This window comes from Carcharhinus amblyrhynchos, chromosome 10 (genome assembly GCF_965287045.1).
Source record: "Carcharhinus amblyrhynchos chromosome 10, sCarAmb.v2.hapA, whole genome shotgun sequence".
In the NCBI taxonomy this organism is placed as follows: domain Eukaryota; kingdom Metazoa; phylum Chordata; class Chondrichthyes; order Carcharhiniformes; family Carcharhinidae; genus Carcharhinus; species Carcharhinus amblyrhynchos.
The window spans coordinates 12,060,115-12,132,203 of NC_137333.1; the positions used below are offsets into that span (position 1 = coordinate 12,060,115).

The 72,089-nt window shown below is 43.2% G+C and overlaps 1 protein-coding gene across 1 annotated transcript; it reads right to left on the reverse strand.

Moving 5' to 3' along the window:
* Positions 1-13,110: 13,110 nt before the first annotated feature.
* On the reverse strand, positions 13,111-60,119 carry LOC145349539 (endothelin receptor type B-like). Its single transcript, XM_080198131.1, has 7 exons — positions 59,602-60,119; positions 37,757-37,869; positions 37,448-37,652; positions 34,154-34,303; positions 30,014-30,147; positions 25,188-25,296; positions 13,111-14,942 (listed from the first exon to the last, which is right to left on the reverse strand). Exons 1-7 carry the CDS (start codon positions 60,025-60,027, stop codon positions 14,790-14,792), a joined length of 1,290 nt encoding a protein of 429 aa, XP_080054257.1. The 5' UTR covers positions 60,028-60,119; the 3' UTR covers positions 13,111-14,789.
* Between the last annotated feature and the right edge of the window lie 11,970 nt (positions 60,120-72,089).

Sequence of the window (72,089 nt, forward strand, 5' to 3'; positions counted from 1 at the left end):
TTAGGACTCCTTGTCCAATAGCCAGCACTGGGGTAGAAGAAATCTTCTCTGCCCATATGTTTGAGGGCTCTATTGGGTGGGATTTTCCTGCTCGCCCCAAGACCGGAAAATCCCACGAGGTCAATGGACCTTTGCACATCCCGTGTCCCATCCACTCCGATTCCTGTAGCAGGTGGGGTGGGAAAGTTCAGTCCCCGCAATGATGTCTGTTCCCCCAGCAATGCCTTCAACCCTCACAATGGCAACTGTCTCAAATCTTTTATTATCCATGCTGGCATATTTGATCGAAGGTGAGTTTCCAACCAGATTATCGATTTCACAGCCTCGGCTATTTCCGCCTCCATAACATTCCCTCATCCTTCCTCCATTCTGACTCTTCTGCTGCTGCTGAGAACTCCAATGTATCATTGTTTCCAATGGGTGCCTGACTACTTTTCCACGTTCCTCCCTCAGTAAACTTAATGTCATCCAAAACTGCCACCCATGTCGTCACTCACACCAAGATCCATTCCTCTATTGTCACTGTGCCGACTGATCTATGTTGGCTCTGGCTGGGTGAAAAAATAGCTTTATTTTAAAATTCTCATCCTTGTGTTCAAATTGCAATCAACAGCCACCCATCCACCCCCATGTCCTCACCCCCTTTTTTTAAGTTAATTTATTAGTTACAAGTAGGCTTATATTCATGCTGCAGTGAGAATACTGTGAAAATCCCCAAGTCGCCACACTTCCCCGCCTGTTTGGATACACTGAGGGAAAATTTGGCATAGCCAATTCACCTAACCAGCACACCTTTGGACTGTGAGAGGAAACCGGAGCACCTGGAGGAAACCCACGCAGATATGGGGAGGATATGCAAACTCCACACAGACAGTGACCCAAGCCGGCAATTGAATCCAAGTCCCTGACATTGTGTGCCACCCTGTCACCCCCTCCATATCTCTGTAATGTCCTCCAACCACACAACACTTCTGTGGTAACTGCATTTCTCTAATTCTGGCTTTCTGTTGTTAATTTTGTTGGTGGCTCCTCCTTCAGCCACCTGGCCACTAATCTCTGAAATTCCCTCGCTAAACCGTTCCATCTTTCCATCTTCCTTTCCTCCTTTAAATCTACCCTGTTGACCAAGCATTTGGCTGTCTGATCTTACATCTCCATCTGTGAAAATTCGGCATGTCAGCTACAAATCTTGCCAACTTTAACAGATGCACCATAGAAAGCATTCTTTCTGGTTGTACCACAGCTTGGAATGGTTCCTGCTCTGCCCAAGACCACAAGAAACTCCAAAAGGTTGTGAGTGAAGCCCAGTCCATCAGACAAACAAGCCTCCCATCTATTAACTCTGTCTACACTTCCTGCTGCCTCGACAAAGCAGCCAGCATAATCAAGAACCCCACACACCACGGACATTCTCACTTCCACCCTCTTCCATTGGGAAAAAGAGACAAAAGTCTGAGTTCACATACCAACAGATTCAAGAACAGCTTCTTCCCTGCTGCCGTCAGACTTTTGAATGCACCTACCATGTATTAAGTTGATCCTTATCTACACCCTAGCTGTGACTGTAATACTACAATCTGCACTCTCCTTCACGATGAACGGTATGCTTTGCCTATAAAGCATGCAAGGAACAATGCTTTTCATTGTACACTAATATACGTGACAATCGTAAATCAAATCAAATCAGATTTTGTTTCCCGATGCTTTATGAAGAACCTTGGGGCATATCGTCAATTAACAGTGCTACAAAAATACAAGTTTTTGATGATTTGAAAAACACATTTTCCTATCTTAAGTCTGCTCTACTAAGCAGCATTTTAAATAGTCAACCCTTCTCTTTGCTCTGTTTCCTAATCCTTGGTGTTCACTTTAGATATGGAGCAAATAATAGAACCAATCTTTCAATTATTTAGAAGCAATTACTGGCTGGGAACCAATTTTAATTGGCTGTCTTCCATCCAGACAAAGGCTCATATCGTGAATAATCACACAGTCCCATCTATCAATGATTAATGAATGAACTGTGTGTAAATGAGGATCAACTGCTGGCAAATAATGAATTGAGCATCTGTCGCTGCCGTTCTGTCATATCACAGAATGCTTCAGTGCAGGAGGCAGCCATTCAGCCCATCAAGTCTGCACCAACCACAATCCCACCCAGGCCCTAACCCCATAACCTCATGCATTTACCCGCACAGTCTGTTTTAATCCTTATACGGTGGACAAATAACTGCGAGTAGATGTCTTGTTAGTACAACCAATATTTATTTAAGACACACAATCAATAATCACCCACCCAATGAACAATACGTTGTCCTACAAAGAATACTAGAGTTCAAGTCCAATATAAGACCTTAACTTAACTCTGCGTGACTGGCAAGTACCTAAGCAGATATTGGCCTTTATCTGTGCGTTGGTCTCGGTCGTCCTCTGTGTAGTCTGGTCCTTTGGTCTAGTCTGGCACTCTGGCTCTGGTCTTCCTTCCTTCTCTGGTGTGGTGGCTCTCCTCTTGCTGGTCGTCACTGGTGATGGTCACATAGCCCATTCATGGGGTCAGAGAGAGAGAGAACCTCTGTTGTGCAACAGCTTTTTATCCCTACTTGGTTCCGTGTCCTTTTTGGGCACTCTCCTGATTCCTGTCAATCAATCGATCAGGGCTTGATCACCCTGATTGATAAGAGTCCAATCAGGTGCTGCCACACTGATCCCTGGGTGTGTACTCAACGGCCATGCCTGTAGGTGCTGGAGGCACATCGAGCTGACACCGTTCCCCCCAAACAAGGAGCCGCGGTGCCCTCATGTCGGGAAAACAACCCAATGTGACCAGAAAATCTCTTTCATCCTGGAGATGACCCGTATCCTATTTATTCACTCCTCAGGGTTGTAGCCTGTCATTTTAGTTTTGCCCAATTGTCCCAGAGTGCTTTGCAAATTGCCATTTTAGATGGACTGCTTGGCCACATCCCCCTGACATGAAGGGACAATTTAACGTGGCCAATCCACCTAACCCGCGCATCTTTGGACTGTGAGAGAACCCGGAGGAAACCCACGCAGACACGGGGAAAATGTGCAAACTCCACACAGACAGCAACCCAAGCCAGGAATCGAACCCGGGTCCCTGGCGCAGTGAGGCAGCAGTGCTAACCACTGTGCCACCGTGCCACCCACATATGTAAGTTAATTTGATGCATTTAAAGTGTTTAATGAGGCATTGCTTTGGATTTAAGTTTCACATTTTCTTCAGCACGCTAGCTGCTGTGCAATGAGGCATGGTGGACTGAAAACTCTCATCAAAGCAAGGACAGTTTGAAATGAATTATTAACTGTTGCTTTGCTCAAATATGTTCTTATCGCCCAATGGTATGGCTGCAATTAACCGGTTGCAAGTCAAATTAAAGTTTGTTCCGGAAGAGACGTTACACTGTGACAAAATATTCCATTGATCAAAGAGAATGGATTTGCCTGTTGAGTGATATGATTATCAGTTACACAACACAGCGAAATGAATGAAAGACAGTTGAAAAGCACTGGTCCACACGTGCAGACTGGAACGATTGCTAGTAATCTCAAACCTCAATCAAAACCTTGTAGCACCCAACCCTACAACAAAGCGAGAGTTGAGCTGTGTGAGATATGTTGCCCTTTGAAAAAAATGATTAATCACAGTTTCAGCTGGAAGATATTCCTTGGTACCATTTTCAGAAACGAGAAGTGTTTTGTTTTTTTGTTTCAATACTGCATTTTTTTTTAATAAAGGGCGGCACGGTGGCACAGTGGTTAGCACTGCTGCCTCACTGCGCCAGGGATCTGGATGGAGTGTCTGTGTGGAGTTTGCATGTTCTCCCCATGTCTGTGTAGGTTTCCCCCGGGTGCTCCGGTTTCCTACCACACTACGAAGATACGTGGGTTAGATGGATTGGCCATGATCAATGTATGGGGTTACAGTGAGGGCGGGGGAATTGGGCCTCAGTCGAGTGTTCTTTCAGGTGACAGTATAGACTGGTGGGCCAAATGACTTCTCCTGCACTGTAGGGATTCTATGATTCTATGAACTGAAAATCCCCTGATATTGCAAATGTGTTCTGCTTCTCAAGAACTAAATTGTTTCATTTTTCTGCAAAGCATTGGTTTAGAAAGAAAAAAACTATTGCTCAAACTGTCTGAGCAGTGGTGATGATGAGCGGATTGCTACTGCATTTACAAATTTCCCCAGACTCGACACTGTTGCACATTCCTTCGTGGGTCGATCTTAATAGAAATATGTAGCACAAAGTCCCCTGAGAAGCTCCATTAGAGTATAGTAGGGGAGAACACAGCGGCACAGTGGTTAGCACTGCTGTCTCATAGTGCCAGGAACCCGGGTCCATTTCCTGGCTTGGGTTACTGTCTGTGCGGAGTCTCCCCTATGCTGCGTGGGTTTTCTCCGGGTGCTCCGGTTTCCTCCCTCAGTCCAAAAAAGGTATGCTGATTAAGTGCATTGGCCATGCGAAATACTCCTTCAGTGTACCCGAACAGGTGCCAGAGCATGGCGACTAGGGAATTTTCACTGTAGCTTCATTGCAGTGTTAACTTAAGCCTATTTGTGACACTAATAAATAAAAAAAAACTAGAGTCGGGGAAGACAGAACATGCCTCCACCCTCTCCCCCAACCCCCCCACTCCAAACCCCAAGTTTTACAATACTGAGCTGATAGGCCAAGTTTAAAGATGCAACCTTTGAATGTTAGTGAATGGGTGAGTGCTTGTTGGATATGTGAGTGAGTGGGTAGGTAGGTGGTTGGGTAGGCGAGTTGGGTGAGTAGGGTGGGTGAGGTGAGTAGCTGGATAGATTGCACAGGTGGGTGAATGGATCAGGTTTGCTTGTGGACTTCGTAGGATCAGGTTGGGGGCACAATTGGGTGATCAGAAGGTCATGAATCCGGTTCATCAGGAGGGCGGTTGGTTGGTTGGGAATGGTAGTCAGGTCGGCAGGGTAGTTGGATTCAGGTTGGAGGGTAGACAGACAATCAGGGAGTTAGTCAGGTATGTTTCGGTCAGATTGGTGGAGTGGTTGGGTGGGGTTGGTGGGATGGTCAGGTGATTGGGGGTAGTACGGTTGTGTCATAGGGATAGTTGGCTGGTAGGTTTGAATTACAAGGAGGGGCATAGATAAGGTGAATAGCCAAGGTCTTTTCCCAAAGATAGAGGAGTCCAAAACTAAAGGTTTAAGGTAAGAAGGAAAGATTTAAAAGGGACCCGAGGGGCAACGTTTTCAAACAGAGGATGGTGCTTATATGGAATGAGCTGCTAGAGGAAGTGATAGAGGCAGGTACAATTGCAACATTTAAAACACATTTGGACAGGTGCACGGATGGGAAAGATTTAGAGGGATATGGACCAAACGCAGGCAAATGGGACTAGTTCAGCTTAAGAAACCTGGTTGGCATGGATGAGTTGGGCCGAGGGGCCTGTTTCTGTACTGTATAATTCTATCACTCTTTGATTCTAATCAGGTTGGATTGATGGGTTGGATGGGGGGTAGGGGGGGGTGGTGGTGGCGGCAGGAGGAGTGGAGGGTGAGGGGGATTTCAGGTGTTTGGGGATGTTTGTGGAAGTCGGGGGGTAATTGAGGTGTCGGTGGTGTGACTGAAGAATCAATTGTGGAGTTACCCAGGTGTTTTAATCTGTCCAACATATTCTTGGTGAACATCCAGGTAAGGCTCACAGAACCGTCCAAAGTCTCAGATTCTACCTCAGATTCAGACTGTGTACTGGGCATCAGTGAATTGTCCATTGGTTGTTCAAACTTCCTTGGCAATTCCCACAGGGATCCATATATCAGGATTTCCACTGGGTCTCAATGCACATCTCGAGTTGCACGCCCAATCTCTAATCATAAAACCCCTACAGTGCAGAAGGAGGTCATTTGGCCCATTAAGTCTGCACCGACCACAATCCCAGTCAGGCCCCATCCTCATAGCTTCATTCATTTACCCATCTAGTCCCCCAAGACACTAAGGGGTAATTTAGCATGGCCAATGCATCTGACCCCACGTCTTTGAACTGTGGGAGGAAACTGGAACACCCAGAGGAAATCCACAAAGACATGGGGAAAAAGTGCAAACTCCACACAGACAGTGACCCAAGCCAGGAATTGAACCTGGGTCCCTGGCACTATGAGGCAGCAGTGCTAACCACTATGTCACCGTGCTGCCCTGATGATCTGGAGAGTGAATATTTGGCCCATTTTAAAACCAGCAGAATGTCCAAACAGTTTTTATGGGTCAATTTACTGTTGCATTTCTTGCTTTTAATGGTTAATAAAATTTTCATGGAATTGTTTTGTTGGAAAGAAAGGTAAATAAGTCGTGAAATAAGGATTAACCTGCAGTGTGATTGGATGTCATGTTCAAACATAAGAATGTAACAAATGAGAGATATATTTGAAGTACATGTTACGCTGTGTTTTGTGTTCCAGTTTCGTCAACTACAAACACTCATATCTAAATGTTTCCACTGGCACAGCTATTATTCCCTCTTGCAAATTGTTTCCTTTGGCAATCCTTCCAATGTCCGTCACATAACCACTTGCTCAGCCTTGCATGAAATGTCAGCTAACCTTCAGTTTGGATCATTATAAGGGAATAGCAGACTAAAGTGCCTGAAAACATCGAAAGCATGGCCAGGGAGGATGTGATGATTTAAAATGTTGACATGTGTTCTTCTTTAGGGGATAGAATCATAAAATCATAGAATCTTACAGTGCAGAAAGAGGCCATTTGGCCCATTGAGTCTGCACTGACCGCAATCCTAACCAGGCTCTATCCCCATAACCCAATGCATTTACCCTAGGTTGTCCCCCTGATACTAAGGGGCAATTTAACATGGCTAATCCACCTAACTAGCACATCTTTGGACGCTAAGGTGCAATTTCGCGTGGCCAATCCACCTAACCAGCTTATCTTTGGACTGTAGAAGGAAACCGGAGCACCTGGAGGAAACCACGGAGAGAACAATCAAACTCCACACAGACAGTGACCCAAGCTGGAAATTGAACCCAGGCCCCTGGCGCTGAGGGGTAGCATTAAAATAGAAGTCTTACATTAAACAATATCCTTGTGATATCACTTTGAGGCTCAGGAATTCCTCTTTAGGTATGATTTCAGTCTTGGCTTTTTATTTTTGATGAATCCGCAAGAAAAAAACTATTTTGTACCAGTGATTTTCGGAATAGTAAAGTAACTTGGACCCTCTGCACCAACAAGGGGCTGTACCGACAAGAATTCTGTTGAAGCACCAGTTAATGAGATAAGGACAAAACCATTAACTGTGGATCCAACCGTAAAGGAAGGAAATTTCTGCAGATGGAAGAGGGAAGATTTGGATGCAAAGCCTGTCTCGCACAGGAAGCCCTGCAGACTTTTAATTTAATGGTGTGCGGAGGCGCTAAATTGGGCTTTGTCGACTTAATCAGGCGGTGTGCTTATCATGGGAAGAGGTCACAGAGACTATCAATACACACTTACCCACCAGCTGCACTCAAAATTGAGGAAGGAAGAAGCTGTATGAACGTAAATAAAATGATGAACAATTATCTAAATGCTCATCATGGAAATTTGCCATCCCACTCTGCAACAAGAACAGGAGTGGTCTGTTCCGATAACTGGACACTGCTATCAAGCCAAAAATATGTTCTGTCTGCCATATAATTGAATAATGTAGTGTATGAATTTTAATGCCTGAATGATACCAGGTTGTATGTCATGCATCCCAATGACTGGGGCAATCATATCAACCAGTAGGCGGAATTTTACTGGCATATCCACTTGAGGTTCGTGTGATCCCACCTGAGACCAATGGAATATGCCATTCTGAAACCTCGCCCGCCCCCTGAATCTGGGAAGAAATGCCGGTAAAACTCCGGCCAATATGTTCCTCTGGCTGTTGGCAAGACTTCAAGTATTGGCTGTGTTCAATCAGCATGTATTTGCAAACACCAGGACATAATGACAAGAGGGCATTCCATCATTGGGCAGCACTTGTTGAACAATCCTGAGTGTGCTGCAAATTACATCAACAGTCAAGTTAAGATTATTAGCTGGGCTTGCAATGTGGTTAACCGATGTTAACCAGAAGCTACATATATTTATTCACAATGACCTGTTTTCTGAAAGCAAAAGGATATATTTAAGCATTGTACATTGTACCTATCTGTTAATTAAGCAAATCTGTGGATGTCACTAGTTTACTGATGCACAGTTTCCATGGCAATGCCCCAACCAATCTGAATCAATTTGCCAAACAGTTAGCACCCTATTCTCATGCAGTATAAATTGTTGTTCCCTTTGAATTATGACATCCTTGCACCTGACCTGATGAGTGCGATACAAAAAACTTCAACAGCATGTCTCTTTTTCTCAACAACTTCTGTTTGCCAAGTGATTGACTTCCTACAAGCACTGGAAAGAGATGAACATTGATGGAATTACAAGAAATAAATCAATACTTGCCGAGTCTCAACAATTACACTAACTTGCTGGGGCCTGCATCGAAAGATCCTTAAGCCCTGAAGCAATTTAGCTCCGGCAGATTCTAGAGACCACATCCACTCTTTCACTGCTGTAATTGCTGTAAAGCAGGTAAGTATTGAAGAAGAATGATCTTGCTGCAGATTACAGCAAAGGTTTACCAGACTGACCTTTGAAGAAAGATTGAGTCATTTAGGATTACATTCGCTGGTGTTCAGATGAGAGGGATCTCATAGAAAGCTATAAAATGTTAACAGGACTAGACAGTGTAGATGCAGGAAGGATGTCCCTGATGATGGGGGAGTCCAAAACCGGGGTCACTCTCTGAGAATACAGGGTAGACTATTTAGATCTGACTTAAGGAGAAATTTCTTCACCCAGAGTTTGAAGAGTCTGTGGAATTCACTACTACAGAAAGTCCTTGAAACAAAAACAAGTATGTTTTCAAGGAGGAGTTAGATATAGCTTTTGGGACAAAAGGGGATCAAAGGATGTGGGGGGAATGGGGGATCAGGGTATTGGGTTGAACGATCAGCCATAATCATAATGAATGATGGAGCAGATTCAAAGGGCTGAATGGCCTACCCCTACTTCCTCTGTTTCTATATTTCAATGACCTTTGGCCAGTTAAAAGGTAAGTATTCAAGTTAAATGGTCAGGGGGCAGGGGGTGTGGTCAGTGGTGGGGTCAGTGGTCAGGGGATGGGGGTCAGTGGTCAGGGAGGGAGCCACAGCCTAGGATACTTACTGATTGCTCAGAAGACTCCAGGGCCATGGTGCCGCTGAGGACCAGCCAGCACTGAGACATGCAGCAATGAATGGGGGCTGCTGACTTGGCCATCACACTGCCTTATCTCTCTCTCTCATCTCCTTTGTCCTTGCAGGAGAAACAGTTTCCTAATGCCGGAGACAGGGTCCATACAGGAGCAGGAGTTCCATATCGACACTGCCTAGGAAGGGGGCAGTCATGGGCATGGTCAGGGTTGCTGCCCATGTGGATGTCACGCAAGTCAAGATGGACATTTGTGTTGGAGATATTGATTAGAGGGTGCAATGTGTTCATTAATGTCATGTCACCCCAATTAGCCCAGCATAGAATAGGCTCCTCAGTGCAGAAGGAGGCCATTTGGCCCATTGAGTCTGCACCAACCAGAATCCCACCAGACCCTATACGCATAACCCCATGCATTTACCCTAGCGAGTCCCCCTGACACTAAGGGTCAATTTAGCATGGCCAATCCACCTAACCCGCACATATTTGAAGTGTGGAAGGAAACCAGAGCACTTGGAGGAAACCCACACAGACACAGGGAGAATGCTGAAGACTGAGCTACTTTACAAAGTCTCAGCACTGCAGAGGTCTCTGCTGTCCAAGGTTGACACTTATAATCTGTTCTTGTGTCTTCCCCAAGATATTGAGGCAATAAGACTGACTCCCTCACCATTACTGGGCCAAACACTGGCAAAGCAATACTCAGACTTAATGACATCTCATCTTACAAAACCAGTCAGCACAGGAGAAGGTATAGCAAGAGGAGGTGACAGAAGCAAAGGCAGCTGTGGGCAATCCCCCCCTTCCCCCATCCTTGGAGGAGTCGAGGACAGACACCGCCCTTCTCAACTGGGCACAGGATCACACGAAAGGGGGCTGTACATCCAGCAGCAACAGAGATGCACTCCCATATGGCAGAGTTCCCTGAGGCATTGCTGAAACGTGGGCAGAGATTGGAGGCATCCATCCAGTTGATGTGTGCCAACGTGATGCAGGGCTATGAGTGTATGAGCTCCTCCACTGAACAATTTCATGGAAAACCTGCTTTGACCACATTCAAAGTTCATGCGGGAACTGTAGAAATTTTCACACAATGCATTCCACACTCCAGCCTGAATTGATCAGTGGCATTATACGACACAGGCTGGCCGACATTTATTGCCTATCCCTGGTTGCCCTTGAGAAGTTGGCAGTGAGCTGTCTTGTTATATCATTGCAGTCTGGGTCCTGTAGGTTGACCCACAATGCCATTAGGGAGAGAATTCTAGGATTTTGATCCAGTGACTACAAAGGAATAATGATATATTTCCAAGTCAGGATGGTGAGTGGCTTGGAGGGGAATTTGCACCAGTTATATTCCCACATATCTGCTGCCCTTGTCCTTCTAGACAGAAGTCATTGTGGATTTGTAAGGCGCTGTCAAAGAGTCTTTGGTGAATTGCTGCAGTGCACCTAGTAGATAGTACACACAACGGCTACTGAGCGTCAGTAGTGGAGGGATTGAATGTTTGTGGACATGGTGCCAATCAAGTGGGCTACTTTGTCTTGGATTGTGTCAAGCTTCTTGAGTATTGTTGGAGCTGCACTCGTCCAGGCAAGTGGGGAGTATTCCATCACTGTCCTGACTTGTGCTTTGTAGATGGTGGACAGGCTTTGGGGAGTCAGAAGGTGAGTTACTCGCTGCAGTATTGCTAGCCTCTGACCTGCTAAAGACCTGTTCCAGGAAAACAACCTTGCTATGGGAAGAGATGAAATTCAACCTTGTCTATCACTAGGTGTGGGGAGAAAAGCAAGCAACCTGATTGTTATTCAGCAAGGTGCTGCAGGTTTGTGTGTGCAGTGTGCTGTAATGATGTTCAGTGTTGGGATGTTGAGTGAGTGCAGGATTGGGCACTGCTGTGATATCGGCTTTGTTGAATAACTTGCCAGCATTGCCATTAATGCTCACTTACTCATATTGATCTGGTATGGATAATGGACAAGGCAGCTGAGGGCAACCAATCCCCAGGGAACTGTGGGCAATAAAAGAGTGGATACTTCAGATTTTTGGGCTGGAAATAGTTTGAAAGAAAACATCCAGATTTTGTGGAGACTGGCACTAGTTCGATAAAGGGAGTGGTTTAGATGGACATCAGCTGAACTGAGTCCAGTGTCTGGTGCTGCAGGGCAAGGTTTAAACTAACATGGCAGTTGAGAGGCAAGCCATAAGATTGGTGAGCGGAAAGAACAGTAAAAGGCAGAAGATTTGGGAAAGAGGAAAAAAAGCAAATGAAGTTTACAGAGGCACGGTGAAGAAAGTGGTATCAATTGAAAGATTACCAAAAATTGAATGGTGTACGTGTGACCACACGAAGCATTCGAAACAAAGTCAGATGATCAGAATTATGGAGGGGAATAATGCAGCATTGATAAGAGGGGCATAGTTTCATTTGAACTGGGCTGGGAGATTGATACTTCTGGTTGTAATGTTTGCAAGAGAGCCAGAAGTGGTAACTTAGCTCCATTCTTATAAATGAAGAATTAAAGTTTAGGAACAATAATAGCTATTTACACGGTGAGGCAGACTCAATACCTCTGGAATCTAACTGAGCAAAAGCTCATGCTCAGCTCGGGTGCTATCGTTACCAATTGGACAAGTAAGTCACACGACCCTTCCATAGATCACCCTTAAAGCGGATATCTACTACATCCCGCCCCAACTTCCTCAACATAGAGAATGATAGTTAATTTATACGTTTTTCCCATAATTTACAACTATGAATATTTTTAATCAGTCCAGTGTCTCTCACTTTCTCGAAGAGCCACGCAGCTCCTCCGACTGGGCTGCTTCTGCTGAGGTACGTTCTGTAGAAACTGTCACACTTGGTGTTTTCTCTGGTGCTGATGCTGCAACCTCCTCTGTCTCGGTTGGTACCGTACTCTCTCCTGCCATAGGCTGATTGGATATTTTGCTTCTCAGGCAGCCAACAAAACTTTCAGCTGGCAACAACCAATCAGGCTGTGACGCTGGCTCTGGGGACAACTTTCACCCTCGCAAGTGGTCCACTTATTACAAGATCCTGTCTTGCAAACTCACTTCATGAGACCATAAGACCATAAAACCATAAGGCATAGGAGCAGAATTAGGCCACTCAGCCCATCAAGTTTGCTCCGCCATTCAATCATGGCTAATATTTTTCTTATTCCCATTCTCTTGCTTTTTCCACATAATCTCTGTTCCCCTTATTAATCAAGAACCTATCTATCTCTGTCTTAAAGACACTCAATGACCTGGCCTTCTGCGGCAAGATCCATAGATTCACCACTCTCTGGCTGAAGAAATTCCTCCTCAGCTCTATTTTAAAGGATCACCCCTTTCGCCCGAGGTTATGCCCTCTGGTTCTAGTTTTTCCTACTCGTGGAAACATTTGGCACATTGGAAATATATCACCGTTCCTTCACTGCCACTGGGTCAAACTGATTCATATAATTTATTTACATCTGCTAACGAACCTACTAGGTGGGATTTTCCAGTTTTGTGGCTGGAAAATCCCACCCACCTTTGCATGGTCTGCCCTTCACCTGTTACAATTCCCCTGGGGGCAGAACGGTAAAATTCCACTGCCACCCCTCTCCCTCCCCACTGCCCCACTGTGCATTGGCAGGATTTCTCACTGTTGCGCCCCATACTATCAATGATTGTTTCTTACTCAGCAGGTTACCAGTTTAACATTTTTAAATATAATTTAGGGTCGTTTTTGCAGCAGATTACAGCGATAAAATGAAAATGGAACATTCGTCATAGGCTGATTCTTTTCATGAAGAAAGAAGGTTCAGACCGAAGGCAAAAAACTAACTAATAAATTGTAATTTATTCTGTATGAAACATTCACATTTGAATTGTGTTAAAGGCATTAGGGAGAAAAACACAATGCTTTACAATAAAATTACTAAATGATAATGAGAAATAGAAAAGAATAATAGGCATAAGTCACCACTTTGCAGATGAAAACATTGTCACATTCTCGGACGTGGAGCAATCATTTATTTCAACACATTCTTCGCAAATAGCAATAACAGAAACCGTTCCTGGAACATGCAACCTGTGGTCGGGACAATTTATATTCAGATATGCACTTTAGCGAGCTTAATTGAAAACTGTAGGTGTCATAAACAATATATATACAAGAAATTCAGAAAGTACTTTGTCCCCATTGATGATATAACACTATGAATCAAACTACGTGCCAATTAAATGTTAAATAATTGTGTATTTTGAAATTATTTTTTTAAAAAATATACATTTAATATCTTAACAAAATAATACTGCAAAACGTTATGGTTAAATGCACCTTTTTTGAAACAATCAGGAACGTTGTGATTTAATGTGCTGAAAAACCAGTCTCCTCACAGAAAATGAAGCCTTTCTCACCTTTGGTTTGAGCCAAGGTGGTGAAAGGTACGTTGCAATGGTAAACACTGACATAACCTGGTAACACAATTCAGCAAAGGGGTGGGGATTGGCAAATCTCCTGTTTGCTATTGACGATGAAATCATAAATATCTTTGTCACAGTTTTATTCACAATTTCTCTCCAAATAGTAACATAGAGGGAATTTCCATCCCACCCTTTGTAGTTCTTCACTGAGTAAGCATGGGCAAGCAGAGAACATATTCACCCAGGAACTGCAATCCAATTTATAACTGCTTAAGTAAGGTCAGTGCATCGAAGCCTTCATTGCAGAATGTTGCCAAGGATTAATATGCATTCACTGGAGTGCAGAATCACACATGAATACACACAGCCCAACTGTTTTTTTATTAATAATGTGATTTCAATGTTATTACTTATTCAAATAATTGCTGCGTGCCTGCTAGTATCACGATTATGATGTTGATGCAACACGCACGATGGTGTTAGAATATTCTTTTTACCGTGTACGCCAGCTATATGAGTAGGCTGTAAATAAAGCAAAACAGGGGCAATGGGCCCAGCCCAAAATATATTAGATGAATGAAATATTGCTCGGAAAGTTGAAGCAAATTGCTTTCCAGACAAAATGACTAACTCAGCTTACTGAAACCCATTTCTCAGCATGTGCTAATTGAAACCAAGTCATCTTATCTAGTGGCTCAGGTTCAGTAATCAGTGGTACAATTTGCGATAGATTAGTTTAGGTGTTGGAGGACGTTCTGCAGGCCCAAAAAAGTGCAGAGTCAGACCATCCAAGTGCCTTAACAATGGTCTCCCCTATCAGTTGGTCTGTGCTGACTCTCTTCCCCATTTTGTTACTCTTTCTAGGCTGCAGTGGAACGCTTAAAGGCTGTGTGAGCTTTTCTAGATGGTGTTTCTTTGCGTGATGTATGCATCTGGAATACGCAACAGCATCTGTCCTTTCTTTGGGAGAGGACAACGATTTGCAATTTGGACCTTTGTCTTTCACTGTGGTAGCAATACGATTTTGTTCAGTACAGTTTTGATCAGTGCCAGCATTCCTCCTTGAGATGGATGTGTGGAATGCTGCCTCTGTTTTATGATGAACTGTATTTATTACTGGAACGTGAATTGCTGTGGTCCAGTCCATGATCAATGCCATTTGACTTCCACTTGATGCAGGACTGCTTCTCATCCAAAGGCAACACGTGCATCATAGTCTTCCTCTGGAACCAGCAGCAAAGGCAGGACTGTGTAATACAAAGAAAAAATTATCATTCCCATCATTGGTGAGAAAACCTACAACAGCTTAGTTAACTGTCAATTGACTAAAATTCTTCAAGAAATCCATAACCTATGAACAATTCTATTTACAGACAATTTTGATACAATTGGAGCGATAACATAAAGTCATAACGTTAATAAGATGTAAAAAAAAGACAATGAGGCAGATGTTTGGTTTTTGGTTTTCTATGTTTTTCCCTCTCCTTGCCTTTCTTTTGTTTTGCTGCCCAGGTCATACCTGGAGATACGAAGGGAGGCTGTGAAACATCAATGTTTTCTCATGCTACTCTCTGTTACATATATATGAGAACATGTCAGGGTGATTCGCCCTCTTACTTTCCTCTGCAATCTATTGGGAAGGTCCTGCCTCAGACTCTGTGGCCAAAATTTTACCACTGTGCCCGCCCCAGAATGGAATTCTCCGTTGGCCTCGGACAGATGTCTTGTCCAGCGAGATCTTAAAATCCCAGCCTGTGTCTTTTCCCTTCCACCCAAGCCTCCCACTAGCTCCAATTAATATGCTATGTATGAAACTTTGTGCATTAGGTTATGTGTTTGTTATGGTCCAGTTGATGTTACAACTGGATGGGAAGATTCCGGAATGAACTCTGGAACTTTTACTTTTTTTTATAAAACGTGGAGGAAAAGAGTCACAGGACCACTGATTAGTTTTTACCAGCAAGGAAAAAACATTTATTAAATATGAAACATTTGGGTTAGGATACAACAATCTTTCACTCTCTCTATAGCTTAACAATTAGACACAGATTTTAAGGTTAACTCAGATTACAAAGTACGTCTTCAGCTACAGTGGTCTCATTAACCCACAATGTCCCTTTGAAGCACACAAGATGACTGTGGTCAAATACACATACTCCACTCTGAGCCAAAGTGAATGTCTGTGGATTTCACCTCAAAATCGCCCCAGGTGATTCTCATATTGTCAGCCACCTTGTCCTGCTGAAATCCAGCTCCCACTTGAGTGATTTTAAAAGCCACTTTCAAAAGTCACACTTTCAAATCTCCTTTTAAATTTCACTTTCCTTTCACTGCTTCAAGGTTTCACTTTCAGGTTTTACACTTCTCCCTTCAGGTTTCTTTCGTCTTAAAGGCTTTCACACAAACTCTGAGGTCCAGCCATCCATCAATTTCCAGAGTTATTTCAAATAATGTCACCCAAACTGTAGTAAATTTCTCACAAATATTAGCATTGCTGCCAACATCTTTCTGACCTATCATGATCCAATGCCTTTTCAATTCTCTGACTTTACTGAAAAGTAATTGCTTCTGGTTCCCAGTTTCCTCTGTTCTGTTAACTCCAGACTTCTTGGAAATTTCTCCTTATTTCTTTAGTTTCTGTAACTAGCTACATTTTAGATTTCTGGCATTTATTTTCTTAAATTGTTACTCTATAGTATGGCTTTTCTTCTAACAAAGCTAAGAGATGTTCCCTCTTTAGCTTTCTAAACCAACTGCTTCTAGCAGAGCTCTGAGAGCTGCCTTCTCTCTCACTGCCTATCTCCAACTACCCACAAATTAGCTAAAGTAAAACTTAAAAGCGTTTCTATCTTATAAGACTCAAGATGCTAAGAATGACTCACATGCTTATGCCTTTTATTTATTGCTCACATCCTGACTCTCTCTAAGCACTACAGAAACACAGTTGGAATTTATCCAATCTCACACATACTAACAACTTTTTCCAGCATGAATTTAACTAGGTTTTACATGAAGGTTTAAAAACATGAAGGTTTTACCCTTCTAAAACAAACAAGAAAGAAAAGTACAGCCCAGGAAGAGGCTCTTTGGCCCTCTAAGCCTGTGCTGATCATGATGCTCTAACTAAAAATAAAATTCGGCTTAGTCCATATCCTTCTATTTCCTCCTTATTGACATATCCATCTAGATGCCTCTTAAATGGTGCTAAATGAGGGTGTTTCCACAATATCCTCAGGCAGCACATTCCAGGCACCCACCACTCTCTGCATGAAAAAATCCCCTGCACATCTCCCTTAAACTTGCCCCCCTCTCATCTTGAACCTGTGCCCTCTTATAATCAACACTTCCACCCTTGGAAAAAGCATCTTGACCATCCACCCGATCTATGCCTCACATAATTTTGTAGACCTCTATCAGGTCTCCCCTCAGCCTCCGTGTTTCCAGTTAAAAACAACCCTAGTTTATTCATCCACACAGCCAACACTCTTGAGACCAGGCATCCTCCAGGTGAACTTTCTTTGCACTCTCTCTGAAGCTTCCATGTCCTTCTGATAATGTGGTGACCAGAAGTGCACATAATACTCCAAATGTGACCTGGTTAAGGTTTTATATAGCTGCAATATAATTTCCAAGCTCCTGTACTCAATGCCCTGGCTGATGAAGGCAAGAATGCCATATGCCTTCTTAATCACCTGGGCCAGAAATATTAAATATTTATATTGGTAATTATCGGAAATAAGGTACAGTTTTAAGTACCTTATTTCCGATAATTACCAATATAAAGATAAATCCCTTAAAACTACTTTTTCTTTCCTAACAATTTAATTGGAGAGAATAACTGCTGCAAACTCAGGTCAGCAATCATAGAATCCCTACAGTCCCTACTGAAATTCTCTCCTAGAAAGAGGCCATTCAGCCCATCATGTCTGCACCAACAACAATCCCACCTAAGCCCCATCACCGTAACTCTGCATATTTAATCCACTAATCCCTTGAACCTGTGCATCCTGGGACACTAAGGGGCAATTTAATATGGCCAATGCACCTAACCCACACATCTTTGGACTGTGGGAGAAAACCAGAACACCCAGAGGAAACCCATGCAGACATAGGGGAAAATGTACAAACTCCACACAGACAGTGATCCAAGCCGGGAATCGAATCCAAGTCCCAGGAGCTATGAGGCAGCAGTGCTAACCACTGTGCCGTTGTGCCACCCAGCAAATATACTTAGAATACTCCAAATGAACGTTTGGAGTATTCTATGTTTGAATGAGACAACTCATTCCACTCCCACCCCTTCAATAGCTTTGCAAGGATCATTATTTCTCAGTTCATCAAGGAGCACTTCTAGTTCATTCCCAAAGAACAAGCATCAGGATTGTGATTTTCTGCCGGTAGATCGTGCCGTGAGCCAGTGGCAGGGCTGCCTCCACCAGTGGAGGGGGTTGGGGGATGGGCGTGGGTGGAAAATCCTGGTTTAGGTCACAATGTTTAAGTGAAATCTCATTGTTGTAATTCTAATCAAACCCTCAGACAGAGATTATCACTGTTGTCACAACCGGTAAACATTTAATTAAATAACTGTTGGATTAGATGTAAAAACACCTATTTAAGGTTCCAGAACTTTCACAGTATACCACACTTAATATGAAACATAAATAACGCTAATCAAATCATTGGCTGCTGCAGCTAAGGGACTATAATTATGACACAATTTGCATGTTTTTTTAGAGATACATTTTATTATCAATCTGTTATAATTATCTTCATTTTGCAAAAATGATTTACAAATCTGTTTCAGTCATAATATTGGAATACGATTCAGCAGATTAGTAGGGTCACCAGATGTCTCATTGTTCCTGTTCCAGAGAGTGCAGTCTACTCTGGAACTAGCAATTTACATGCAGAGTTAAGCATGTTTAGACCAAGAATTGTTTCAAGTGCAGTGAACTTTGAATGCTCAGGTTTGACCTTTAAAGCAATTTAAGTTATTTCAAATATTTTGTAGACATATTATAAGCAGAAATATGAGGATGGAACAGATTCTACAAGAAAATGGATTCTAACGTAGGTATCTACATAAAAATCCACGAGATGTTTGCCTGGAAGTGAGAGATTGCTTCACGTAGGAAGAAAAATAAGATATTGTCAAGTTTCCGTATGTCTTGAAGGGCTAATAGTGTCCTTCACAAACATTTACAGTCTATTGATCCATTTTAGGGGCACCAATTTTGTGACTAAGTTAAGCCCCATCCTGGGTCTCCCCGGAGCCATTATTGGATTATACGTCTGCTTGGATGAAGTCAGCTAGACCAATATGATTTGAAGCTGGGACTTTTCTGGTCTCCAAATCTCAGTATTGCATCATCTAGTGCAGTAATACAGATTTTGATTGTGTTTTCCTGCAAATTTTAAAGTGTTGCCTTATAACATTACTGTTCATTTTCAGGCTGTGCCAAATACTTTATTGATGTTGAGCACTGAGGAGTTGTGTGTACAAAAGCACTCACTCACTGCAAGCTTTATAAACGTATCATAGAATCCCTATAATACAGAAGGAGGCCATTTTATCCCATTGAGTTTGCACTTACTCACCATAACCCCATGCATTTATCCCAATAACTCCCCTAACCTACACACCTTGGGACACTAAGAGGCAATTTAACATGGCCAATCCACCTAACCTGCACATCTTTGGACTGTGAGAGGAAATCGGGGCACCGGAATATCTGTTGCATTATGTGCCTGATCGCCATTGTAATGAAAAGGTGCTCGATAGAGCAAGGATTGGCAGGGGACTGGAGAATAGCACCACTCACTGAATGGTATATAGAATGACATGGAATAGACTGAGAGAACAATCTAGAGAGAACAATCTGGAATTAGCCAACCTTCATGGAACAGTACCATGCATGGTTTGTAAATAGTTAAAGACTAACATTAAATAGTTCATATCTAAACATACAAGTCTCACAACCTCATCATTGAGACTTCTGGAAAACCCACATCACAACAATATCTAGTAAATTAAATTCAGACAGAATAGCTTTGTTCTGGGAAATAACTCCTCTAACCCTTCTGATCAATAACTGAAGAATAATCACTGTTAGATCTGTGATTTAGATTACAATTCCCAAACTTGGGATATTAAAATTAAAATAAACATTCACAGTGAGTTATAACATAAGTGTAATTAACTTACAATAAAACTTTTAATGGTAAAACAGTAAGAGATGCTTAGCTGACGCTCCAGTAACAGAGAACGTAATCCATCATTGGTAAGACAAAGGCTGAAGTCTCTGGATAAAGAGGTTGTCTTCTGACGAGAGGGTGAATAACCTGGGTTTATAATCTCTTTAGATGTTTAGAAGAATGAGAGGCTAGCTCTTTGAAACCTACAAAATCCTAAAGGGGCTTGATAGAATAGACGCTGAGAGATCAGGGGATTTGAAACGTGGCGATAGCTGGAATTCTCCGACATCATACTTGCTGCCAGCGAGAATGGAGCATTTGGCGCTCAGCCAAATCTACACGTATTGCAGCATGATCGGCTAATCCCAACTGCGGGAGATGCCAGAGAATTCCAGCCACAGTCTCCGGATAAGGACCCAATATTTCGGAGAGAAATTACTTCACTCAAAGGGTGGTGAATCTTTGGAATTCTCTACCCAGAGGGTTGTAAATGCTTCATCACTGAGTACATTTAAGGATGGGACAGACAGATTTTTTTGGTCTCTCAGGAAATTAGGAGATATGGGAAATGGGCAGGAAAGTAAAATTGAAAGCCAAGATCAGCCATAATTGTAATGGTGGACCAGGCTCGACAGACCATGTGGCCTTCTCCTGCTTCTGTTTCTAATGTTCTTGTGTTCTGAGTCTTAATTTGTTCAATTCCGCAGAGACAGAACAAGAAATACTTGCGAACTAGCTAAAGAATACACAGTACAGTGTTGTATCTGGACAGAGAACCCAACCCTTTCTTCTGTCATCAACCCCACAGTATTGGAACACCCTCTGCCACAAGAGCTAAGTTACTAAAATTTAGGTTTTACGGACATTTGACATTGTAATTCATTGTTGAAAAGTCACAATAGCACGTAGCTGCCATTTTAAAAAAGAATAAATACTGTTCTTTTAGTTCAACGTTAGAAATGACAGTAGCATCCAGACTTAATACCATAGCCATGAATAAGCAATACAGTTGTGATCATTGTTTACAAGCACCAAACTCAAGGGAAGGAAAATTTCACATTGTGTTCCCAGCTACATATAAAATGGACCCTTTACAATCAGAAGCAATCAGCTCAAATTAACATCCTCAACAACCTTACTGCCAAACAGAACACACTGGAGAGACTTTAATTTCTTATTTGAAACTGTAGACAGATTGTGCTAGATCAGACTGTCCAACCTCTGTGTGTGGGAACGAGGAGGATGTGCGGTGAGGAATGGGGGGAGCAGGGTGTGGGAGGGATGGGGGGAGCGGGGTGGGGGAGCAAGGCAGGGTGGGGGGTTCGGGGGGGGGACACATTTCAAAACCCAGGAAAACAAGTTGCTGAGCAAAAATAAGTCACAATAATAAAAGGATATTTTTTAACAAATAAGTAATAAAGACGGCCATTAGATTGTGAAAGGGTGAGAGTGTGCATATCAAGTTCACCCCCTCTCAGGGTGTTCACTTGCTCACCCTCATTCACTGTGGAGTGCCTGTTGATGTGTAGGGTGAGGGTGAATGAAAGCGCTGAGACTGTGGGCGGGATTTTCTGGCTGTGTTTGGCCCAAGGACGGGAAATCCCAAAATCTGTCCAAGGTCAGCGGACCTTTGCATGGTCCGTGTCCCACCTGCTATGATTCCCCTGGCAAGCAGGATGGGAAAATTCTGTCCCGAGAGTGCACCAGACACACACTCTCCCCTCCCTCTCCCCATCCCTCTCTCTCCCTCACTCACACACATGCTCTTAAAAACACATGCACTCCTCACATAGACACACAGATACACACACACACACACGCCACACACACATACAGACACACACAGAGAAACACTCACACACACAAAGACACACACACACACACACACACGCCACACACACATACAGACACACACAGACAAACACTCACACACACAAAGACACACACACACACACACACACACACACACACACACACACACACACACACACACACACACACACACACACACACACACACACACAATCATCCTCACCATCCCCTACACACACACACACACACACAGGCACACACACACACACACACACACACAAACACACAGACACACACACACATACAATCATCCTCATCATCCCCACCCATCACAAGCCACCCTCTTCACCCCACTCACACACGCTCACTCAACTCCACTCACACGTTCAGTCTCCTCACCCAACAAACACACACTTACACTCACACCACACATACACACACACTCCTTACCCCGTGCACAAATACTCATCCCTTATCCCCACTTGCTCACTCACTCTCACATCCATCCTCACACCCAATCACTCACTCCACACCCATTCTTACTCACTCCTACACACATACTCACTCTGAGACCCTTCCTCACTCGTTCTCGCACCTACTCACTCACTCACTCACTCACACACACTCACTCACTCGCTCTTACACATCCTCACTCACTCAATCCTACACACTCTCCTTTTCCCACCTGACCCAGAATGAGTCTCTCTTTCCTCCACTGGCCAAGTCTGGAGTTAATCTCTGCTTCCTGCAGCCAGCCAGGCCCAGCACTGGCCAGCAAGGAGTGACTCTCTCCGTCCAAGCCCAGCAATCCCTCTCTCTCTGTCTCTGTCTCTCCCTCTCTCTCTCTGTCTCTCCCTCTCTCTCTCTGTCTCTGTCTCTCCAATACCTCAGCTTCTGGAGCTGACTTGCGACCACCAGAGTTGTTTTTTTCCAATCGCAGACTATTTCCCTTCCACATTTGCAGCTAATAGGCTCTCTTGTGACAGGAGAGGAACAGCCTGTGACTGGAGGAGTATTTCCTTTCAGAATCATCCACTGTACTCACCGCCATTTTGAAAACCAGCTCCGGGGGCCACACTGTGGGGGGGGGTTTCATAAGCTGGATGTGGCCTGTGGGCGAGAGGTTGGACAAGCCTGTACTAGATGGTCAGGTCAAGCAGCAATCAGGAATACTGGGCTTTACTTAATTTAATCCCCTTGCAATCTCCAGCCAGATATTCAGATCCTTTGGAAGGTTCCATCCAAATCAAGTTCAGTTTTATTAGGATAATCAAAGAGGAAGGCAAAGGTGCTGCTCCATTTAGCCTACTGGAGGCTAAGTACCTTAGGAAACCTCTCTGGTTCCCATGCTTTGGCATCAATAATTTTGGCATATTAGTTATTCCTCAATTTTAAATATTTCATCTTCGCATTCAATGTATATCTGAAACTTCTTCCAGCTCTACAATACTCCAGGATCTCCACTGAATTCTGGCCCTGCTGATTTCCAATGTCCCATTACTTGGTGGCTGGTCTTAAATTGCTTCAACCCTAAACTCTGGAATTCCATTCCAAAACCTCGCTACCTCTGACTCCTCCTTAAAACCCACTTCTTTGATCAAACTCTGAGTCACCTGCAGCAATGACTCTAATATTTTTAAAATTCGATTAATTCAAAGCCATCGGGCCTTCAAGTGTGACGACACATGGTCATTTAAAGGGTGGGCTTGTGCTTATCCTGGGCTGCTTAGAGAGAACATTGGTCGCCCATCCCAATATCGTTGCTTAGTGCCAACTTTTGTTTGATGACGTTAAAGGCGCTAGATAAATGCAGGTTGTTGTTGGAGGATCCTCTTCCTAGGGGAAACTGTGCCAACTCAACTCTGGTGACTTCATTGCAATCTTCAAATGGCTAATGCCAAATATCATGTTGAATGATTCTTTGGAACCACAACATCTGACCCTTATCATCCCTGGATGTGTGGGTGGTTAACTGCATGGCTACGACAGATGTGTTGACAGAAAATGTCATGGGTGAACAACTTGTGCGTGTCCTTGCCTAGGATTGTGAGGAGCTGTAATACGTAGGCAGCAAGATATGCCAGGACAGATATAAATGGCTAGCAGCATCTCATTGACTGCAGCCAAAAAGGGCAAAACTCTCTTTTAATCACCTTTCCTGCAACATCACAACAAAACACACCCACTGGATATCTTTGACCCCACTTGCGGCTGGGATTCTCCAGTCCCGCTACTGTGAATGGAGGTTTGGATGAGTGCCAAGTTCTCCATTCTCGCTGGTAGCAGTGATGGAACATACATATAAGATTGGAGAACCATACCTAATAAGTTTAAAGTTTATTTATTATTGCTACAAGTAGCCTTACATTAATATTGCAATGAAGTGACTGTAAAAATCCTCTAGTCGTCACGCTCTGGCACCTCTTTGGGTACATTGAGAGAGAATTTAGCATCCAACCAGCACATCTTTCAGACTGTGGGAGGAAACCAGAGCACCTGGAGGAAACCCATGCAGCCACGGGGAGAATGTGCAAACTCCACACAGAGAGTGACCCAAGCCAGGAATCAAACCCGGGTTCCTAGCACTGTGAGGCAGCAATGCTAATCACTGTGCCACCATGCTGCCCATATGCTGGGATTTGCCTAAAACTTGGCTACACCCCCCTTGCTGCAGTACTGGCCTGTGAATGTTGCATTGTGAATTGGCACAGTTGGCCAACCTCCTCATATGCATTTGGTTTACCACCAGCTTGCTTTCAGGAGACATCAAATTGAGGCTTTTCTTTTTGCTTGCCTGCAGATGTAGGTCCCTTTCTCCTTCACTTTTGAGGCTGAATCTTCACCACCTGCCTGGTGTTGGTTTGCAATGCTTTAAGTGGCTCTCAGCAAACTTCCAGAAATGGTATCCCCTTCCCATCTTATGACACTGCCCCGTTACTGCTCTGTCGCCTTACATATCGCTTACACACTCTCCCTTCTCTCACTGTTCCTGTCAGCCCGAGACCTACAGGAATCTATGTTTGATGTTGTGAATGTGTTATGAAAATAAGCTTAGCCCAGGGAATTGAACGCTATTTGCATTTGGTCTTTCAGATTGGATTTGCAACAGTTCTACACAAAGATCTGAAGATTGACGTTGACCCTTTGATGGACTTACATAGAATCATACAGCACAAAAGAGACCATTCTGCCCATCAATCCCATGCTGACCCTCTGTGAATTTGTGGCAACTATTGTAAAAAGTCCAAACGCCCTTAAATGACTTCTAATTTTTTTTTGAATTTTTAATTTCAAAATTTAAGGATACTGAATAACAAGCTGATGAAAATGACTTTGATTAAGTAACTGTCAGTTGAATCTTAAATGGATTAATATTTTAAGCTCTGTCATTAAATTTAAACTTTAGTCATTAAGCTTCAGCAGCATCTGTGAATCAAACAATAAGCGATTTAGGTTGAAGGTCTTCAAAACAATTATTCTGCTACCTGAAAGCAGTTCTTGAATCTCTTGCTGACAAAGTAGAGTGCGATTGGATTGATGCAGGAATTGAGGGAAGCCGTATTGATGCCAATGTAGTTCATCACCAAGAGAAAACTGGATGGCAAAATGGAAACGATAGAAATGGTGGTTTAGAGAATTGAAATATTTCGTTATGCATGCAAGTACATGTTAAAAATTACAGGTGCTAATCTCTCCTTAAGCTTCATTTTGTCTTGGCGAGTGCAGCTCCAAAAACACTCAAGAAGGTCGACACCATCCAAGACAAAGCAGTCTGATATCCACCAGTTAAAAATTCATTTCAGCCACCACTGACGCACAGCGTGCACCATCCACAAGATGCATTGCAGCAACACGTCGAGACTCCTTTGACAGCACTTTCCAAACCCATGTGTTGGAATATTACCACCTCCCCCGTCCAAGGCTCATCAGATCCTACCTGAAGCTAATGGAGAATGCTGTCCTGTGAGCCTATTCTGGGGTGGGCAAGGCAGTAAAATTCCAGCCGTGGTCTCTACCAGCGAGAAGGGTGAGGGCAGCAATCACCTGGGAGCACCACCGGCTGCAAATTCCCCTCCTAATCACAGCCTTACTTAGAACCCTGCTGCTGTTCCTTCACTACGATGAAATCAAAATCCTGGAGCTCCCTTCCTGTACTGACATCAGCTGAAATGTAACATTTCAAGAAGGCAGCTCACCATTATCTTTTCACAGGCAGTTAGGAATGGGCAACAAATTCTGTCCTTACCAGTGTGATAATACTGTGCTATTTTGATATATTTTATGTGTAAGATGGGGCTGCTTTAAGAGGCGGGGTTTTGGTACAGGAGTTGATTTGTCTGGAAAAACATATGCTAAGAATGCAGACTTGTAACTGATTTTAGCCAGGAATGTGCTATTTTATCAAGTTAATGTATTCTACAAAGTAGGGTCCATTTAGCTTCTCCTGGTATTTCAGACTAGGTATACAAGCCATTTGAGTTTTTGATTTGGTTGATTGCCAGAGAAGAGTCATGTGGTTAGTGGGAGGAGCTAAGCATGCAGTTAAAAAAGTTTCATTTTCATTTTAAACCAAGAGCAGTTGCTGCCTGAAGCTGGTGGAAGAAAGTCTCTCTCTCTCTCTCTTCAGAGGCTTTCTGAAAACTGTAAGACTGTTAACCTAAGTCACAAACAAGTATGCATGTGTGCTGCTTACTAATGTTAAAGAGCGGATTTAAGTATATAAGAGAAATATTGTTTGATTGGAACTAATCGAGTTAGTTTAGCAGTTAAGAATGATATCTTGTCATGGTTAAATATTGCTCAATTGTTAAAAGTTAAGTTAATTCATTTATTATAGTAAAACAGATTTGATAAAATTCCCTAGTTTGTTAGTAAAATCACACCTGGAGTGAAACATCCTATCCTCAAATCAATGCCAAAATAGAAAATTTGTTGGGGCCCAGTCTGGTTTCACAATATACCTTGAGTTTTCTGATCTGGTATCCTAACACCAGCTACACTTACATACCGTGAGAAAATAATAAAAACATCTTTTGGGTGCTAATTAACCATGTATACATTATGCGCATATCTGAATGCCTCAACTGTAATCTGGATGTGTGTCTGAAATAAAGAATGAACTCAAATTTGTTGAGTATCTCATCATCGTCTCAATACATTCCAAGATGTTTTACAACCAATCAATTACTTTTCATATGCAGTCCCTTCACAATGTCCATGTTAATTGGCCATGCTAAAAATTGCCCCTTAATGTCCTGAGATGCGTAGGTTAGAGGGATTAGTGGGTAAATATGTAGGCATATGGGGTAGGGCCTCGGTGGGATTGTGGTCGGTGCAGACTCGATGGGTCGAATGGCCTCTTTCTGCACTGTAGGGTTTCTATGATTCTATGAATGTGAAGGCCAATTTGCCCACAGCAAAGACCTGTAAATAGCAAATGGATAGCTGTTTAATCTGCTTTAGTGATGTTGCTTGCAACTGGAGTCAATTGGAGTATTAGCCAAATCTCTGCTCCTCTTCAAGGAATCTTTTATACACACCCGAGCGGACTGTAGAGTAAATTGCCTTTCAGATATTGCAACATTCTGTCTGTACAATCTTTGGTATCTGTTTAAATTTCTGCATACAAATATCAAATGTATGCAATGAATGGAAATGAGTGAATCATTCCTTCGGATCAATATCCCTCTTTCAATACGTGGAGTTCTCTCAAGAGAGAGGGAATAGTCATTATTCTCATTCAAAGTAACAAGATCGGTGATTGTGTGAGTGAAAAAAGAACATAGGTTTGCAATCCTGACACTCAGCGAGGGGTCAGGGAAGGGTCCCTATTCAACGCTTCACAGGAAGGTGATCTGGCCACTTTAAGTATACCTTGGCTGCCAAGAACTAAAACATCATATTTCAAGAAGAAACTACATATAGCTCTGGGGACTAAAGAGGTTAAGGGATATGGGGGAGGAAGGTGGGATCAGGATATTAAATTTGATGATCAGCCATGATCAAAATGAATGGCGGAACTGGCTCGAAGGGCCAAAGGGTCTATTCCTGCTTCTATTTTCTATGTTTCTGTATCAGCTGATCTTCTGGGGAACAGGCCATTACACATGATTTAACCTTCAAACAGTCCCACATCTGCTGGCTGGGAGCTGATATGCCTTCTTTCATCTAGTGTATTGGCCAACTGGTGTATTTCAGGCCATTGGAACTCACAATTCTCTTGCCTTTTGCATGGCCTTTGATGTAGGAGACCATTACTGGACTGGATGGAGTTTGCCCCCAAACAGTCTTAATCTTAACCTTCCATAAACTCGGTGTGGAGGAAAGACTTCATATGTGAATGCATTCATATCAGGTATGGATCTAGCACAATCTTGTGGCATTAAGAGGTATAGGTGCTTCTATTCTAATGTGATAGGTCCTTTAAATCTACAAGTTTGTAGAAGGCAGTTACTATTAGGTAACAGTCACAGTTATTAAACAATGATGATTAGAATTAACAAGTTTATGTTTATGTTTATAAATGTTTATGTTTATTTATTAGTTACAAGTAAAGCTCACACTAACACTGCAATGAAGTTTCTGTGAAATTCCCCTAGTCACCATACTACGGTTCCTGTTTGGGTCAATGCAGCTGAATAGCACATCTTTCAGAATGTGGGAGGAAACCGTAGCACCTGGGGGAAACCCAGTTATCCAATACTCATCTTGAGATAGATTAATGCAATTAAACAACAGCCAGAATTCTTTGACCTTATCCATGGCTGGGATTCTCCATTCACTGCTGGAGAATCCCAGCCACAGTGAGTGCCAATTTTTCCTTTCTCACTGGTAGTGGTGGAGTGGCGTATGAGATCGGGCAATTCTGGTCAATATTTCTACGCTTACAGCTCAGTGAAATATTTTCTGTAGCAATTTTAGTACAGTACTGTAATATATTTGTATTAATAACCTGTTATTACTCATTATAATAATTTCTTGAAATCATTCTTCTGCCTGTGATTTTCTTTGTACTCTTTCACCTTCGCTCCTAAAAGTAGCAACTCTTACTTGAATATGGTTCCCAGAGTATTATCTTCCTCTGATACTGATTCCTCCTACTTATTAGACATGAGCAAGCCTAAGCAATCAGTTTTAGCAGGTTATGGGGGGCATCCCAGTGGTGTTAATTTTGTCCCCACCAGGTTTATTCATCCTCCTGCACTTTGCAGTAATAATTATTGAACAACAATCACATGTGAAATGCTTGCTGATTCCCAGAACCCCTCAAAGCCAAGTGACGATGAGTCTATTTCTGGTGCCAGATTGTTACATACATTTAATGTTCTGCTCCCTGTCTCTGAGCTTCTGTTCATCCATCTCTCCTACACTTCTTGTTATATTGACTTCTGGCCTGATGATGCCTCTGTTTCAAATTCTCTTCCTTGTTTGCAGGCACTTCCATGTTTCACCCCTCCCCATCTCTCAGTGAGAATTCCACACCCCTTCCCCCACCTTCAGCAGTGGAGGTGGCCCACCATTGGCCAGGAATGGGATCTTCTCCTCCTGCCACTATCAATGGGATTTCTCATTGTTTGCACCCTCAGCCGTCATGGAACCCACGGTGGGGTGTCACCATCAGCAGAATCAGGTAATCCTCTTGACAGGAACGGGCAGAAAACTTTACCCTCTTAATCTTCTTCAGCCTGACAACTCTGTTTCTTCCATTTCTGACCTCTTGCATATCTCTGATTTTAATTGCATCAGCATTAGTGACTTTGCCTGAATCCACCTAAGAGCTGGAATTCCCTCCCTAAACTTCTCTGCCTCTCGGAAGTTAATGTTTTTTGAGCCCAGTATGACTCTTCTTCAAAGTATTGGACTCAAAACTTTGACACTGTTTCTTGCTTCACAGATGCTGCCAGACTTGCTGAGTTTTTCCAGCACTTTCTATTTATATTATAGCAGTCATAGCTTTTCTTGCTCATTGTTTTTGATGAGTTTTAACCTCCCGCTTGCAAATGAAATGGAGGCAAAAATACGGCAAAAATGTTTTTTCCATATTGTATAGGTATATAAAATCCCACATTATGGCCGGGATTTTACGATCTCGTTCAGGTGAGGTTTGTAAAATCCCGCCCGAGGCCAGCGGAGAATTCCGTTCCATGAGTTTCGCCTGCCCCAATTCCTGGGCAGGTGTGCTGGTAAAATTCCGGCCTATGAATCTCATTCTCCATCAGAAAGCAAGCTTTAACGGGAGTCAGTTGTTATTTCACTGTGTATGTTCCAAATACTATCTTCTTGTGACAATCTGGCATTCATTATGTCTTACCTCAGTAGTTCACATCTGTCGGGATCGTACTCATTGTAGAATATCTTCATTAAAATCCTACTGAGGTGAAGTGGAAGCCAGCAGAGAGCAAAGATGAGCACTAAGCAGAACACAGTCTTTGCGACCTCACGACGCTGCAAGAGAATCATTAGAATGTACTCACACCACTGAACACTTTCCATGAAGGAGCTTCAAGATTAGTAAGCAAAGATACTATGAGGATGCACTGTTATATTGGTAAACCTTGCAATGAAAGCAGTTCACTAAACCATTCCCACCATATGAATGGAATGACACACATTCAACATTGCAGCATATCTCTCCCCTGCGTATCTTGACTGATGCATAAAGGCATTAAAAAAAAAGAAGCATTCACCATGGGTTTCTCCCACAACAATGATTTGACAGGTTCAGTGCTGTGGCCTATTCATGCAAATGTAATTCCTCACAACCTCCGACAACGAATGTGTAGGGTGCATTGTGAAAGGGGGCAACTTAATAAATTTTTCTGAGTCATGGAGTGGGCAGCTAAATGGCAAATGCAGTTTAGCGCACAGAAATGCAAAATATTATAGTTTGGGGGAAAAGAACAGTGGAAGTACAACACCCAAAGCGTTAAAATTCTCATCCAAGTGGGCGAGCAGTGAATTCTTTAAATCTGATTTGATTTTGATCTGATTTATTATTGTCACATGTATTAACATTCTGTGCAAAACATTGTTTCTTGTGTGCTATACAGGCAAAGCATACCATTCATAGAGAAGGAAACGAGAGAGTGCAGAATGCAGTGTTACAGTCATAGCTAGTGTCATATAGCTAAAGTCATAGCTAAAAGTGGAAATGTAAGTATAAAAGGGTCATAAGATGATTACAATTCTGGGCTACATGGTTAGGGACTCTGAATGTCAAAATGCAAGAAAGTGCTGATTTCGTGCAATTCTCACTATTTCAAGTATTCTGTATCACTCTGGATACCACGTTAATGGCAGCTTTGATAATGGTGCAGTAAAATTTCACCCAAATACGACAAGGAATAAGAAGTTGTGGGTAGGGAGAAAGGCTCAAGACTTTGTGACAGTTTTCATCAAGGCAGAGAAAGGGAAATAAAATGAATATTTTCAACAGTTTTGTTTTATTCATTTGTGGGACATGGGCGTCGCTGGCTGGCCAGCATTTATTGCCCATCTCTCGTTGCCCATCTCTCGTGGGAAATTGAGAGTCAACTACATTGCCATGACTCTGGAGTCGCATGTAGGCCAGGTAAGGACGACAGATTTTCTTCCCTAAAGAACATTAATGAACTAGATGGGCTTTTCCAACAATTGACAATGGTTTCATTGTCGTCAGTAGATTCTTATTCCAGATTTTTTTATTGAATTCAAATTCCACCACCTACTGTGGTGGGATTCGAACCTAGATCCCCAGAACATTAGCTGAGTTTCTGGATTAATAGTCTAGTGATAATACCACTAAGTATTGCCTCCCAAAATGACAAAAGAAGTTCAAGATGGCTAATAGACAAAGATTATTGCCATATGTTAGTGAATCAGTAACTAAGGGACATAAACTTGAGACTGGAAGAGCAAAGAGCGAAGTTTGAAGAATTGTTGTCACAGGAGGATTGTTAGAACGTGGAATGTTTTACTGTTCTTGAGTCATTCAAAATGGGAGCATATGAACAATTGCAAAGAAAGATTATAAAAGGATATGGAGAAAGAATAGGGAAATGGAGCTCCAGTGGAATTACACTGGAGAATTCCTGTTGAAGATCTCTGCTGGAAAGAGAAGACAAACTGTGCTCTTCTCTAAATTCTGAGACTCTGCAAAATCAGGACCATGTAGGCTTGTAGCTTAAAGCAATTCATTCCATTCTACTTGATCCAAAGAGCATGCACTTTGTTGGACGGTGATCAACTTAAGCCATGGCTTGGAGATTCATTTGGCAATTTTTAACTAATCTTAATTCAAGTGGAACATTTCTTGGCGAAGCGGTTGTATGTTTATCAGCATTTTGCGGTACAGAGATATCCACTTTCTTAGGCTGAAAAGAGGAAATTTATATTATTTTTAATGAATTATGTGTTTTGATCTGTATCGTGAAGCAATATCCAAGACAATGCAAACATAGCTGTATTGGCGAGGATCCAATTAGTGTATTGAGTGGAATAACTTTTTGAGGTAATGGTAAACAATAGATTATTGTTAATTAAATGTTCAGTATTGCGTTGTTGCAACTATTGTATAACGGGTCAGGATACAGATACAGTGGGGGAGATCTTACCAAACAATGTCAAAGTGTCAGAGTCTGTGTGAAAACTGGCATTTTTCTCCCCATTTGTCAATAAAAACAGGGGGAACTGTGTCTCATGTTGTCACGTTGAGGGATGGGGCCTAAATCAGCAATAAAGTCAGCTGCACAGAGATCAGGATGCCCAAGAGATCCCAGTCAGAGGGAAGAATAACCTCCCCCACCCACGCCGCCAGAGGCTCCCCTCCCAGCCCCCACTATCAGACCCTGCATCCCCCTATTCCCTCCCATCCCCCACAATCAGTGCCAACACCCCTGCCCTCTATCGTTGGCATCCCCAGCTCCCACATCTGCTCCCCGCCACCGACCCCCCCCCCCCCTCATCACCACCAATAAATTAATTCATCCGTCCTCCCCATTAGGGTCTGCCCTGACAATGCCCCATAGCACAGGTTGGCACTGCCAGGTTGGAAACCCATGTTTCCAACGGTGTCACCATGTTGAGGCACCCTCATTGTTCCCAGCCTGCCTCTCCAGTGCCAACCTCTCCCAGTGTCCTTGCGATATTGTCGCAAAGCATTACGTTCAGGATAAAGGGACCAAAGTGACATCAAAACTCACAACAGAGGGGGAAGGGAAAACTAATAAGATTAGTGGGAAATATATGTCAACTCCTCAGAATAATATATTTTGCAATAATATTTTACTTTCTTATTTGCTCAAGTAACTTATCAGTGATAGCTGAAATTAATCCTTATTTGATTTAGCATGCTGTTTTAATCGTTACATCTTGGCAAAGTTAACAATCAAGCAATTGACAAAATTTACAACAAAAAGGAAAATGTTTTGTGAGTGCGGGATTTGTTGATGTCAATCCCTTGGTTGAGGGGTTGTGATGGGAATAGGGATGAGAGTCAACCTGGTTCTTATTATCCAGTTACCACGTCTGAAAGGCAGACAATGGAGAGTTGGGCTTGGCTGTATGGATCCCATAGTTGAATAATGTGTTTATGTATGGAATAGCCACGGGCAGGAAATGGACTTTTGGCTGAACTCAAGCCCAAGGTGGGGTGCAATGCCTCATCTTGTCAGCTTGGATCTTATTTGTCACTCTTGTGGGGGCCTTGAATTGGATTCAATTGGAATTTGAATTTGTCTTTTGGAGCAAGTAAGGAATGGATTCGGGTCTGCCTGTCCCACTGAGCATTGACTTTGTAACTTAAAGGATGAAGTGAAGAATTAATAAAAAAGAAACCGTCAACTTTATAAAAGTGTGTACAGGAAAATAACAGGGAGTTTCTATTTTGGCTTCCCGCATCCAGAAATTCACGAGGCAGATGAAGCGAACACACAGCTTATTTTTCCTGGAACAAGGGACTAGCTCGATGCCAGAGGCTTTAGCTAGTAGGATACCACTCCACATGGGAAGCACTGGAGTGGGATTTGAACCAAAGAGTTCCAGCTCAGAGGCAGGCACAAGACTGCACCACAAGACCTCCCTTAGTGGGGGATCAAATGAAATGTAACAAAATGCCAATAGTTAAGTCTCCTCTTGAAGATTAAGGCCTCAAACCTCTGCAGGAGATCTGCTGGAATCGCATCATTGCTCTCGCTCTATCTGTGGACTGACACAGTTTCACTGGTTGTCTGCTGGGATTATAGTGGAAGATTTGGTAGTATCTTTATGGAATTTCAGGCCTGAAGTTACTCTAATAATCATGCAAACCTTATTGATTTGGGGAAAAGACTTAAATCAACATCAGAACAAAGAGTCACAATGTTTAGGAGGAACAAGGTTTAACCGATTCATTTTACTCTGTATGTTGAAAAATTTATGTTTCATTGTTGAACTGTGAAAAAAATTATTTCAAATTTAATATTCAGATGCTTACTTGTTTCAGATGGTCATTCAGAGCGATTTGCATCCCACTTTTCTTCCTTAACATCTCACAAGTCATTAAGGAGTAAAACAGAGCTGTGCATGCAAGAGGCATGCAGAAATAAAAAGCAAACAGCCACCAGTCTTTGGCTATCTTGTAGAACTGGAAGTGGGAATATAAAAATACAAATTAGACGGATGGCAGGCATTGATGTTGAAAGTATCAGTCTTCCGCTCTATCAACACAAATATTTCGCACACTGCACATACAAAACATCTTCAATTATGTAAGGTAAAGTCACCATAGTGCCAGATGACCACAGGCTGTGACTGGTGGTGATTTAACTTGAGGATCGAGATTGAGAAGGCAGAGCTTTCATGAATAACCTCAGCCTGTTTGGAAATTAAACCCACATTGTTGCCGTCATTCTGCAACTCAAACCAGTTGTCCAGCCAACTGAACTAAGCTGACTCAATGTCCCAGAATTCTAGATTTACCACCAGTTAGGGATGCCAACTATGGTTGAGTGCATTTTTGGAGATTTCACCCCTTCTTCAACCACCCCGCATAGTGAAGCAGCCTTTACTTTGCCATCTCCCCATATGTTTATAACTAATAACTGGATAATTCTGTCCAGTTCTGGGCACCGCACTTTAGGAAGGCATCAGGTAGGATGCAGAAAAGATAAATAAGAATGGTTCCAGAGATGAGGGACTTTAATTATATGGATGGATTGGAGAAGCTGGGGCTTAGAGAAAAGATAATTGAGAGGAGGTTTGATAGCAGTGTTTCAAATAAGGAGGAATCTGACAGTGTAAATAGGGAGCTCTGTTGCAGTTGATGGAAGTGTTAAGAACCAGAGGATAAGTTGAGGTTCAAGTTTATTTATTAGTGTCATAAGTAGGCTTACATTAACACAGCAATGAAGTTACAGTGAAAATCCTCTAGTTGCACGTCTGGCACCTGTTCAAGTAGACTGAGGGAAAATTTACCACGGCCAATGCACCTAACCAGCATGTCTTTCAGACTGTGGGTGGAAACCAAGACACCCGGATGAAGTCCATGCAGACACAGAGAGAACGTGCAAACTACACACAAACAGTCACCCAAGCCGGCAATCAAACCCAGGTCCCTGGCACTGTGAGGCAGCAGTGCTAACCACTGTGCCATTGTGTTGGATGAAGGAGCAATGGCCTTGTGAGGAGAACATTTTTTACTCAGCGAATGGTTAGGACCTGGAAAACACTGCCTGATTATGGTAGAGGCAGATTCAAATGTGGCTTTCAAAACAGAATTGGAAACTTTCAGAGTTACGGGGTTAAAGGTGAGAAGTAGGACTAGCTGAGCTTCTCTAACCGAGAACGGATATGTAGGAGAAGCCAAATGTCATATGTCGGTGCTGTATCCACCCAATAGGAAATAAAAAACAGACAAGTATTCTTACTTCCCAGTTCATAGAATCTCTACAATGCAGAAGGAGGCCATTTGGTCCATTGAGTCTGGATTGACTCTCCGATAAAGCATCTTACCCAGATACTATCTTTGTAACCCCATATATTTACCCCACTATATATTCACCTAACCTATACATCTTGAGACACCAAGGAAAGATTTAGCCTGGCCAATCCACCTATCCTGCACATCTTTGGACTGTGGGAGGAAACCAGAGTACCCAGAGGAAACCAGTTGTTAAATCTGTTCATACTGAAGTGCCTCCTCAAGAACTACTGCACAGTCAGGCATCAGGGAACATAGATGTCTATTCAGTCTGTTCGCTCCACACTCAAAGCGCTGACTGCCCACTCAGGATGGTTCCCAAATAGCTCATCCCACATATCTGGTCACATGACCCATTCCCAACACACGCAACGCCAGGTTTCACTAGTGTTCAATCTAAGGTTCACAGGACCAGTTCAGACCAGCATTCCTATTTCCCCGTTTCTACTGTTCTTTCCTTTTGGTCATTTGATTACTTTGTGGGCATGATATTTTGGGTGGTGGGGTTTTCTGCCCTGCCACCTGAAGAATTGATAGGGAACCATCCCTGTTGATGCCAGTTGCCCACATTTCCCACACAATGGAGCCTTATTTGGCTGAAGACGGGATTTTTGTCCCTCATTCAGGACGAAGTCCTGGCTTAAGAGAGCTGTTGGCAATCTGTACAGCCAAAAGTATAAATATTTTGACTGAGATTTTGCTGGAAATACAGCATTTATAACAACAGATGAAAAAACCCTCAGGAAATTTAATAGGGTACATCTTTTATTCAGTAAAAGAAGCAAAGCCACAGCTGGTGAATGTTCACCTTTTGGTTCCCACTGTCAATGTGAAACATTCTTGGGTCAAGTATAGTATGAAATAAAAACATATCATTCATTATGCAGATTGGACTTATGTGTCCTCCACCACTCATTTCACTTCAAGTCAAAGCAGGTCGATGAAGATCTACCCTAACTTTGGACAGTTTTAGTAGTGTGTACTTTTATTGGTGGCACTGCTGCCTCACAGCACTAGGGACCTGAATTCAATTCCAGCCTTGGGTGACTGTGTGCAGTTTGCATGTCGACCCGTATCTGTGTGGGTTTCCTGAGGATGTTCCGGTTTCTTTCCTCAGCCCAAAGATGTGCAGGTTAGGTGAATTGGCCATGCTAAATTGCCCCTTAGTGTCCCAAGATGTGTAGGTTAGGATGATTAGTGGGGTAAGTATGTGGGGTTATGGGATAGGGCTTAGGTGGGATGTTCTGTCGGACAGTTGGTGCAGACTCGATGGGCTGAATGACCTCCTTCTCCACTGTAGGGATTCTATGATGATTCACTTAGCTCACTGTTCATCTCTGATTATATATTATGCCAAAGAGGGAAATACAAGTCCACAGAGAATGCATCATCATCCTAGAAATATGTAGAAATACTGATAGCACTTCCAGTGTACACAAAATAAATTAAACTCCAAATAAAATGGAGGCACACAGTGTGTGTATCAGATTCTGAAATGATAAAAGGCAGTTAAATGTTTTGGATGCAGGTCCTTGACCAGAATGGGTTTCTGCCTTAAACATTGCCAGTTCTAATGAAGAGTCTACATCTGAATCGAGTATCTGTTTTTTGTCCTTGAGGCGCTGTGTTTTTATTCATGAGTCCAATTTTTTTATACCCGAATTGGTTAATTTTAGAATGGCTTTACAAAATAGTTTCACTCCAGGTATCATCGCTGGGAGCTAGGACATCTGCAAACAATCTTCGAATCTGCTCAGAAAAACATACAACAGAACTTCATTAATAAGCTGGATTTATAGATCCACGTACCTGCATAAATTGTGTTTTCTGATTGGGATGAAGCAAGCAGACATTGTATTTCTTTCCTCGATAGTCTACATTCACCACATCAAAGGCTATGGTCTCTGGAACAGCTAAAATGACCGACACTACCCAGATAAGGATGATTTCAATCACAGTCCACATGGGAACTCGAATCCCCTGAATGCGGCTCCAGGATGCCACTGCTCGATACCTGCGATATATAAAAAAAATATTCAATATAAAGTACCTTCTCGACAATGAGCAGCAAGACTGATAGGACACAGAATGACACGTTTGATTGAGGTGATGATTTACCTGTCTATACTGAGCGCGCAGAGGCTGAGAACAGTAATACCAACCGATGCTTTCTGCATAAAAGGCATCAGTTTACATATTCCCACCCCAAAGGGCCAGTCTTCAGCATGGAGCTGGAAAGAGAAGGAATGATTACAAATTAATTTCACTGAGATTAGTGATCTTAATAATTCGATATCAGCATAGTTTGAAATATGGAAAGCCAGAGTGCTATGTACGTGGGGATCTATTCACTTTGCTTTTTCTTTTAACCCCTTTGCTTTTCGAGCTTTTCTCTTCTTATAATGGTTAAGTTACTAAACTCGCAATCCCTAACCCTGGACTATGACTCCAAGACAGCACCACCTTCTAAAGGGTAATTAAGAATGTGCAATAGATGCCTGGCCGGCGATGCCCACAATCCACAATGGAATAAAAGATACCAGATTGAAGACCACTACAGCAACTGAGGAATTTAAATCAAATTAAGTAGATACAGTTGGAATAAAAAGCTATTAGGAATTTGGCTGAAGGACCCATGGAATCCCTATAGTGCAGAAGGAGGCCATTTGGTCCATCAAGTCTGCATCAACTCTCCAAAAGAGCATCCGACCCAAGCCCTCCCCTCCATCCTATTCCTTTAACCTTGCACATTTATCATGCCTAATCCTAACTTCCAGACCTTTGGACTTTAAATTTAGTATGGCCAGTCCACCTAACCTGCATATCTTTGGACCGGAGCACCCGGAGGAAACCCATGGGGAGAAAGCTCAAATTCTACACAGTCACCCAAGGCTGGAATCAAGCACGGCTCCTGGAAGGCAGCAGTGCTAACCACTGTGCCACCATGCCACCCCAATAGTAGTATGTGACAACCATATTGTTGTAAAAACCCATCTGATTTATTAATGCCCTTATCTGGTCTGGCCTCTATGTGACTCCAACAATGTGACAATGACTCTGAAATTATCTAGCAGGTTACCCAGTTGTACTTGAGAAGGTGGCTCACCACTATTTTTTCATTGTTCTTGGGTAATGAATGATGGCTGTATCATGATGCCCACATCACATTTGTATTAAAAAAATTCCAATTTTCACTCCTTTAGCTCTTTTTCCCTAACTGCTGTGACAAATATCTAGTTCAGTGATTACCCTTCAGTGTCCCACTTAAGGAACTTCCCGACAAACAAGACCAGGGTGGTGAGGGTAGACAGACTCAAATAACTGGAGGAATTGTAACAAAACAGCCCAATTCTATTCTCGGACAATGTCAAAACACTGGGCATTAAACAGGGGGAAGTGATTTTCAACAGAAGCCAAGATTCTTTTTGTACCTTCTCTAGCCTATCAATATGCTTGTGACGAGACACATGTCCTGGCTGGTCCTTTGTTTTCCTATGTACTTCCAATGAGACACCAGTTTTAGCTGCCTGATAGCCAGACATCAGTTCAGCAGAGGTCTCTGGTCAGATGTGTCATTAAGAATGAGATCACCTCTAAGTCTGAGCTCCACTATGAGTTGCTAATCAGCACTTCAGATTCTTCCCCCTACAACCAACGTGGGTTTAAAGCTATTGATCAGTGTCTCAAGTAGGCTTACATTAACGCTGCAACGAAGTTACAATGAAAATCCCCTAGTCATTACATGCTGGCGCCTGTTCAGGTACACTGAAGGAGGATTTAGCACGGCCAATCCATCTAACCAGCATGTCTTTCAGACTATGGGAGGAAACCGGAACATCTGGAGGAAACCCACGCAGACACGGGGAGAACATACAGACTCCACACAGACAGTGACCCAAGCAGGGAATTGAACCTGGGTCCCTGGCACTGTGAGGCGGCAGTGCTCATCACTGTGTCTCCCAAAATGGCAGAGCTATAATTCTCAGGATTTCACCCTCGTGTTATACAACTCAAAATGCCCTCTTCAGGCAAAAAGTAAATTAAAGTTTATTTATTAGTCACAAGTAAGGCTTACATTAACACTGCAATGAAGTTACTATGAAACTCCCCTTGTCACCACAGTCTGGCGCCTGTTCGGGTCAATGCACCTAACCAGCCTGTCTTTCAGAATTAGAACGAGTTTGGATAGATACTTAGGTGCGATATTAGTTACAAATGTGCATAAAGCTCCTTTGTCCACGGCTTACGGCCTTTGAAAAATTTCATGGGAATGCATTAGCGCTGCTGAAAACATACTGTGCGATTCCATCCTTAAGTCTGTAATTGTTGGGTTGGATGTTTTTAATTTTTTCCAGTTCAGCCAGATGCAGTATGGCAAATTCAGTAAGGCAGTGCACCTGGTGGAGGGTCAGAGAATCAAGCTATAATATTCCAATCTCACCCATTGCCTGCACTCACATCTGGCAAAGCTTTGCTCTGGGAGCACCGTTTCACTGGATTTGATGCAATACTAATGTCCACATAGGATACCATTTTGCTTCACTGAATTCACTGAAATAATCCCTCAATGCACCTTCATCCACAAATAACCATCCTTCACTTGTTTTCCTGCAGTTAAAGGTCTCTCAAAAAAGCATTGCTGCTTGGAGCAACATTTAATTTTTTCCAATAATATATATTTAAGGCTTAATGTTGTTCTATGAGTTTTATGTAATGTAAATGAGTGGTGTAACTGTACGGCATTGTGACATATTGGTTAGCACTGCTGTCTCACAGCACCAGAGACCTGGCTTCAATTCCATCCTGGGGTGATAGTGTGGAGTTTGCACATTCTCCCAGTGTCTGCGTGGGTTTCCTCTGGGTGCTCCATTTTCCTCCCACAGGCCAAAGATGGGCGCAGTAAGAAGTCCCACAACACCAGGTTAAAGTCCAACAGGTTTATTAGGAATCAGGAGCCTTCGGTGTGCTGCTCCTTCCTCAAGGAGAAGTGCTCCGAAAGCTTGTGATTCCAAATAAACCTGTTGGACTTTAACCTGGTGTTGTGAAACGTCTTACTGTGCCCACCCTAATCCAACACCGGCATCTCCATGTCAGACCAAAGATGCACAGAGTTGGTTGATTGGCCATTCTAAATTATCCCTTATATTCAGGAGGATTAGCAGGGTAAATATGTGGGGTCACAGGGATAGGGCCTGGATGGGAATGTTACGGGTGCAAGCTTGATGGGCTGAATGGCCTCCTGATGTTCTGTGATGATTCTGTGATTCCATTCTATGATTCTATCTTCCCAACTCTACCAGAATGAGGAGTCAAATCTAGCCCAATGGATGTGGAGTAGGGGACCTCTTAATAGTAATGTTTTAATAAATAGTAAGATGCTGTTAAGGAAAAAATGTAGTTGCAATAAGGTTCAAAGTGGCTTGAAAGCAGCATACTGATGTCAAATAATATGTAACCTAACATGTGTTGCACAGCTGCAACATGTTCTATTATTGAAGTGACAACTCAAGATATGAGAAGCGTGTATTTCATTGCAACTAGGGTGTCTGGGTCAAATTCTGGCTCATTATTCAGTGCAGTTTGTACAGTTTAGTGGTGGTTTCTGCTGTTGCTCATGGTTTTCATTCTTTCCATGATTAGTGTGTCAAAGCCAATGACACTGAACAAAAATAGAAAGAAACGGAAGTAAGTAAAACTGAAAGAGAAAACAAGAAACTCGAAAACTATGAGCAGCACGGGGACAGAGTGGTTAGCACTGCCGCCTCACAGCACTGGAAACCTGGGTTCAACTCCAGCCTCGGGTGACTGTGGGAATTTGCACATTCTCCTTCTGTCTGCATGGGTTTCCTCCTGGTGCTCCGGTTTCCTCCCACAGTCTAAAGATGTGCGGGTTAGGTTGATTGGCCATGCCTACATTTCCCCTTAGTGTCCTGAGATGCGTAGGATAGAGGGATTAACGGGTAAAATATATGTAGGGATATGGGGGTAGGGCTTGTGTGGGTTTGTGGTCGGTACAGACTCGATGGGCTGAATGGCCTCTTTCTGTATTGTAGGGTTTCTATGATTTCTATGATTCTCCCCGTGTCTGTGGGTTTCCTTTGGGTGCTCCGGTTTCCTCCCACTTTCCAAGGATATGCAGGTTAAATTGATTGGCTATGGTAAATTGTCCTTTAGTGTCCCAAGATTAACAGGGGTTTATGGGGTAAGCTTGGGCATGAGTTGATGCAGACCTGATGGGCCAAATGGCCTCCTTTTGTACTGTAAGCATTCTACGATTCTATGAAAGCCATGTAAATGAACCAGCAAAAGGAGAATGTTAAGATCAGTGTTTGTAGGAGTGTTTTCATATCGTCTGCATGTTGAAAAAAAAAACAGTTCAAGGCAATGTCATATTAATTAGGGCATAAAACTCAATGCAACAGAAACATGGTTACTCATTTTAATAATTATATTTCCACAAATGATCCCATTATCTACTAATATCCTTATTCTCTAAATAATAACCGTTTAACTCTTTTCTGTCAATAAGGTTAAAAATCTTGAACATGTAACAAAAAATGGTTCCAATATCCTGAAGACTAATCATATTAGAAGAAAGGAAGAATTTTCACTTATGTGGCATCTTAGCATGTCCCAAAATAACAGGTTAACTCTAAATGTGGTCATAGTCATACAGGCAACTATACAACAAGAACTTATATTGACATAGTGCCCCAGCGTCATGAAGCATCCCAGTGCATCATCCCAAAAACATTCCAGGAGTATTCCAAAACAAATTATAACACCAAGCAACATATTAGGTCTGATGACCAAAACCTTGGTGAAAGAGATAGGTTTTAAGGAGTGTCTGGAATGAGGAAACTGAGGTAGAGAGGCAGAGGGGTGTAAGGAGGGAATTTGAGAGCTGGGGCCTACCTACGTAGCTGAAAGCACAGCCACCAATGGTAAAGTAACAAAAAGTGGTGAACGCACAGAGGCCAGAATTAGAGGAGTGTAGATGTTTTAGAGGGTGGTGGGGCTGGAGGAGAGTACAGAAATAGGAAGGGGGAAGGTCATGGAAGGACCTGAAAGCTAGAATGAGACTTTTAAAACCAAGGAGATGTGTGAGTAGAAGCCAGCACAGGAATGATAGGGGTATCAGGCTTGCTGTAAATTAAGACATGGGCAGTAGAGTTTGGGATCACCTCATGTTTGCAGAGGATAGCATAGGAGAGATCAACCATAAATACACTGAAATAGTCTAGTATAGAGATTACAAAGGATGGATGGGGGTTTCAGCAACAAACAAGCTAAGACAGTGGCAAAATTGAGTGATGTTATGGAGGTGGAAATAGACACTCTTAGTGATGGTATGAATATGAGGTTGGAAGCTCATCTCAAGATTGAATATGGCACGAAGGTAGAGAACAGATTGGCTTAATCTCAGACTGCTACCAAGGAGAGGGTTGGAGTCTGTATCTCAGGAACAGAGTTGGTGGGAGACCAAGAACAATGGCTTCCATTTTCCCAGTATTTCACTGGGGGAAATTCCTGCTCACCTAATTCTCGTCGTCAGAGAAGCGGCCTGATAACTTGGCAAGAGTGAAGAAATTTGAGAGAGATGGTGTTGAGATACAGGGGGTAACATCAGTGTACATGTGAAAAGTAATGCTGTGCCTTCAGATGGCATCGCCAACAGGGGCATCATGTAGATGAGAAATAGGAGAAGACTAAGCACAGATCCATGGTGGATGCCATGGAGCAGAAAAAGCGGGGGCAGCATGGTGGCACAGTGGTTAGCACTGCTGCCCCACAGTGGCAGGGACATAGGTTCAATTACCGACTTGGGTCACTGTCACTTGGGTGTGGAGTTTGCACGTTCTCCCTGTGTCTGCATGGGTTTCCGCTGCGTCCTCCAGTCTGCTCCCACAGTCCAAAAAGGACATGCTAGTTAAGTGCATTGGCCATGCTAAATTCTCCCTCAGTGTACCCGAACAGGCAGCGGACTATGGCGACTAGGGGATTTTCACAGTAACTTCATTACAGTGTTAATGTAAGCCTACTTGTGACACAATACATAAATATTAAGTGATTCTCTAGCCAAGATTAGATTGAAAACAATAGAAGGACAGGGGAACAGTTGCTCCCCGCTCGGTGACAGAGGGGAGACATTGGAGGAGAATGCTGTGGTAAACCACGTCAAGGATTGTCGACAGATCTTATCAGGTGAGGAGGGAAAGCTTACTATTGTTACAGCCACTTAGGATACCATAGTGACTTCGATAAGAGCTGTCTCAGTACTGTGATGTGGTGGGCACGTGATTGAAGAGATTCAAGCATGGAGGTTTTGGAAAGGTATAAATGGATTTTTCGGAAGTGTCAACACATTCAAGGATTTTAGCAAGGAAAGGGAGGCTGGTAGCTTGAAAGGGTAGAGGGGTCAAAAGTTGTGTTTTTTGAGGAAAGAGGTGATGATGAAAGGTTTAAAGGTCAGAGGCACAACAACCATTTACAACATTGGCTGTGGGGGAAAGGAGAGGAAGTTGGGTAATCAAGAGGGGTAAGATCGAGGGAGCAGGTGGTGGGTCTCCTGGGGATGATGGGAAGGCATGAGGGGAGATAGCAGAGGGACCAGAGAAAGATGCAAATTTAGTGCTGTGGCAGGGTGGGGCATTAAAGGAAATTTGGTCAAGTGGCAATTTATTGATTTGAATTGATTTGTTTTAAATTATTACTAAGACATGTATTTGTAAATAGCAAGAAGTGTCACAACACCTCGTTAAAGTCCAACAGATTTATTTGGAATCACGAGCTTTTGGAGTACTTCTCCTTCATCAGATGCATCACTTACCTGATGAAGAAGCAGTGCTCCTAAAGCTTGTGATTCCAAGTAAACCTGCTGGACTTTAGCCTGGTATTGTGATACTTCTTACTATGCCTACCCCAGTCCAATGCCAGCATCACCACCTCATTAGGAAACAATGAAAAGTATTGTTTCTTGCACACTGGACAGATGAAGCATACCATTCGTACAGTACATAGGAGAGAAGGGAAGGAGACGGTGCAGGATATAGTGGAATAGTGGAAGGGAAGAACATGCTTAGAGGCAGCTGATCAGATTGTTTCAATCTTAGTAACAAAAGAGTCCATGGACCTTTCACATGTGTTATTGGAGGTGAGGGTGGAGTGAGAGGTAGTGACCACTTTTCACACAGCAAGTCCAGCAGACAGAAAATGAATGTGTAGCTGACCTGGATTTGGTAATAATATTTGAGGAAGGAACACCTTACAAGATAAGGGAAAACATCTTGCTCCTCAGGCAGTGCTACTGGATCCTATGGGGTGAATGTTCCCATTCCGTCCGCCATGGGAGTCATAGTGGGTGAGGGGCAGACCATGGAAAGGACTATTGACGTCGGACAGGGTTTTCCAGTTTCAGGATGAGTCGACCATAAAACTCTGCCCGATATGTTCACATTACTAGGCAGGTAAGGTTTTGGTTTCACATTTCTTTCTTTTAAATTGGGTCAGCAATTGGGCAGCATGATGGCACAGTGGTTCGCACTCACAGCTCCAGAGATTTTCAGCTTGGGTCACTGTCTGTGTGGAGTTTGCACATTCTCCCCGTATCTGCATAGGTTTCCTCTGGGTGCTCCGGTTTCCTCCCACAATCCAAAGATGTGAAGGATAGATGCATTGGCCATGCTAAATTGCCCCTTAATGTCCTGGGATGCACAGGTAAGAGGGATTAGCAGGGTAAATATGTGAGGTTACGGGGATAGGGCCTAGGTAGGATTGTGGTCGATGCAGAGTTGATGGGCCGAATGGCCTTCTTCTGCACTGTAAGGTTTCTCTGAAAGTCATTGACAAGGGATAGGTGTGCATAACACTCCATAATTAACAGTGGTAAAAGTTCAAATCCACCCTGTTTCTGTCAGAATTGATGCAAAGCCAATGCTTCTTCTTCTTGCTCAGGTGCTTTCTTGCAGACTGCAATCTGTCTTCAAAAGTCTTAATGATCAACAGTACCCACACTGTTCAGCATCTTCCCTCCATCTAGATTCAGCGAGAATGTGATGTCTTGGCTTCTTCTATTTTTGCTTCTTTCAGGATTCATTTTGATAAGTGAATAAAAATATCTCATTCTGTCTTGCTGAGAGTAAAGTGGGTTCTCACACATGTAACATATGCTGGTGGCATCTGCCCCAGTGGCTGGTTAATTGGATGATAAATGGGTGGCCAGTTTCCAGATGTATGTAATCTCTGTCATAAAACAGCTGTTAACAGCCTTGTCTGTTTTAATGAAGTGCAAATTCTGGTGGATGCCTTGTTCGTCGTCATCAGATACGAATTAAACAGTCAATTTCTATTAATTTTAGAAGGCATAGGGAGACATTAATTTCTTCCTAGATTTTAACAGCCATGCATCAAAGTGGCAAATGGGTAAACATTTGTTTTGAGTGGCTTTATGGAACGAGAATGCAGAATTTTTAAGAAGAGCTGTGTCATATTTACAATGTATCATAGAATCATAGAATCCCTACAGTGCAGAAGGAGGCCATTCGGCCCATCAAGTCTGCAATGACTACAGTCCTACCCCAGGCCCTATCCCCGTAACCCCATGCACTTACTCTAGCTGTTACTTTACATTAACATGCTTTGCATTAAATTACCTCTAACACTAAGGGGCAATTTAGCATGGCCAAATGCACCTAACCTGCACATCTTTGGACTGTGGGAGGAAACTGGAACACCTGGAGGAAACCTACGCAGACATGGGGAGAATGTACAGACTCCACACAGACAGTGACCCAAGCTGGGAATCAAACCCGGGTCCCTGGCACTGTGAAGCAGCAACGTTAACCACTGTGCCATCACGCCGCCCAAACTTGTATCAAACCTGTCAAAGTTAAAAGAAATTATTCACACACTTTAATTTGTGAAGGCAGCTAACTGCTCTGTCAGCAGAATGGGGTTTCCCCACCACTGTGAGTGAAGCAATGTAGAACCCAACCCCTGTAAGTCTACAGTGCTGCAGTCTGTGGCCTCAGAGTGGGTGTAGGGCTGCTGATCCTCCAGGGTTTTGCTGGAGCCTCCCGGAATTAAAGATTAACCTTCTGGAAATGCTGCAAGCAGGCGAGGAGAAGAAGAATTGAAAGGGTGTTAATGAAACGGCTTTGTTTTCATTAGCTAGGCAGTCGGAGGTGGGCGGTCATGTGAAGAAATCACCAGGATTAGAAGCAAGCAGACTTTAGCAGCATTGGGAAGGTGTCTGGGGAGGATTACGGTGCATGGGGTTCAGTCAAATCCAATTACCCTTTAGAAAAGGCTCACAAATTCCAAAAGATTTTGTTATAGAAAGAGCATGGAGGGCGCAATAAACCCCGAGATATCCTTCACCGGCTCCCCGTGCTACTGGCCTAATCCAACGATAGGTTGGGCAAATATTGTCTCAGCAGCAGATTTAAAGTCTGACTGATCCTCTATTGTAGGTTTAGTGCATTGTGTAAGGGAGATACTCAATGACCCTTTTTTTTTTAGGTATGTCACATTGATAAGCAGAGGGGGCAAAGGGTTTGGCAATGTGTCGCAATGCAGACAAACTTCTCAAGTACTGTGCAAAAGCTGCTTGGAGACTGGGGAGGGAAACTTATGGTTCCTAAAAAGATCGCCAAAGAAAAACAAGCATATTAGTGTAAAGTAGCAGTCGGAAACAGATTTTAATACTACGTTAAACATTATACATTTCCCTGAATCTACATGACAATGTTTTAAAGTCAAAATGAAAGCACTACAGGAAATGTGTTTTTAACATGCTGCAACTGAAGACCTTACAGTGAAAGTGGAAATGTTTGACCAATATATCCATTATCGTCATTTAATTCATAGAAGATAAATCATAGGATCATGGAATCCCTACAGTGCAGAAGGAGGCTATTTGGCCCATCGAGCCTGCACTGACAACAATCCCACCCAGACCCTAACCCGATAATAGAACCCTAGAACCCTATAATGCAGAAGGAGGCCATTTGGCCCATTGGGTCAGCACCAACCATAATCCCACCCAGATCCTTTCCCCATAACCCCATGTATTTATCATACCAGCCCCTTCACACTAAGGCCCTGATTTTACTGGCATGCCCGTCCCAATTTCGGGTCAGACAAAGCTCACAGAACAGAATTCTCCGTTGGCCCGGGCACAATCCTACAAGCCACAGGTGGGAGTGCCGGTAAAATTCCAGCCTAAGAGACAATTTAACATGGCCAATCAACCTAATCGGCACATCTTGGGATTGCCGAAGGAAACAGGAGCACCCGGAGGAAACTCACGCAGACAGGGGGAGAGTGTACAAACTCCACACACGCAGTCACCTGAGGCCGGGATTGAAGCCAGGTCCCTGGCGCTGTGAGGCAGGAATGCTAGCCACTGTGTCACCATGCCATCCTGGTCAGTTTGACAATATAGAAGGAATCCAGCTTGTTCAAACTGGGCCACCAGTTATCATAATGTAAAAAAATACACAATACAACATTGGTGTTTCACCACTTAATGCTACTGTTACAATCAGTAAACAGTAAATCTGGTCATGCTTGAACACGGGACACACATAAGGTATCATTACTGCACCAGCTTTAACTTCATGTTCCTTCCTTTTATCCAGTGTGGGACTATAAAACATGATGAATGGAAAGTGGTGAATGGAAAGTTGCATGGACTAAGTTATTTTAATGCTAAGATGATGTATTCCATCAAATACACCTTATCAATTTGGTATATGCTTCATTGATAGAGCAATACTGAATCATGAGAGGCCTGGACAGAGTAGATAGGGCCAACCTGTACCCACTTATGAAAGCATCAAGAACGAGAGGGCACAGGCTTAAGGCAACTTGTAAAAGAAAGAGAAGAGATGGGAGGGAAAACTCCTTCATGCGTCGAGTGGCTAAGTCCTGGAATACACTGCCTGACTGTGGTGGAGATAGGGTAAACTCACAAGGTTTATAGATTGTTGTTTAAAATGGATCAGTATACAGGGTAACAGGGAGAAGACAGGAGAAAGGAACTAAGTAAATTGGTTATGCAGAAACGAGTGCATAAGTGCAGATACGATGGGCTGAATGGCAGCTTTCTGAGCTATATAAATTCTGTGCTTCTGTGATATGTCAGTCAGTCCATCCACCCATCCATTCATCAGTCAGTTGGTCTGTCTGTTCGCCTGTCTATCTATCTGTCTGTCTGTCTGTCTGTCTATCTATCTATCTATCTATTTACCTATCTACCTATCTATGTATCTGTCTATCCATTCATCTATCTATATTATGTAATATATGTTATTATGAACAAAGTAATTTTTTAAAGCTGAAAATATACATATTTGTCTGTTAGGAAAGGTAAACTGGTTTCAATTTGGATTGCTTGTGAGTCTTTGTGCCTGGGATTCTGGATAGATTCCTAACTAAAGGTCCAGGCCTTTAGGTTTATTTGTATATATACATTTTTACTGAGATTTTATGACCTCTGAAGTTAAAGAGACGGGTTTAAAAGTTTAGGAATTCTGAGGAGAAAAACACGAAGTAGATAAAAATTTCCAGTTATCTGGTGTCAGTGGTCCAGGGTCAGACTGGGCAAAGATAGAGGAGAGAGTTCAGTGTGTGTTTGAGAGTGTAAGTGGGTGTTTAGAGCTCTCTAAGAAGAAAGCATTCCAAAGGTTACTGGGTTGGGTAGTTCCCTGAATATTCAATTATAGGACTCAGTAAACAGTTTAGCAGAAGTTTTGACGCAAGGCAGAGTTTAGGGTGCAGTTGTTGGGGGTCTCGGAGAGAGAGATGAGTTGGGTAAAAAGCATTGAGCGAATGCTCAGGAATTCACCGGAAGAAAGTCGTCAACAACTGCGCCGTTCACAAGCGAGAAGCCTTTATGTGTCAAGCTGGCGGTAACTCTTCACTGATTTATCTGTTTGTAAAGTTATTGCTGGGGGTATGAGAATAGTCTAAACTTGAGGTGATGTTTGAATTGAGATCTGTGCAACAATTTTGTATGTGGAATATAATTCACTTTTATTGTTTTCGTTAACATTGGGATTCTTCCAGCCTGCTGTGCTGCATTTTTAGTTCAGCGGGCCAGAAGACTCTAGAGGGGACCGAATTGCGCAATTTGCATTGGACATCTGGGCTTGAGCACATCTCTCCATACCGGATTTCCAATGCCGCCAGCTCCGTGCCGATTTCCGACACAGAACTGCGTTCTATTTTCAGCTAATTTTCAAAATAATTTAAATATCATTAGTGGGCCCAGGATTAAAATCTCTGGGCCTGCTAGCCTCTCCATCCCTCCAATTTCCTGCCAGGAGTATTTCACGCCAGCAGGTTTTACTATAGCTCCCCACTGACGGGGAACAGGTGGCCCGGCCCTGCTGAAGTGAAGGTGAGGGGGCGGGGTGCAATCGCGCTCCCCGCACTGTGTTGAGCACTGAAGGGGTGCCCACTGGGCATTGCCACCTTGGCAATGCCAGCCTGGGCCACCTGACACTGCCCAATGGGCAAAGTGCCAATGCCCAGGGGGCAACGTGGCATTGCCCACAGGCATGGGGCAGTGCCAATGGGGCGGGGCTGAATTGGGGGCTGATCGGGGAGCATGGGGTCTGACGGGCATGGCAGGGCCTGCAGGGGTGTGATCTGTGGGGATAGTGGGGGGGTCCCGCCGCCAATCTGCAGTCGAGATCGGCTGGGGAGGTGGGGAGGAGGCCAGCGATCGGGTCTGACCATTGGGGTGATGAAGGAGGTTGTCTGCGGGAGGGGTCGGCACTGTCGGGGGGTGGAGTTGGGACTGTCAGTGGGGGTGGGGGGGAGCGGGGGCAGGGGGGATCAGGGGATGGTGAGGGCGTGAGTTCAAAGCAGGCCTGGATGGAGGGGGAGTCAGGGCTGGCCCAGTCATGTCCACGAGACCAGCGATTAGGCTGTCAGGGGGATAAGAGGGCTGGCGTTGACGGGATGGTGGGGCTGGCCCATGATTGAGCTGGCCAGCAATCTGGGGGTCTGGCAGACTGCGTATGCATTGATCTCAGTGCTGACAGATCGCACATATGCAGTGGCAAGCTCAGCACTATGCTTCCGGCCTCTTGGGTGGGAAAATGCCCCCCACCCGGATTTCTGGAGTGATTCACACTTGCGCACACTGCAGTGCACAGAGTATGGGAGATTCATTTTGAAACCCCCACTGAGAAAAACAGCGTGATTTACTCCAGTTTTTACGCAAATTCAACGTGTAAAATATTGAATCGCTCTCATTTTATTCTGCACATTAAAAGTTCATCAGCATTCTCCTGTGAATTTGTTCAGTAACTTCCCGTACAATTTCTAAAGAAAAAGTTAGGATCTATCAAGTCAGATTTCACTTTGAGATCTGACTTGTCCAATATTAACATCAAGTGCGATTTTAATAATAATGATACTATATAGATAAATCCTTCTACTCTGTTAAATATCAAATATAATCTACTCATTTTGAACCGCGTGCTGTATTAATACATTTAAGTCTGCCATATGAACCATCAACTTTGTGATCGTCAAAATTTCTAAACAATTTCAATCACATCCTCCTTTTGTGGTAATCGATAAATACAAATACATGCAGGTGATAAACAAATTACACAAAAGGACATTAAAGTTTATTTATTAGTCACAAGCAAAGCATACATTAACACTGCAATTTCTGTGAAATTCCCCTGGTCGCCACACTCTGGCACTTGTTCAGGTGAATGCATCTAACCAGCACGTCTTTCAAACTGTGGGAGGAAACCCACCCAGACACAAGGAGAATGTGCAGACTCTGCACAGACAATGACCCAAGCTGGGAATCGAACCCAGATCCCTGATGCTGTGAGGCAGCAGTGCTAACCACTGTGCCGCCCCTGGCAGTATTAAAGACAGCATTATGCTATCATAAGAAAAAAGCCCCTGATGTTACGGAATAAATTTAAGATGGAGATTCAACTTCCAATGTTGAATACTGGAACAAAACTGCTCAAGCTTTGTCTAGCGGTTTATGATTTTATCTCACCTTCTTGATCAAATCACTGGTTTGAAATAACGGCTGATGCGAATGAGCATGTTAATCAACCCTGAAACATTCTCGCTATTCTTGCCAGACTACACTCGTCACGGTCAATTTAGCACTTGGGCTTCCTGTTGCTTTTGAAATACATGCAATCACAACATACATGATGCACATCATGTGTGGCACCTCATGCACAACTTTTCAGAGAAACAGAACGCTGTACATATGTGTGTATATGTGGCTCATGTATACTGGCTGCAATCATTATCTCCAGTATTGGCTCACAGTTTACTGGCCTAAGGGGTGGTTATAAAGTGAACCTACTGCACATTAAGGCAGAATGAGGTCTTTACACATGCATTCTAGGATTTTAGTTCACAGCTCTGGCAGACTTACTTCACTCTTAGACCATGATCATAAGTAGCTCAGACAAAACCAAATGTGATTTGGCTACTGTATATTGTTTTTTCTACGGTTGATGCATTCATAGCCACATCTAGCATAACAAAACTTAACTCACTGACAAGTGACTCATGCCCAATGCCTCCAAAGGTTTTTTTTTATTTACTATATATGCTCTGACTTAATTGAGTATACATTCTCTTTCCCAGAGAGACGAGATACTTGGTAATATGTTACTGGGTAATATTTTCCCAATGTCCATGCAAATTACAAAAATAAAATATCACAGTGGCTTTCAAGTCCATCAGAGCTGAATAGAAGTTTAGCAACTTACTTCTTAGCTTAATATTTTCTGTAGACTGCACAAGTTTAGGAAAGCATTGTTTTTATTTGGTTGAGAATAGGTCTTTTTTCCTGGCAATCAGCAATGGTTACATGGTCATCTCAATTTCAGAATTTTTTTATTGAATTCAAATTCCACCATCTGTCATGGCAGGATTCGAAAGCGGCCCCCCAATACATTAACTGAGATTCTGGATTAATAGTCTAGTGATAATATTGCTAGCCATCGCTTCCCCTTGTTGGATAATTGCTATCATAGTTTGTTTAATAGTTTTGTGCAATGAATTGTCAAATTTCAGAACTTTGTACAATGAAACTGGGGCTACTATCCATTGTTGGAAATGTAATGGTATTCTAATTGTTGCATTAAAAATGCCCTGTGTGTCAGCTGTGGCTCAGCTGATCACACTCTTGCTCCTAAACTCCGCTCCTGGGCTAAAGCTGAAAAATTAAAGTTGACACTCCAGTGCTGCACTCAGGGAATGCTACATTGTTGGAGGTGTCATCCTTCAGATGAAATGTTAAACTAAGTCTCTGTCTGCATGCATCTGTGGATGGCACAGTGGCACAGTGGTTAGGAATGCTGCCTTACAGCGCCAGGGACAGGGATTTGATTCCTGGCTTAGGTCACCGTCCATGCAGAGTTTGCATGTTCTCTGTGTGTCTGCGTGAGTTTCGTCCAGCTGCTTTGATTTCCTCCTACAGTCCGAAAGACGTGCTGGTCATGCTAAATTCTCCCTCAGGGTATCTGAACAGGCACCAGACTGTGGCGAATAGGGGATATTCACAGTAACTTCATTGCAGTGTTAACGTAAGCCTACTTGTGACACTAATAAATATATTTTAGGCTTGGGTGTACGGTAATGATCCTACGGCCCTATTCTGAAAGAGTAAAGGGAGAATTATCCCTGGTGTCCAGGCCAATATTTATCCATCAGTGATCATCTGTTGTCTGTTCGCTACCACAGTGCTCTTCATCGGAGCTTGCTGTGTGTAAATTGGCTGCTGCTTTCCGACAGTATGGCAGTGATTACACTTCAAAAAATACTTTCCTAGCTGTGAAGTGCTTTGAGGTGTCCAGTTGTTACAAAAGTTGCCTTTCAAAAGTAAGTCCTTTTTCTATTGAAAGCTACATTATCTTTTTACAATCAGCTCATTTATCAGGTTCCTGCCTCCTTCATGCAAGGAAACAAGCAGCCAGCATCTCTGCCTGTACAGCTGCTGGGTGATAGTGAAGCCAAGACTAAACTGAAAGGCAACACACCCAGGAATTCATTCAGAATTTCAACTGGTTGCTTTTTTGAAAAGAAGAGTTTCATCATTGCTGAACAGGAGTCAATTTGGGTAGGCAGTGATTATGGAACACTTATTAATCTTTCCTTCCAATTTTCTTCCATGCCCTCCCCAAGCTCATCTCACCACAAGAACTCCCTCATTTCCATTTAACTCTTCACCGCCTCGCTTCCCTCCAGTGCATTACAACAGCTGGCATTAGAGATTGTTCCCTTTCCTTAGACGTGTCTCCCTCCCCATCAAATGCATGAACAAACCCACCTCAGAGAGGTTCACTTTCTACAGTTTTGCCCTATAAAACTATTATCTCACCTCCAAGGTTCCTTTTCTCTCCAGAGTCTTGAAGATATTTTTACCAACCAGATCTGTGTCCATCTCCCCTACAGCTCTCTGATTAAACCCCTCTATTTAGTTTTCTACCACTGCCACCACACCAAAATGGTCATAACCAGATTGCAAACAATGCAATCTGTGATTATGTCCCAGATATGATGAAGTATTAATCCTCCTCATCCTCTTTGAGTTCACTGCAACTTTTGACAACCTTATTGTCCATCATCATTCTCCAAACATCTCCTTTGTTGTTCAACTCAATGAGACTGATTCTGTCATTCTTCCTGAACGAGATTCCTACAAGGTCAGCTTCCACTTAATCTTCATCTGAAATTTCACAAGGCCACACATTCTATCTCCCTACTATTCCCCAATCTCACTCATGCCAATTTCAGCCAAGCTATTGCAGAGATCTCTTTCCTTGCATTTGTCATCTCCAGTTTTAACTATTGCCTTTATAGACAAAGTGGCATGGAGGCATAGTGGTTAGCATTGTGCCTCACAGTGCCAGGGACCTCGGTCAATTCTAGCCTTGGGTGACTGTCTGTGTGGCATCTGCACATTCTCCCTATGTCTGCGTGGATTTTCTCCGGGTTCTTCAGTTTCCTTCCACAGATTTGCAAGTCAAATGGATTGACCATGTTAAATTGCCCCTTAGTGTCAGGGGGAATTAGCAGTGTAAATAGGTGGGGTTACAGGGATTGGGCCTGAGTGGAATTGTTGTTGGTGCAGATTTGATGGCCCAAATGATTTCCTTCTGCACTGTAGGTACTCCATGATTCCAAGCCTTCAGTATATCCAAAGCTTTGTTGCCTCTATTTCATTCTCCAGCAAGTTCACTTGTCCAGCATCACAGCCCTCCCTGAATTATACTGACTCCTGAGCCCTGCAACAAATCAGACTTAAAATTTTCATTCTTAATTTTAAATCCCACCACAAGCTTGGTCCTTTCTATCTCTCTAACCTCCTGCTATGCTACAAGCTTCGCCAAGAAATTGTCCTTTACTCTGATTATGCACCATTCTTTGAAATTCCCTTCATTTACCTATCAACTTCTTCATCCTTTTCTGCTCCCTTAAGAGTTCATTGAAAACAAACTTATTTACTAAACTTGTGCTTCTCTTTTCAAATCTCTCTTTCTGAGACTTGGCATTCTTTATAAGTGCATCTGTGAAGTATTTTGCGTGTTCTCCATGTTAACGGTATAGATCAATAAATATTGACTAGGGTGATGTACTATGCTGCTTTTAAGATTTTTCATCCAGGAGTGACCGATAATGTTATTGATATGTAAAACCATTTAATAGTAAACATCAACAAATTGGTGATGGCAGGGAAGAGAGATAACTTTGATTTGATTTATTGTTGTCACATATATTAGTATACAATGAACAGTATTGTTTCTTGCACAGTATACAAACAAAGCATACTGTTCATACAGAAGGAAAGGAGGACGCGGAATGCAGTGTTCCAGTCATAGCTAGGGTGTAGAGAAAGATCAGCTTAATGCAAGGTAGATCCAATCAAAAGTCTGATGGCAGCAGGGAAGAAGCTGTTCTTGAGTTGGTTGGCATGTGTCCTCAGACATTTGTATCTTTTTCCCGATAGAAGAGGGTGGAAGAGAGTATGTCCGCAGTGCATGGAGTCCTTAATTATGCCACTGCAAGTGTGTTCCAATTGCACTGGCAGGAATTGTATGCGTACATGCTTTGGAACACTTTGCAAGAAGTAGCGGAACTCAATTTGGTCAGTAATTGGTCAATAATTGCTGTAGCTCTTGGGATGGAGTAAACATCCCAGAAGAGACAAGAAATACAAATCTATATTGATATCATGAAGGAATAGTTAGAAGAACAATAACTAGTAACTAGTCAGCACTTCCCACTGCAGAAGTGTAAGTAATATGTGAGAATTTCCCACCAACTACAAAAATGAACTAGCGTTTTGTAATATGAGGAAATGTTAACTTTTGCATCAGAAAAAAGCTAGAATTTCCTGTTAATTATCATTACATATGCTAACTAAGTATATGTACATTTAAAATATTCAATATATTCATAATGCAAACTACTAACGTGTTGTCACTTCCGACAATATCTAATGTTTAGGATGAAGCACTTTCACACTCAAGTGAAACGTGCATATACAGTACAAATACATGTCTCATTGAAAAGAACTAGTAGAATGGAAATGCGGAGGCATCTCTTATCATAGATTGTGGTGAATAAAATCTGATAAACCTTGTACAGATTAAGATTAAAGCAGGAATGCTTTCCATTGTGATTGAGTTGAGAGGCTTGATGTGCATTATTCAGTGATAATGAAACAGTGTGCGTTTCCTTCTGACTCTCTACATTAGTGACCATGCACTTGCAAATGTCCTGATGGATCAACCAGGGTTTTCACAATTTCCATTCAGCTGTTCCAAATAAAAATTTGCACATGTCACAGTGAGATATTTATGCTGATTAAATATCTGCTTTATGCATGAAAAAGGGAGGTACGGAAATAGAAAAATACATTGCGCAGGTGTTAAACAAATTACACAAAAGAAAAGTACATTTGGAAGGAGCCCCTGTTAAACTAATTCTCTGTCTATCGGCATCTGTGGACAGCACGGTGGCACGATGGTTACCGCTGCTGCCTCACAGGTCTAGGGACCCGAGTTTGATTCCTGGCTTGGGTCAAGGTCTGTGTGGAGTTTGCACATTCTCCCTCTGTCTGTGTGGGTTTCCTTAGGATGCTTAAATTTCATCCTGCAGTCTGAAAGACATGTTGGTCCAATGCATTGGCCATGCTAAGTTCTCCCTCACATTCCAAACAGGCGCTGGAATGTGACGACTAGGGGATTTTCACAGTAATTTCATTGCAGTGTAAATATAAGCCTACTTGTGACACTAATACTTAAATGTTAAAGATCAATCATGATTAACATCACTAAAGCACAGGCTTTAGTGCACACTATGTCAGATTGATTAAAAGTTACATGTATCTATCATCTCCTTTGCCACTTGTCATTAATAATACAAAGAGATTGCCGCATTTTCTAACAAAGAGGAAACTAGCATGCAAACAAAGACTGCACGCACAAATCAATGTTTCAGGATGAAATTATACAAACACACTGATATGATATTTTTAGCAATAGAACATAAAATGCTGCTGACAACACTTGAGATATAGGACAGCGGTGGACAGTGATTCGAATTTTGCCAATGTGGAAGAACTCTGCAAGCACGTATCACAGAACTATTACACTGCAGAATAAGATCTTTCAGCCCACTGTGTCTGCACTGGCTCGCAGAGTGAGCAATTCACCATATTGGCCCTGGTTTTCCTGTATCAGGTCATTGAATGGCATCTGCTACACATTTGGCATGTTGAGCTAACTCAATTTTTGTTCTTGGAAGGCAAGTTGCTGAAAGTGAGCTGGAAATGAGACAACGAGCAAAACAGAAAGGTATCTGGAGGGGAGGGTTGCGGGGGGGGGGGGGGGGGGGGGACCTGAATGAATGGGTCAAGCAATTGTGCATCTCCTGTACCAAACAGATTGTAACATAAACGGCAGAAGAGCTGGAAGGAGGTGCAGTTCAAACCAGGTAAACTCAATGTCAGTTCAGGTACCAGAGCAGAAATCAAAAGAGGGAAAGAAAGATTGGATTAAGAGGGAGAGAAAAAGGCGGAAAGGAAAGGTAAAGCAAAAAATCAAATGTTCACATTTTAAAAATCTCAGATGACAATTAAAACCTGATGGAATAAGACTGAACACTTGTAATAGTTCATTTTAGCTGCCTGAGAAGTTAACATGTAATAATTAACACATCACATTAAAAGGATTCGTTTAGAGTGGAAGAGGCAACGTAACCTCCTGTGGCTGATTTGGTTTCTAGCTCCTCACAAAAGCAGACACTTTACAGTCTTCAATGCATTTGAGTGGTAAATCAGACAGTGAGGCACCCCTTTCGCAAGGTTAACAGCAGAGCCACACATCTTGGACAGCAATATCCTCCATTACTACCCATCTGGCCTGGACCATTTTTACATAAATAACAGTGTGTGCCATCAGCCTTGTCATGAGTTTGATGGCAAAATTTGTTGCATTTTTACACATTTTTTCTAATGAGGAAAGGGGGCAATGGCTATTAAAAAGATTCTTGTATACGTCACCCACCAGACCCAACAAGAGAGGTGGCGGGCATTTGTTTATACCCGGGACTGGAGTTATTAATCCATCTAGGTGAAAATCCCAAGGAGGTGGGATGGTTTTCCAGGGAAATCTCACCTTCTCAGTATTACTATGTTCAAGGCACTATATCAATGCAAGAGATTCATACGAACAGTTCCAGGGATGAGAAAGTTCAGTTATGAGGATAGGTTGGAGAGGTTAGGACTGTTCTCCTCGGAGGGAAGAAGATGAAGAGGAGATTAGATAGAGATGTTCAAAATCATGAGGGAGGATGGGCAGAGTAGATAGGGAGAAACTATTCCCGCTTGGATAAGGACAACACGGTGGCACAGTGGTTAGCACAGCTGTCTCACAGCACCAGGAAATCCAGGTTCAAATCCCAGCTTGGGTCTCTGTGTGGAGTCTGCACATTCTTCATGTGTCTGCATGGGTTTCCTCCTGGTGCTCTGGTTTCCTCTCACAGTCCAAAAGACATGCTGGTTAGGTGCATTGGCTGTGCTAAATTCTCCCTCAGTGTATATGAACAGGCACCCGAGTGTGGCAACTGGGAGATTTTCACAGTAACTTGATTGCAGTGTTAATGTAAGCCTACTTATGACACTGATAAATAAACTTTAACAATCAAGAGTGAGAGCGCACAAATTTAAAATGATGTGCAAAAGAAGCAAATGTGAGAAAACAAACGTTTCACATAGAGAGTGGTTAGGGTTTGGAATGTGCTGCCTGGGAGTGTGGTGGAGGCACATTCAATCCAGGCATTCAAGAGGACATTAGATGATTACTTGAATAGAAACAATGTATAGGAGTGGGGGTGATAGGGGAATGACACTAAATCGCAATGCTGGTTTGGAGAGCCGGTGCAGACAAGATGGGGCGAATGGCCACCGCAACAATTCTGCGATTTTAACTTGTTGCGAGTAATGTTGAGAGCTCCGCGCATATCCCAACTGGGTTAGTAGATCGAGTCAAGTTGCAGCTGAGATAACAGTTTTGTATTTTGAGTCTAATAATTCGCTGTGGTGGGGAGTGAGGGTAGCGGTGACATGAACGGATTTGATCTCAAAAAGCTGGAACTGTGTTGGAAATGTGAAGACACATCCCCAGTGTCTCCTCGCGACGAGAGTTCCCCCCCCCCCCAAAACTCCCCATAGCTATAGAGAAAAAAATTAGCATTCAGGCTTTACAAAGGGTAAAAGTTGAAACACGAATTGCTTTGCAAAGTGATTGAAAAGTTTTCGATATAGAGTTTATTGATAAATAAATAACTCCAGTGGCTTTGTGGCTATCTCTTGTGTCTTCCTGAGGCTCCCCTACAAGGGGTGAGAAGCCTCCCCCCCCCTTTGCCCCTACCCCTTTGCCCGTGTGCCTTACCTTGTAGACAGTGATGGGGATATCAATGATAATATGCAGCAAATCCCCCAGAGCCAGGCTGGCGATCAGGATGTTGGGGCCATTCCGCATGAACTTGTTCTTGTAGATAATTCTCAGCAGGGTCGAGTTCCCGATGATGCCCACCACGAAGACCAGGCAGGAGACGATGGTGTTGATGTACTTGAAGGTGCCCTTAATCTCCGTGCGCTGCGTGCACATGGGGCGGTTCATGCCCCGCGTCCCGTTCAGGGAAGCGGCGGCGCTGGAGTTGGAGGCGTCCGGGGGCTTGGGCAACCCGAGGGGAGTGGACACCGCGCTGGGCAGCTGCTGCCCCTTGGCCGGTGCCTGAGATGGAGTCTGCCCCTGGACGGAGGTGTCCCCCAGGGCGAGGAGGACGAGCAGGAGGGGAACGCCAGAACCCAGCATCGCTGAATGTACTTCAGCACCAGGGCAGTCACTGGCAACACAGAGAGCTCTCCACTTGGGAAACACACACAGGGAAAGAGAGAGGGAGGAGCTGTAAGGGCTGGAGGGGACAGGTTTAGAACAGATCATTCAACCAATTCCACTTGCTCATTCCATACAGTTGGAGGACGGACTCCGCTGTGTCAAATGGTGCAAATACTAAATATCCCACTCAAAAAGTCCAGTCTCTCCCCAACTGCGTTTTACTGGGGATATTAACTTTATTGGCAGTAGGAATAGTGAGTGAGAGTCCCCGATAACAGACTAATGCTGATGTGTTATGAAAAAGTTCTCCTTGTTTACTGTTTGACAAATAAACTTCATGCTTTCTTGTCTGGCTCAGAGGTAAACAATTTGCTTCTTTCCAATTACTGCTGCATAGCTCCACCTTACTGTTCTACAATTCTGGCCAAACTCACCCTGTCTGCCGGGTCTCTCTATCCTAGATCTTCTTCTCGACACCTCCCTCATGTTTATTTTCGACATTCCTCTTCTATAGGTATTTTGAGGATTTTTTTTGAGTGTGCCTTTGCTGTTCTAACAGATTCCCAGATAACACACACACACACACACACACATCCTAGAGATAGGGCGATCAGATCTCTCCCTCTCGATTAGGGCAAACAGCACCGGGTTAGCTGGCCCGTAGTTTCTCGGCTGAGTTATAGAAGCGGTTGCTTTTTCATCTCTCTCCGACTTTCTCCATTAAATGAGCCTCAAACGGCCCGCCTGATCTGTGTATCCTTTCTACATTACTGCCCTCTGTGTCACTGCCTCCCACCCACAACCCCCAACCCCTTCTCTTCACTGTATCACTGCCCCCTCTGTATCACTGTGTCACTGCCCCCTCTGTATCATTGCCTCCCACCCATATCATACCCCACTCCGCCCCCCACTCTATGACTGCTTCCCCCTCCCTTTGCCCTGACACAAGCGGGAGCAGTTTCTCCCAATCTACACTGTCCAGACCCTCTCATGAGAGTCACTATTATTGCTGCCCTCCGAATCACTGTAGCACTGCCTCCCTCTGTATCATTGTATCATTGCCCCCCCTCCCTTCCCACATCACTGTATCGCTGCCCCCCTCTGTATCACTATATCACTGGCCCCTCTGTATCACTGTATCACTGCCTTCCACCCACAACATCCTCCCTCCCCCCACATCACTGTATCACTGTTCCCACCACCCTCCTCCTGACACAAGCTGGAGCAGTTTCTCCCTATCTACACTGTCCAGACCCTCTCATGAGTGTCACTGTATCATTGCTTCCCTCTGCATCACTGTATCACTGCCCCCCTCTGTAACAGCTGCCCTTTTTATCACTCTATCATTGGCCCCCCTCTGTATCGCTGCCTCCCTCCTATCACTGTATCATTGGCCCCCCTCTGTATCACTGGCTCCCTCTGGATCACTGGTACTCTCTGTATCACTGGTTCTCCAACCCCAGCCAGAGAATGATTTCTTCTTCCCCTCCTGTCTGAAGGGGGGGGGGGGGGTTTATTTTGAGGGAACAGGTTTTCCAAGACTCACACATACACACAAAGACAGATTTCCAGGATTGTCAGCACCCCTTGGGTTAGCCCCAAAAGCCTCATGTAATTATTCCATTCAGAAAGAAGTTGAGACTTCTCTGCTTGGAACAAAAGAGGTTGAGAGGAGGTTTGACGGATGTGTTTAAAGTTTTATTTATTTGTCTCACAAGTAGGCTTACATTAACTACAATGAAGTTACTGCGAAAATCCCCTAGTTGGCACACTCTGGCACCTGTTTGGGTACACTGAGGGAGAATTTAACATGACCAATACACGCAATCAGCATGTCTTTCAGACTGTGGGAGGAAACTGGAGCACCCGGAGGAAACCCATGCAGACATGGGGAGAACATGTAGAACAGTGACCCAAGCTGGGAATCTAACCTGGGTCCCTGGTGCTGTGCTAACCATTGTGCCACTGTGCCACCCATGTTCAAATCATGGAAAGCATAGATAGGGAGAAACTGTTCCGGCTTAGGTCAGGATGGAGAACAAAAGCACAGGGATTTAAATTGGTAAATTAAACAGTCATGATATGAGGAAAAACAACTTCACACTGCCATTGGATAGGTCCTGGAAAACACTGCCTGAGAGCATGGTGGAGACAGATTCAATTGAGGCATTCAAGAGGGAATTTGATAATTATCTGAAAAGAAACAGGGTGACAGGAAGAAGGCAGGAGAATAAATAACACTGGGTGAATTGTTCATTTGGGGAGCTGGTACAGACATGATGGGCCAAATGGTCTCTTTCAGCACTGTGACAATTTTGTGATTCTGAATTTGGTCAACAGAAGTTATTTTGGATGTCACCCAGGATTTTACATCATATTTTGACCATTTATGTCTTCGGAATTGTGTCCTCGCTCAGCTCAATTTCCACCCCTTTGAGTTGTTTATATCGACGCGAAGCTGTAAAAAAATAACCCGGGTCTGAGGAAATCAGTAAATTAAAATAAAATTGCATATGGCTGTAAAAACCCGTTAACTCTGATAGAAAAGTGAACTGATTCATCTTCAGGCACAGAGGGCGGGGTTTTTCGGCCGCACTCGTCCCAAAAACAGAAGTTCCTGCCCGAGGTCAATGAACCTTTGCAAGGTTTGTCCTTCACCCACTCTGATTTCCGTGGCGGGCGGGGCAGAAAAATCCCCCCCGGAATGTGGAAAAAAAACAAAATGTGCTTGTTAATAAAATCTATTTACAATTAGCCTCTGATCTTAATATTGAATTTAAGATCTTTGAATCCTAACTACCAATCCTACTTTATTTCTGGCATGAGATGATCTTGATATGGAGAGGATGTTCTGATTACTGTCCCCCAAGCAACTTCAAAAATAAAACTGATTATATCATCATTATCACATTGCCAGTGGGAACTTGTGTGTGCAAAAGAACTGACTACCCTGTTACCCACATTACATTTGAAAAAGCACTTTAGCACTTAGAAAGCACTTTAAGAGGTCCTGTGGCTGTGAAAAATGCTAAATAAGTGCAAATCTTTCTACTTTTGCTCTGAGATTTCAAGGGCCTAGCACCAAACTCTGCTCAAAAATCCTTGATGCTTCCCAAGTCTCTACTCATTGTTCTCTTGAATCCATGCTTGAGTTTCTTGAATCAGCTCTGTACCCCAAACTCTCATCAAAGTCGCAAGCCACATCCACCATGTCTGTGTGGTTGTGAATGAAGCCCAGTCCATCAGGCAAACCAGCCTCCCATTCATTGATTCCGTCTACATTTCCCACTGCCTCGGCAAAGCAACCAATGTAATCAAGGACCCCTCCACGCATCCCGGGTATACTTTCTTCCACCTTTTTGCATCGGGGTCTGAGATCATGTCCTAACCGACTCAAGAACAGCTTCTTTCCTGCTGCCATCAGACTTTTGAATTTTAAGCTGATCTTTCTGTACAACCTATCTGTGACTGCAACATTATATATTGCACACTTTCCTTTCCTTCTCCCCTATGTACTCGATGAATGATATGTTGTCTGTATAGTGTGCAAGAAACAATACTTATCACTTTATGCCAGTACATGTCACAATAATAAATCAAATCAAATCATCCAGACTTGAAATGTTGACTCTATTCTCTCCCCACAGATGCTGTCAGATTGTTGAGATTTTCTAGCATTTTCTGTTTTTGTTTCATATTCCAGCATCCACAGTATTTTGCTTTTATATTAAAGGAATATCCTTGTTGGCCCTTCTCAATTTGTCTTTCTGAGATACTTGAGCTCACCATCATCCTCCAACTCCTTGGTTTCATTGTCCAGCTGAATGTGGCAGCTCTCACTGAGTTCCACTGTTACCCACCAAGTCATAGTCAAAAAAACCCTTGTATTTGCTTCTCTTTCAGCCCCGTACTGTTAGCTTGACACCTCATGTTTCCTGGATTCATTTTGCATGTTGCCCGTGGTGTCAGGTTCCATATGAACATTCGAGACACCTCGTGGAGTTTTCATTTCCTTCAGTTAAACATTGGGTAGGTGGAAACTATTGCCTTTGGCCTCCACTGTTAACCCAAGTCCCTCAGTGTTGATTCAACACCCTCACCTCAGCTACTCTCCGAGGCTGAAATGATCTGTTTGTCTCTTTGGTGCCATATTTGACCCTGAGTTGAGTTTTCAATCACAGATAATGCCCGCTTTGATCTACATAATTTCTCTGTTTCTGCTTCAGCTGATCAGCTGCTGAAACCATCATCTCTGCCTTTGTAACTTTTAGAATCAACTATTCTAATGCTTTCCTGGTGAGCTTCTCATTGTCCAGGAACTTGGAATCTTAACACACACCATGTCCCATTTACCCATCACCAATATTTCCTCTGTGTGTAAGTGTGCCTGGCCATGCAAAATATCTGGGATGTACCATGCAGTGTAACAACCATCCCCTTTAAGATTCTTGGGTGCACGGATGTATAATAATTTGCAATGTATAATTTGCAGTGCAAAAAACAGACACAAATCATCTTTTGGAGAATCGATGCGGACTCGATGGGCTGAATGGCCTCCTTCCACATGGTAGGAATTTTATGGTTCTATGGCACTACGTTGAATCAGCAGGTTGGTGATTGTGGCTGGGGACAGGGTGGAGGAGGGGGGCGTGTACTATCTATTGGAGTGTTGTGTTGACCAGATGACTTGTGTTCCTGCTTTTGATTTGCTTCTTAATCCACCTGACTCTTGGCCCATTGGAGACTTCCCAATTCATGGTCATGCCTTCATTGCCAGCAAGGACAAAGAATTTGGCACTCAGCCAAAGCTCCGTTCATTGCAGCGGGACCAGAGAATCTTGTTGGCATGAGCGGCCAGTAAATTTCAGCCCATATTTCTTTTTTATCTACCTTAGGACCCAATCATTTAAGCCATTCATACATTATTTATGTTTTACATTGACCTTTGACTTCTTTCCTTACACTTCCTATTACCTTGCATCATTTAACAATCCTCAGTTCAGCACTTAGCTGGCCATTGTGTGTGTGTGTGTGTGTGTCTGTGTGTGTGTGTGAGAGAGAGAGAGAGAGTGTGTCTATGAGAAAGTGTGTGTATATATATTGTGTATGTATGAGAAAGAGTGTGAGAGAGCGTGTCTGTGTTGTTTGTGTGTATCAGAGTGTGTGTGTGTGTGAGAGTGATTGTATGTGTGAGAGTGTGTGTGTGTATGAGAGTGATTGTGTGTGTGAGAGAATGTGTGAGTGTGTGCATGAGGGAGTGAGTGTGTGTGAGTTTGTGTGTGTAAGAGAGAGTGTGTATGTATGAGAGCATGTGTATGAGTGTGTGTATGAGAAAATGTTTGTGCATGAGAGAGTATATATGTGTGTGTATGAGTGTGTGTGTGTATGACATAGTTTGTGCGTGTATATGAGAAAAAATGTATGTGCGTGAGGGAGAAAGAGAGTTTGTGTGTCTATGTGTGTGAGAGAGTTTGTGTGGGTATGTATCTATCTCCCCATCTCCTTGTTCTATTCCTTTTCGAATGCTGACTATCAGTAATATCTTCCAGTCTTCTCAAAGGGTCAAGACTGTAAACCGATGCTGACGAGCATTTCTGATCATTTTTATTTTTATCTACGCAAAACTTTGCTTCCTGTATCCCATCAACACGCAATCCCACCAATTCATCATGCCGGTGCTCACTGACTTGCAATAACTCCTGGCCTTGATGTCTTCAATTTAAAATGTTTGCCCTCTTGTTTAAATCTCTTCATAATACCTGCCTTTCAGCTCTCCAGTCTTTCAACAGACCTGCATTCCTCCAATTATGGCCTCCTGTGGAAGCCACTCACCTACCTTTTTTTAAACTTTATTCCAATCCAATCAAATCAAACTAAAGCCAATTCAGAATCCCAACAAGTTGGGACATTCCCGATCCAAGCTGACAAGACAGGGCTCTCACCTCCTGTCTTGGGCTTGACCTACATGATCCAAGCTGATTGGAGTAGGTGTAGCTCCACCTCCAAGGCTTGATCTCATTTGCATCTTAGCCCAAAGGCCCAGTTGCCGCTTTAAAAAATTGCTTCAAATGAAGCTGAAATGCAACCCAATGGCTCCAACCAAGTGCAGCATGTCGATACCACACTTGATTTTAGCCAAAAGACCAAGAAGCCACTCGCCTACCTTTTCCCCCACCATTGGTGGCAATACCTCAGCTGTCTGGGCCCTATGTTCTAAGCTGGTTTCCCTAAACCTCTCTTTTCCAATTTAAGACTCTCCTCAAAGCGTACCTCTCTTATGACTAAAGCTACCCCTCCTTCTTTGGCTTAGCATCTTTTGTTTGATTACATTGCTGTAAAATGTCATGGGAATTTTTTAAATTTTAACGGTGCTATATAAATGCACATTGTTGTTGTGATTAAAGGCAGCATTTGATAATGGGGATTGGAAACAAGCCAATGCAGCACTTACGTTCAAAACATATTGAAAAACTGACCGGCAGAAAACCATTCCATGTAAAATAATAACATTAACTGCTATGTGCCAGATTAAGAAGTACTTGTCTAATCAATAACTTTGTTAACAGATGTCAATATACATTCAGAAAGGCAAGATCCCAACTAACCTGCAACCTTACTGAAAAGTGTTGTTGCCTCTGACATGATGTATTTTGACTTTCAAAACACATTTTTGGAAAAAGTTATTTCCATACACACATACACTCAAAGGCAATTAATTAAATTGAAAGCTGTGGGATGGTATGGTGGCACAATAGTTAGCACTGCTGCCCCACAGTGCCAGGGATCCAGGTTCAATTCCCGGCTTGGGTGGATCCTGCATGTGCTCCATGTGTCTGCATGAATTTCCTCTGGGTGCTCCGGTTTCTCTCCACAGTCCAAGAGAGGTGCTGGTTAGGTGCATTGGCCATGCTAAATTCTCCCTCAGTGTACCTGAACAGGTACCGAAGTATGACAACTAGGGTATTTTCACAGTAGCTTCATTGCAGTGTTGATGTACTTGTGACAATAATAAATAAACAAATAAAACAAAAATACAAAGATTCAGTGTAAACCTTAGGTACAGATAAAATTGGGTTGAAGGGGAAGGAATAATGAGGACTCATCAGAGTAGCTGGCCTGGAGTTTTGTCAATTTGGGATGACTTGGGAGCCCTTTAAAAATGGCATGCAAAATCCATTTTCACCCTCATTCTGCTAGGTCAGGAAGTTTCTGAATCAACTTTCCTTCTTCACAGAAATCCAGTCTGTTATGCCAGGCTAGAGAGGAGGAGTACCCCAGTAGGATTCCTCCGGTCTTTCTCTTGAGGCGGCACAGTAGCACAGTGGTTAGCACTGCTGCTTCACAGCTCCAGGAACCTGGGTTCGATTCCTGGCTCTGATCATTGTCTGTGTGGAGTTTGCACATCCTCCTCGTGTCTGCGTGGGTTTCCTCCGAGTGCCCCAGTTTCCTCCCACAGTCCAAAGATGTGTGGGTTAGGTTGATTGGCCTTGCTAAAATTACCCCTTAGTGTCATGAGATGCATAGGTTAGAGGGATTAATGGGTAAAATATGTAGGGATATGGGGTAGGACCTGGGTGGGATTGCGGTCAGTGCAGACTCGATGGGCTGAAGGGCCTCTTTCTGCACTGTAGGGTTCTATGATTCTATGAATTGGACGAGATGAAGTTTAATGCAGACAGGTGTAAAGTACTGCATGTCAGAAGGAAACAAAAACTGACGTGTACTGTCTGAATACTGTTGAGATGGCTGAAGATGCAGTTGAGAGGTATAGCCTTGGCAGACTTAACAGTTAACATGAAGCGGTTAGCATGATAGCTCCGAAAACTAGTGGATTTTGCTACCAAATAAACCTGTTGGACTTTAACCTGGTGTTGTGAGACTTCTTACTGTGCTTACCCCAGTCCAATGCCGGCATCTCCACAGCATAGTTCTTCACCATCTTTTGTGCCCACGAATGAATCAGGTGATAAAAATGGAGACGCTTTTATCCTTCCATCATGTGAAATACAGCAAAGTCCAGAGGCTACATTCCTGCCACACATCGCAAATGGTAAAATCCTGAAGAAGGAACATGCTTTTAAATGGAACTCAGTTAGATAGGCCCCATCCATGCCAGGGCAGCAGTTATTATACTTTGCAGTAACCTATCATTTTCTTCATTGAGGCTGCTAGACCTGCTATGTATACTCCACAGTTTTGTCTTTTATTTTCGCTTTCATTGACGCTGGCAGTTTTGTTCACAGTCCATATAAATATCATAGTATCCCTACAATGCAAACGGAGGCCATTCAGCCCATTGAGTCTGCACCGACCAGAATCCCACCCAGGCCATATGCCCGTAGCCCCACGTATTTACCCTGCTAGTCCCCTTGACACAAAGGGGCAATTTAACTTGGCCAATCAACCTGACCCGTACATCTTTGGACAGTGGGAGGAAAACCAGAGCACCCGGAGGGAACTCACACAGACACGAGGAGAAGGTGCAAACTCCACACAGACAATGAACTAAGCCGGGAATCGAACCCAGGTCCCTGGCACTATGAGGCAGCTGTGCTAACCACTGTGCCACTCTACTGCCCTGGTCGTCAATGGCGGTTAATGAAAAAGAAAAAAGCCTACGGCCAATAAGGGTTAAATATATCCGGGAAAATACCGCTCCTATTTAAAGAATCTTTAAAGGGCAGAAGGAGGTCTGCACTGGCTCTGAGAAGAAGCATTGTAATTAATCCTGCTCCGCTGCCTTATCCCCATAACCTTGCACATTCTTTCTTATCAGATAACAATCAAATTCTCTTTTGAATACCTTGATTGAACCCCCTTCCCTTATTCCAGACTCCAATCTCCCTCGAGGTGAAAAAAGCTTTCCTCGCGTCACTTTTACTATTTTTACCTATTATTTTGTATCCATGGCCTTTAATTCTTGATTATCTCTTGAGTGGGAACAGTTTCTCACTATCTACCCTGTCTGTACCTTCAGAATATCCAATCAAGTCTCTTAGCCTTCTTTTCTCCATGGTGAACAGTCCCAACCTCCCCAGCCTATCGCCATAGCTACAGTTGTTTATCCCTGGAATCATTCTTGCGAATCTCCTCTGTACTCTCTCCAATTATTTTGTATCTTTGCTCAGGTATGGATGCAGTACTCCAGAAAAGGCCTAACTAGTGTCTTATAAAAGTTCAACACGACCTCCTAACTCTTGTGCTTCCCCTAACCCTCAGGTTACTGAAATTAGCCAATGGGATCAAACATATTAAGGGTGACAAAGATTTGTTAAGACACTTACATTTAGTGACTCAGCATCTCCCACATCAGCCTGTATTATACCCCAGAGCCTAATGCTCGCTGAAGAAAAGACAAATCACTAAAATCCAATCTATTTACAGAAACGTAGACACATTGCAAATAAGAGCAGGAGTAGGCCATTTGGCCCTTCAAGCTTCCTCCACCATTCATTTTGATCATGGCTGATCATCAAATTCAATATCCTGATCCCACCTTCCCTCCCATATCTCTTGATTCCTTTTGTTCCAAGAGCTATATCTAATTTCTTCTTGAAATCACATGTTTTGGCCTCATCAACTTCCTGTGGTAGTGAATTCCATAAATTCACCACTCTCTGTGTGAAGACATTTCTCATCACCTCAGTTCTAAAAGGTTTACCCCTTATCCTCAACCCAAGTTCTGGACTCCCCCACCATCGAGAACATTCTTTCTGAATCTACCAATGTCTAATCCTATTAGAATTTTATAAGTTTCTATGAGATCCCCTCTCAATTTTCTAAACTCCAGTGAATAACTATTCTCCCATTGTAAATAAACCAATCCCACACTGGAGCTGTGTTCAAAGGGAGTATCGATCAAAGAATCAGTGCAGAGATTTGGACATTTCAAACATGGATAAGTGAATATTGCTCTGTGATCGGCGATGAGGTGTACGCTGCACAGGTAAATGAGAAAACAAACAAGGGATGAGCGGCACGGTGGCACAGTGGTTAGCACTGCTGCCTCACAGCGCCAGGGACTGGGGTTAAATTCTGGCCTTGGGTCACTGCCTGTGTGGAGTTTGCACATTCTCCTTGTGTCTTTGTGGGTCCCCTTCAGGTGCTCTGGTTTCCTCCTACATTCCAAAGATGTGTGGGTTAGGTTAATTGGCCATGCTGTATTGATTCTGGTGTCAAGGGGGATTAGCAGGGTAAATATGTGGGGTTACAGGAATAGGGCCTGGTGGGATTGTGGTCGGTGCAGACTCAATGGGCTGAATGGCCTCATTCTACACTGTAGGGATTCTAGATTCTATGATCAGGTCATGGAAGTAGGCTTTTACTGCAAGTGCAACACAACAGCAGTAAAATATTAAATGGAGGGAAAATATCAGAAGCTTGTTTCTTCCATTAAAGATAGAATGGCAAGTCGAAGAGTTATCTGTGTTTTTGTTAAAGTTGCTGGACTGATAGTAGCAAAACAGAATCCAGAATTCAGAGAGGTAGAAAATGTGATGATTTCAGGCTGGGAATTCACTCAGTTTTATGCTTCATATTGGCTCGATCATGAATACAATCCACAGTCCAACTAAAACGTTGGAAGTACAAGTGTCTCCATAGAGTTTGCCCCAAAATGTGTTGAGATAGCCTTACAAGGATCATTCCACTATTGCACAATGCAATCTGGACTGCAGATTTAGGAACCCCACCCAGGCCTCAAATTGCAGTTGAGGCCTTGCCAGCTGGACAACAGCAAAGTTGTGAGTGTAAACAAGGTATCCCAGGATTTGGAAATATATTTTAACTACCTACACTGCAATTTTGTATGTGAACCTTGTGTTCAGCCAGCAGTAGGGATACCTCAGTTGCAAGCAATAAAAAGGGGTGGCACAATGGCTGGCACTGCTGCCTCACAGTGCCATGGACCCGGGTTCAATTCTGGCTTTGGGTGACTGTCTGTGTGGAATTTGCACATTCTACCCGTTTCTGAGTGGGTTTCCTCTGGGTGCTCTGGTTGCCCCCAACACTCCAAAGATGTGCAGTTTCGGTTGGCTGGCCATGACAAATTGCCGGCATCTCCACATCATGGTAAATTGTCCCATAGTGTCAGGGGGATTAGCAAGGTTAATAAGTGATGTTGGGGTTTAACATGGGACATTGGGGGTATAGGGCCTGGTGCAGACTCAATGAGCCAAATGGCCTCCTTCTACACTGTCAGGATTCTATGATTCTATCAAAACAATTAATTTCAGAAAGTAAATTGAAGAGAAAGGTTTAATAAAGAAACTTCATTACTCCAGCACTTGGGGCCACACCCCGGACAATACAAGTCATCCACAATTCCCACCTGCTTTACATTTATACCAGATCAGCTGACCACCACATCATTTTGCCATTGGTTACATTGTCTGCCTGGTCAGCTGATCCTCCCAGCATGTTACCATTGGTTACATTATAACAAATCCAATGTTATCATTGGTTACATTATAACACCTTGGCTACTCTTGAAGATGTTAAGGGTGCAAAACTATAGTGAAAATAATTGTTCCAATTGTACAACACTCCAGCAGAGATGAGATAGTCAGGTTTAAATAATTCAAAAGCTTCTTTGATTCTTTTCTTGCCATTAGGAATGTGGATTTAATTCAGTACATGACAGGGAATGTGTACAGTTTGAAACCTTCCAGCAGATTGAAGAGATAAATCTTCATCAAATATCACTTTGCAAAGGAGATTTGGTAATATCGGCTGGCTATTGGAGGTTGTAGAGTGTTCTTCCTTCTGCTTGAACAAAGGGTCAACCAGACTTGAAACATTGGCTCAATTCTCTCTCCACAGATGCTGTCAGACCTGCTGAGATTTTCCAGCATTTTCTGTTTTTGTTTCAGATTCCAGCATCCGCAATATTTTACTTTTGCTCTTCCTTCTATTGGTTGCCCTCCGTAATGCTGAGGGAGCAATAGTTCCTTGAGCCAATGGAATTGTAAGCCTGTGAAAATGTGGACATGTGACCATTCCATTGTACGAAGGGAAGTGATTTTCTGTGAGGTGCAGAT

Excerpts from the sequence above, each read along its gene's own strand:
- LOC145349539 (XM_080198131.1), bottom strand. The coding sequence starts at position 60,027 with ATGCTGGGTTCTGGCGTTCCCCTCCTGCTCGTCCTCCTCGCCCTGGGG. Across the intron at positions 37,653-37,756 it reads TGCGCGCTCAGTATAGACAG|GTATCGAGCAGTGGCATCCT; the intron begins GTAAATCATCAC and ends TATATATCGCAG. Across the intron at positions 14,943-25,187 it reads GATTCAAGAACTGCTTTCAG|TCCTGCCTTTGCTGCTGGTT; the intron begins GTAGCAGAATAA and ends TGTATTACACAG.